Raw genomic sequence first — 72,089 nt, forward strand, 5'->3', positions numbered from 1 at the left:
TGAAGATTGAGTATTGAGGATTGAAGATTGAGGATTGAGGATTGAGGATTGACGATTCAGGATTGAAGATTGAGGATTGAGGATTGAAGATTGAGGATTGGGAATTGAGGATTGACGATTGAGGATTGAGTATTGAGGATTGAGAATTGAGGATTGAGGATTGAAGATTGAGTATTGAGGATTCAAGATTGAGGATTGAGGATTGAGGATTGAAGATTGTGGACTGAGTGTTGAGTGTTGAGTGATGAGAATTGATGTTTGTGGATTGAGATTTGAAGATTGAAGAATGGGGATTGAGTATTGAAAACTGTGAATTGAGGATATTCTATTGAGGATTGAGGATTGACAATTGATTGTTGTGGACTGAGGGCTGAAGATTGAGGATTCAGGATTGAGGATTCGGTATTCAGGTTTCAGGACTGAGTATTGAGGTTTGAGGAATGCGGATTGAGGATTGAGCATTGAAGGTTGAGGATTAGGTGTTGAGGATTGAACATTCAGGATTGAGGATTGAGGATAGAGGATTGAGGATTGAGGATTGAAGATTGAGGACTGGGTTTCGAGGAGTGACGAATTAGGATTGAGGATTGAGGATTGAGGATTGAGGATTGCAGATTGAATATTGAGGATAGAAGGTTGAGGATTGAGGATTGAGGATTGAGGATTGAGGACTGAGGATTGAGGATTGAGGACTGAAGATTGAGGATTGAGTATTGAAGATTGAGGATTGAGGATTGAGGATTGAGGATTGAGGATAGAGGATTGAAGATTGAGGATTGAAGATTGAGGATTGAGGATTCAAGGTTGCGGATTGAGGATTGAGGTTTGAAGATTGAGGACTGAGTGTTTAGGGCTGAGTGATGAGTATTGATGTTTGTGGATTGAGATTTGAAGATTGAAGAATGGGGATTGAGTATTGAAAACTGTGAATTCAGGATATTCTATTGAGGATTGAGGATTGACACCTGATTGTTGAGGACTGAGGGCTGAAGATTGAGGATTCAGGATTGACGATTGAGGATTGATGATTGAGGATTGCGGACTGAGGGTTGAAGATTGAGGATTGAGGATTGAGGATCGAGGATTGAGGATTGAGGATTGAGAATTGAGGATTGAGGATTGAGGATTGAGGATTGAAGATTGAGGATTGGGTATTGAGGATTGAACATTCAGGATTGAGGATTGAGGATAGAGGATTGAGGATTGAGGATTGAAGATTGAATATTGATGATTGAAGATTGAGGATTGAGGATTGAGGGTTGTGGATTGCGGACGAGGACTGAGGGTTGAGTATCGATGCTTGAGGTCTGAGGATTGAGGATTGAGTGTTGAGAATTGAGGATTGAGGAATGAGGATTGAAGATTGAGGATTGGGTATTGGGGATTGAAGAATGAGGATTGAGGATTGAAGATTGAGGATTGAGGATTGAAGATTCACAATTCAGGATTGGAGATTGACGATTGAGGATTGAGGATTGAGGATTGAGGGTTCAGGATTGAGGATTGAGGATTGAAGACTGAGTATTGAGGATTGAAGATTGAGAATTGAGGATTGAGGATTGAGGATTGAGGATTGAGGATTTGGGAATGAGGAATGAGGATTGAGGATTGAGGATTGAGGATTGAGGATTGAGGATTTGGGATTGAGGATTGAGGATTGAGGATTGAAGATTGAGGATTGGGGACTGAGTGTCGAGCGTTGAGTGATGAGAATTGATGCTTGTGGATCGAGATTTGAAGATTGAAGATTGGGGATTGAGTATTGAAAACTGTGAATTGGGTATATTCTATTGAGGATTGAGGACTGACAATTGATTGTTGAGGACTGAGGGCTGAAGATTGAGGATTCAGGATTGAGGATTCAGGATTGAGGTTTGAGGACTGAGGATTGAGGATTGAGGATTGAGGATTCAGTATTGAGGATTGAAGATTGAGGATTGGGTATTGAGGATTGAACACTCAGGATTGAGGATTGAGGATAGAGGATTGAGGATTGAGGATCGAATATTGAATATCGACGATTGAAGATTGAGAATTGAGGATTGAGGGTTGTGGATTGCGGACGAGGACTGAGGGTTGAGTATTGATGTTTGAGGTCTGAGGATTGAGGATTGAGGATTGAGAATTGAGGATTGAGGATTGAGGATTGAAGATTGAGGATTGGGTGTTGAGGATTGAAGAATGAGGATAGAGGATTGAGGATTGAAGATTGAGGGTTGAAGATTGAGTATTGAGGATTGAAGATTGAGGATTGAGGATTGAGGATTGAGGATTAAGGATTGAGGATTGAGGATTGAAGATTGAGTATTGAGGATTGAAGATTGAGTATTGAGGATTGAGGATTGACGATTCAGGATTGAAGATTGAGGATTGAGGATTGAAGACTGAGGATTGGGAATTGAGGATTGACGATTGAGGATTGAGTATTGAGGATTGAGAATTGAGGATTGAGGATTGAAGATTGAGTATTGAGGATTGAAGATTGAGGATTTAGGATTGAGGATTGAAGATTGAGGACTGAGTGTTGAGGGTTGAGTGTAGAGAATTGATGTTTGTGGATTGAGATTTGAAGTTTGAAGAATGGGGATTGAGTATTGAAAACTGTGAATTGAGGATATTCTATTGAGGATTGAGGATTGACAATTGATTGTTGAGGACTGAGGGCTGAAGATTGAGGATTCAGTATTGAAGATTCGGTATTGATGTTTCAGGACTGAGGAATGAGGGTTCAGGGTTGAGGATTGAGGATTGAGGATTTGGGATTGAGGATTGAGGATTGAGGGTTGAGGATTGAGGATTGAGGATTGAGTGTTGAGGATTGAGAATTGAGGATTGAGGATTGAAGGTTGAGTATTGAGGATTCAAGATTGAGGATTGAGGATTGAGGATTGAAGATTGTGGACTGAGTGTTGAGGGTTGAGTGATGAGAATTGATGTTTGTGGATTGAGATTTGAAGATTGAAGAATGGGGATTGAGTACTGAAAACTGTGAATTGAGGATATTCTATTGAGGATTGAGGATTGACAATTGATTGTTGAGGACTGAGGGCTGAAGATTGAGGATTCAGGATTGAGGATTCGGTATTGAGGTTTCAGGACTGAGTATTGAGGTTTGAGGATTGCGGATTGAGGATTGAGGATTGAAGGTTGAGGATTGGGTGTTGAGGATTGAACATTCAGGATTGAGGATTGAGGATAGAGGATTGAGGATTGAGGATTGAAGATTGAGGACTGGGTTTCGAGGAGTGACGAATTAGGATTGAGGATTGAGGATCGAGGATTGAGGATTGCAGATTGAATATTGAGGATAGAAGATTGAGGATTGAGGATTGAGGATTGAGGATTGAGGACTGAGGATTGAGGATTGAGGATTGAAGATTGAGGATTGAGTATTGACGATTGAGGATTGAGGATTGAGGATTGAGGATTTAGGATTGAGGATTGAGGATAGAGGATTGAAGATTGAGGATTGAAGATTGAGTATTGAGGATTCAAGGTTGAGGATTGAGGATTGAGGATTGAAGATTGAGCACTGAGCGTTGAGGGCTGAGTGATGAGTATTGATGTTTGTGGATTGAGATTTGAAGATTGAAGAATGGGGATTGAGTATTGAAAACTGTGAATTGAGGATATTCTATTGAGGATTGAGGATTGACTATTGATTGTTGAAGACTGAGGACTGAAGATTGAGGATTCAGTATTGAGGATTCGGTATTGATGTTTCAGGACTGAGGATTGAGGGTTGAGTATTGAGGATTGAGGATTGAGGATTTGGGATTCAGGATCGAGGATTGAGGATTGAGGATTGAGGATTGAGGATTGAAGATTGAGGATTGAGGTTTGAGGATTGACGATTGAGGATTGAGTGTTGAGGATTGAGAATTGAGGATTGAGGATTGAAGATTGAGTATTGAGGATTCAAGATTGCAGATTGAGGATTGAGGATTGAAGATTGAGGACTGAGTGTTGTGCATTGAGTGATGAGAATTGATGTTTGTGGATTGAGACTTGAAGATTGAAGAATGGGGATTGAGTATTGAAAACTGTGAATTGAGGATATTCTATTGAGGATTGAGGATTGACAATTTATTGTTGAGGACTGAGGACTGAAGTTTGCGGATTCAGGATTGAGGATTCGGGATTGAGGTTTCAGGACTGAGGATTGAGGGTTGAGGATTGCGGATTGAGGATTGAGGATTGAAGGTTGAGGATTGGGTGTTGAGGATTGAACATTCAGGATTGAGGATTGAGGATAGAGGATTGAGGATTGAGGATTGAAGATTGAGGACTGGGTTTCGAGGAGTGACGAATTAGGATTGAGGATTGAGGATCGAGGATTGAGGATTGCAGATTGAATATTGAGGATAGAAGATTGAGGATTGAGGATTGAGGATTGAGGATTGAGGACTGAGGATTGAGGATTGAGGATTGAAGATTGAGGATTGAGTATTGACGATTGAGGATTGAGGATTGAGGATTGAGGATTTAGGATTGAGGATTGAGGATAGAGGATTGAAGATTGAGGATTGAAGATTGAGTATTGGGGATTCAAGGTTGAGGATTGAGGATTGAGGATTGAAGATTGAGCACTGAGCGTTGAGGGCTGAGTGATGAGTATTGATGTTTGTGGATTGAGATTTGAAGATTGAAGAATGGGGATTGAGTATTGAAAACTGTGAATTGAGGATATTCTATTGAGGATTGAGGATTGACTATTGATTGTTGAAGACTGAGGACTGAAGATTGAGGATTCAGTATTGAGGATTCGGTATTGATGTTTCAGGACTGAGGATTGAGGGTTGAGTATTGAGGATTGAGGATTGAGGATTTGGGATTCAGGATCGAGGATTGAGGATTGAGGATTGAGGATTGAGGATTGAAGATTGAGGATTGAGGTTTGAGGATTGACGATTGAGGATTGAGTGTTGAGGATTGAGAATTGAGGATTGAGGATTGAAGATTGAGTATTGAGGATTCAAGATTGCAGATTGAGGATTGAGGATTGAAGATTGAGGACTGAGTGTTGTGCATTGAGTGATGAGAATTGATGTTTGTGGATTGAGACTTGAAGATTGAAGAATGGGGATTGAGTATTGAAAACTGTGAATTGAGGATATTCTATTGAGGATTGAGGATTGACAATTTATTGTTGAGGACTGAGGACTGAAGTTTGCGGATTCAGGATTGAGGATTCGGGATTGAGGTTTCAGGACTGAGGATTGAGGGTTGAGGATTGAGGATTGAGGATTGAGGATTGAGGATTGAGGATTGAAGATTGAAGCCTGAGTATTGAGGATTGAAAATTGAGGATTGATGATTGAGGATTGAAGATTGAGGGTTGAGGATTGAAGATTGAGGATTGGGAATTGAGGATTGCCGATTGAAGAGTGAGGATTGGGGACTGAGGATTGAGGATTGAGGATTGAATATTGTGGATTGAGGATTGAAGATTGAGGATTGGGAATTGAGGATTGAAGATTGAGTATTGAGGATAGGAGATTGAGGATTGAGGACGAGGACAGAGGGTTGGGTATTGATGCTTGAGGTCTGAGGATTGAGGATTGAGGATTGCGAATTGAGGATTGGGGATTAAGGATTGAAGATTGAGGATTTGGTATTGAGGATTGAAGAATGAGGATTGCGGATTGAGGATTCAGGATTGTGGATTGAGGATTGAGGATTGAGGATTGAGGATTGAAGATTGAGGATTGGTTATTGTGGATTGAACATTCAGGATTGAGGATTGAGAATAGAGGATTGATGATTGAGGATTGAAGATTGAATATTGATGATTGAAGGTTGAGGATTGAGGATTGAGGGTTGTGGATTGCGGACGAGGACTGAGGGTGGAGTATTGATGTTTGAGGTCTGAGGATTGAGGATTGAGGATTGAGAATTGAGGATTGAGGATTGAGGATTGATGATTGAGGATTGGGTGTTGAGTATTGAACAATGAGGATTGAGGATTGAGGATTGAAGGTTGAGGGTTGAAGATTGAGTATTGAGGATTGAAGATTGAGGATTGAGGATTGAGGATTGAGGATTGAGGATTGAGGATTGAGGATTGTGGATTGAATATTGAGTATTAAGGATTGAAGATTGAGGATTGGGGATTGAGGATTGAGGATTAAGGATTGAAGATTGAGGATTGAGGATAGAAGATTGAGGATTGGGAATTGAGGAGTGACGATTGAGGATTGAGTATTGAGGATTGAGAATTGGGGATTGAGGATTGAAGATTGAATATTGATGATTGAAGATTGAGGACTGAGGATTGAGAGTTGTGGATTGCGGGCGAGGACTGAGGGTTGAGTATTGATGTTTGAGGTCTAAGGATTGAGGATTGAGGATTGAGAATTGAGGATTGAGGATTGAGGATTGAAGATTGAGGATTGGGTGTTGAGGATTGAAGATTGAGTATTGAGGATTGAAAATTGAGGATTGAGGATTGAGGATTGAGGATTGAGGATTGAGGATTGAGAATTGAGGATTGAGGATTGAGGATTGAAGATTGAGGATTGAGGATTGAAGATTGAATATTGATGATTGAAGATTGAGGACTGAGGATTGAGGGTTGTGGATTGCGGACGAGGACTGAGGGTTGAGTATTGATGTTTGAGGTCTAAGGATTGAGGATTGAAGAATGAGGATTGAGGATTGAGGATTGAAGATTGAGGGTTGAAGATTGAGTATTGAGGATTGAAGATTGAGGATTGAGGATTGAGGATTGAGGATTGAGGATTGAGGATAGAGGATTGAAGATTGAGGATTGAAGATTGAGTATTGAGGATTCAAGGTTGAGGATTGAGGATTGAGGATTGAAGATTGAGGACTGAGTGTTTAGGATTGAAGATTGAGGATTGAGGATTGAGGATTGAGGATTGAGGATTGAGGGTTGAGGATTGTGGATTGAATATTGAGTATTGGGGATTGAATGTTCAGGATTGGGGATTGAGGATTGAGGATTAAGGATTGAAGATTGAGGATTGAGGATTGAAGATTGAGGATTGGGAATTGAGGAGTGACGATTGAGGATTGAGTATTGAGGATTGAGGATTGAGAATTGAGGATTGAGGATTGAAGATTGAATATTGATAATTGAAGATTGAGGACTGAGGATTGAGGGTTGTGGATTGCGGACGAGGACTGAGGGTTGAGTATTGATGTTTGAGGTCTAAGGATTGAGGATTGAAGAATGAGGATTGAGGATTGAGGATTGAAGATTGAGGGTTGAAGATTGAGTATTGAGGATTGAAGATTGAGGATTGAGGATTGAGGATTGAGGATTGAGGATTGAGGATAGAGGAATGAAGATTGAGGATTGAAGATTGAGTATTGAGGATTCAAGGTTGAGGATTGAGGATTGAGGATTGAAGGTTGAGGACTGAGTTTTGAGGGCTGAGTAATGAGTATTGATGTTTGTGGATTGAGATTTGAAGATTGAAGAATGGGGATTGAGTATTGAAAACTGTGAATTGAGGATATTCTATTGAGGATTGAGGATTGACTATTGATTGTTGAGGACTGAGGACTGATGACTGAAGTTTGCGGATTCAGGATTGAGGATTCGGGATTGAGGTTTCAGGACTGAGGATTGAGGGTTGAGGATTGAGGATTGTGGATTGAGGATTGAAGGTTGAATATTGATGATTGAAGATTGAGGATTGAGGATTGAGGGTTGTGGATTGAGGACGAGGACTGAGGGTTGGGTATTGATGCTTGAGGTCTGAGGATTGAGGATTGCGGATTGCGAATTGAGGATTGAGGATTGTGGATTGAAGATTGAGGATTGAAGATTGAGTCTCGGGTATTGAGGATTGAAGATTGAGGATTGGGGACGGAGTGTTGAGGGTTGAGTGATGAGCATTTATGTTTGTGGATAGAGATTTGAAGATTGCAGATTGAGTATTGAGTATTGAAAACTGTGAATTGATGATGTTGTATTGAGGATTGAGGATTGACAACAGATTGTTGAGGACTGAGGGCTGAAGACTGAGTATTCAGGTTTGAGGATTGAGGATTGAAGATTGAGGATTGCGGACTGAGGATTGAAGATTGAGGATTGAGGATTGAGGATCGAGGATTGAGGATTGAGGATGAGGGTTGAGGGTTGAGGATTGACGTTTGAGGACTGAGGACTGAGGATTGAGGATTGAGGATTGAGGATTGAGGATTGCGTATTGAGGATTGAGTGTTGAGGATTGAAGATTGAGGATTTGGTATTGAGGATTGAAGAATGAGGTTTGGGGATTTAGGATTGAGGATTGAGGATTGAGGATTGAGGATTGAAGATTGAAGACTGAGGATTGGGTATTGAGGATTGAACATTCAGGATTGAGTATTGAGGATAGAGGATTGAGGATTGAGGATTGAAGATTGAATATTGATGATTGAAGATTGAGGATTGAGGATTGAGGGTTGTGGATTGCGGACGAGGACTGTGGGTTGAGTATTGATGCTTGAGGTCTGAGGATTGAGGATTGAGTGTTGAGAATTGAGGATTGAGGATTCAGGATTGAGGATTGAGGATTGAAGATTGAGGATGGCGGACTGAGGATGGAAGATTGAGGATTGAGGATTGAGGATCGAGGATTGAGGACTGAGTGTTGAGGGTTGAGTGAAGAGAATTGATGTTTGTGGATTGAGATTTGAAGTTTGAAGAATGGGGATTGAGTATTGAAAACTGTGAATTGAGGATATTCTATTGAGGATTGAGGATTGACAATTGATTGTTGAGGACTGAGGGCTGAAGATTGAGGATTCAGTATTGAAGATTCGGTATTGATGTTTCAGGACTGAGGAATGAGCGTTGAGGGTTGAGGATTGAGGATTGAGGATAGAGGATTGAGGATTGAGGATTGAAGATTGAATATTGATGATTGAAGATTGAGGATTGAGGATTGAGGGCTGTGGATTGCGGACGAGGACTGAGGGTTGAGTATTGATGCTTGAGGTCTGAGGATTGAGGATTGAGTGTTGAGAATTGAGGATTGAGGATTGAGGATTGAAGATTCAGGATTGGATGTTGAGGATTGAAGAATGAGGATAGAGGATTGGGAATTGAAGATTGAGAGTTGAAGATTGAGTATTGAGGATTGTAGATTGAGGATTGATGATTGAGGATTGATGATTGAGGATAGAGAATTGAGGATTGAGGATTGAATATTGAGTATTGAGGATTGAAAATTGAGGATTTAGGATTGAGGATTGAAGATTGAGGACTGAGTGTTGAGGGTTGAGTGATGAGAATTGATGTTTGTGGATTGAGATTTGAAGATTGAAGAATGGGGATTGAGTATTGAAAACTGTGAATTGAGGATATTCTATTGTGGATTGAGGATTGACAATTGATTGTTGAGGACTGAGTGCTGAAGATTGAGGATTCAGTATTGAAGATTCGGTATTGATGTTTCAGGACTGAGGAATGAGCGTTGAGGGTTGAGGATTGAGGATTGAGGATAGAGGATTGAGGATTGAGGATTGAAGATTGAATATTGATGATTGAAGATTGAGGATTGAGGATTGAGGGCTGTGGATTGCGGACGAGGACTGAGGGTTGAGCATTGATGCTTGAGGTCTGAGGATTGAGGATTGAGTGTTGAGAATTGAGGATTGAGGATTGAGGATTGAAGATTGAGGATTGGGTGTTGAGGATTGAAGAATGAGGATAGAGGATTGGGAATTGAAGATTGAGAGTTGAAGATTGAGTATTGAGCATTGTAGATTGAGGATTGATGATTGAGGATTGATGATTGAGGATAGAGAATTGAGGATTGAGGATTGAAGATTGAGTATTGGGGATTGAAAATTGAGGATTTAGGATTGAGGATTGAAGATTGAGGATTGCAGATTGTGGATTGGGTGATGAGGATTGAGGATTTAAGATTGAGGGTTGAAGATTGAGTATTGAGGATTGAAGATTGAGGATTGAGGATTGAGGATTGAAGATTGAATATTGATGATTGAAGATTGAGGATTGAGGATTGAGGGTTGTGGATTGCGGACGAGGGCTGAGGGTTGAGTATTGATGTTTGAGGTCTGAGGATTGAGGATTGAGGATTGAGAATTGAGGATTGAGGACTGAGGATTGAGGATTGAGGATTGAGGATTGAGTATTGAGGATTGAAGATTTAGGATTGGGTATTGAGGATTGAACATTCAGGATTGAGGATTGAGGATAGAAGATTGAGGATTGAGGATTGAGCGTTGTGGATTGCGGACGAGGACTGAGGGTTGAGTATTGATGTTTGAGGTCTGACGATTGAGGATTGAGGATTGAGAATTGAGGATTGAGGATTGAGGATTGAAGATTGAGGATTGGGTGTTGAGGATTGAAGAATGAGGATAGAGGATTGAGGATTGAAGATTGAGGGTTGAAGATTGAGTATTGAGGATTGAAGATTGAGGACTGAGGATTGAGGATTGAGGATAGAGGGTTGGGAATTGAGGATTGACGATTGAGGATTGAGTATTGAGGATTGAGAATTGAGGGTTGAGGATTGAAGGTTTAGTATTGAGGATTGAAGATTGCGGATTTAGGATTGACGATTGAAGATTGAGGACTGAGTGTTGAGGGTTGAGTGATGATAATTGATGTTTGTGGATTGAGATTTGAAGATTGAAGAATGGGGATTGAGCATTGAAAACTGTTAATTGAAGATATTCTATTGAGGATTGAGGATTGACAATTGATTCTTGAGGACTGAGGGCTGAGGATTGAGGATTCAGGATTGAGGATTGAGGATTGAAGATTGAGGATTGCGGACTGAGGATTGAAGATTGAGGATTGAGGATTGAGGATCGAGGATTGAGGATTGAGGATGAGGGTTGAGGGTTGAGGATTGACGTTTGAGGACTGAGGACTGAGGATTGAGGATTGAGGATTGAGAATTGAGGATTGAGGACTGAGGATTGAGGATTGAGGATTGAGGATTGAGTATTGAGGATTGAAGATTGAGGATTGGGTATTGAGTATTGAACATTCAGGATTGAGGATTGAGGATAGAGGATTGAAGATTGAGGATTGAGGATAGAGGATTGAGTATTGAGGATCGAAAATTGAGGATTGATGATTGAGGATTGAGGATTGAGGATTGAGGATGAGGGTTGAGGGTTGAGGATTGAGGTTTGAGGACTAAGGACTGAGGATTGAGGATAGAGAATTGAGGATTGAGGATTGAGGATTGAAGACTGAGGCTCCGGTATTGAGGTTTGAGGATTGAGGATTGAGGATTGAGGATTGAGGATTGAGGATTGAGGATTGAAGGTTGAATATTGATGATTGAAGATTGCGGATTTAGGATTAAGGGTTGTGGATTGAGGACGAGGACAGAGGGTCGGGTATTGATGCTTGAGGTCTGAGGATTGAGGATTGAGGATTGCGAATTGAGGATTGAGGATTGAGGATTGAGGATTGAGGATTTGGTATTGAGGATTGAAGAATGAGGATTGAGGATTGAGGATTGTGGATTGAGGATTGAGGACTGAGGATTGAGGATTGAGGATTGAACATTGAGGATTGGGTATTGCGGATTGAACATTCAGGATAGAGGATTGAGTATAGAGGATTGATGATTGAGGATTGAAGATTGAATATTGATGATTGAAGGTTGAGGATTGAGGATTGAGGGTTGTGGATTGCGGACGACTCCTGAGGGTTGAGTATTGATGTTTGAGGTCTGACGATTGAGGATTGAGTGTTGAGAATTGAGGATTGAGGATTGAAGATTGAGAATTGTGTATTGAGGATTGAAGAATGAGGATTGAGGATTGAGGATTGAGGATTGAGGATTGAAGATTGAGTATTCAGGATTGGAGATTGACGATTGAGGATTGAGGATTGAGGATTGAGGACTGAGGATTGAGGATTGAGGATTGAAGTTTGAGCACTGAGGATTGAAGATTGAGGATTGAGGATTGAGGATTGATGATTGATGATTGAGGATTGAAGATTGATGATTGGGGACTGAGTGTTGAGCGTTGAGTGATGAGAATTGATGTTTGTGGATTGAGACTTGAAGATTGAAGATTGGGGATTGAGTATTGAAAACTGCGAATTGGGTATATTCTATTGAGGATTGAGGACTGACAATTGGTTGTTGAGGACTGAGGGCTGAAGATTGAGGATTCAGGATCGAGGATTCAGGATTGAGGTTTGAGGACTGAGGATTGAGGATTGAGGATTGAGGATTGAGTATTGAGGATTGAAGATTGAGGATTGGGTATTGAGGATTGAACATTCAGGATTGAGGATTGAGGATACAGGATTGAGTATTGAGGATTGAAGGTTGAATATTTATGATTGAAGATTGAGGATTGAGGATTGAGCGTTGTCGATTGCGGACGAGGACTGAGGGTTGAGTATTGATGTTTGAGGTCTGAGGATTGAGGATTGAGGATTGAGAATTGAGGGTTGAGGATTGAGGATTGAAGATTGAGGATTGGGTGTTGAGGATTGAAGAATGAGAATTGAGGATTGAGGATTGAAGATTGAGGGTTGAAGATTAAGTATTGAGGATTGAAGATTGAGGATTGAGGATTGAGGATTGAGGATTGAGGATTGAAGATTGAGGATTGAGGATTGAAGATTGAGTATTGAGGATTGAAGATTGAGGATTGGGGATTGAGGAGTGGGGATTAAGGATTGAAGATTGAGGATTGAGGATTGAAGATTGAGGATTGGGAATTGAGGATTGACGATTGAGGAGTGAGTATTGAGGATTGAGAATTGAGGATTGAGGATTGAAGATTGAGTATTGAGGATTGAAGATTGAGGATTTAGGATTGAGGATTGAAGATTGAGGACTGAGTGTTGAGGGTTGAGTGAAGAGAATTGATGTTTGTGAATTGAGATTTGAAGTTTGAAGAATGGGGATTGAGTATTGAAAACTGTGAATTGAGGATATTCCATTGAGGATTGAGGATTCACAATTGATTGTCGAGGACTGAGGGCTGAAGATTGAGGATTAAGTATTGAAGATTCGGTATTGATGTTTCAGGACTGAGGAATGAGCGTTGAGGGTTGAGGATTGAGGATTGAGGATTTGGGATTGAGGATTGAGGATTGAGGATTGAGGATTGAGGATTGAGGATTGAGTGTTGAGGATTGAGAATTGAGGATTGAGGATTGAAGATTGAGTATTGAGGATTCAAGATTGAGGATTGAGGATTGAGGATTGAAGATTGTGGACTGAGTGTTGAGGGTTGAGTGATGAGAATTGATGTTTGTGGATTGAGATTTGATGATTGAAGAATGGGGATTGAGTATTGAAAGCTGTGAATTGAGGATATTCTATTGAGGATTGGGGATTGACAACTGATTGTTGAGGACTGAGGGCTGAAGTTTGAGGATTCAAGATTGAGGATTTGGAATTGATGTTTCAGGACTGAGGATTGAGGGTTGAGGATTGAGGATTGAGGATTGAGGATTTGGGATTGAGGATTGAGGATTGAGGATTGAGGATTGAGGATTGAGGATTGAGGATTGAAGTTTGAGTATTGAGGATTGAAGGTTGAGGATTGAGGATTGAGTATTGAGGATTGAGGATTGAGGATTGAGGATTGAGGATTGAAGATTGAGGACTGGGCTTCAAGGAGTGACGAATTAGGATTGAGGATTGAGGATTGAGGATTGAGGATTGCGGATTGAGTATTGAGGATAGAAGATTGAGGATTGAGGATTGAGGATTGAGGACTGAGGACTGAGGATTGAGGGTTGAGGATTGAAGATTGAGTATTGAGTATTGAAGATTGAGGATTGAGGATTGAGGATTGAGGATTGAGGATTGAGGATAGAGGATTGAAGATTGAGGATTGGGGATTGAGGATTGACGATTGAGGATTGAGTGTTGAGGATTGAGAGTTGAGGATTCAGGATTGAAGATTGAGTATTGAGGATTCAAGATTGAGGATTGAGGATTGAGGATTGAAGACCGTGGACTGAGTTTTGAGGGTTGAGTGATGAGTATTGATGTTTGTGGATTGAGATTTGAAGATTGAAGAATGGGGATTGAGTAATGAAAACTGTTAATTGAAGATATTCTATTGAGGATTGAGGATTGAGTATTGAGGATTGAGTATTGAAGATTGAGTATTGAGGATTGAATGTTGAGGATTCAGGATTGAGGATTGACGATTGAGGATTGAGTATTGCGGATTGAGAATTGAGGATTGATGATTGAGGATTGAAGATTGAATATTAATGATTGAAGGTTGAGGATTGAGGATTGAGGGTTGTGGATTGCGGACGACTCCTGAGGGTTGAGTATTGATGTTTGAGGTCTGACGATTGAGGATTGAGTGTTGAGAATTGAGGATTGAGGATTGGAGATTGAGAATTGTGTATTGAGGATTGAAGAATGAGGATTGAGGATTGAGGATTGAGGATTGAGGGTTGAGGATTGAAGGTTGAGTATTGAGGATTGAAGATGGCGGATTTAGGATTGACGATTGAAGATTGAGGACTGAGTGTTGAGGGTTGAGTGATGATAATTGATGTTTGTGGATTGAGATTTGAAGATTGAAGAATGGGGATTGAGTATTGAAAACTGCTAATTGAAGATATTCTATTGAGGATTGAGGATTGACAATTGATTCTTGAGGACTGAGGGCTGAGGATTGAGGATTCAGGATTGAGGATTCGGTATTGAGGTATCAGGACTGAGGATTGTGGGTTGAGGATTGAGGATTGAGGATTAAGGATTTGGGATTGAGGATTGAGGATTGAGGATTGAGGATTGAGGATTGAGGATTGAGTATTGAAGATTGAGTATTGAGGATTGAATGTTGAGGATTCAGGATTGAGGATTGACGATTGAGGATTGAGTATTGCGGATTGAGAATTGAGGATTGAGGATTGAGGATTGAGGATTGAGGACTGAGGATTGAAGATTGAGGATTGGGAATTGAGGATTGACGATTGAGGATTGAGTATTGAGGATTGAGGATTGAGGGTTGAGGATTGAAGGTTGAGTATTGAGGATTGAAGATGGCGGATTTAGGATTGACGATTGAAGATTGAGGACTGAGTGTTAAGGGTTGAGTGATGATAATTGATGTTTGTGGATTGAGATTTGAAGATTGAAGAATGGGGATTGGGTATTGAAAACTGCTAATTGAAGATATTCTATTGAGGATTGAGGATTGACAATTGATTCTTGAGGACTGAGGGCTGAGGATTGAGGATTCAGGATTGAGGATTCGGTATTGAGGTATCAGGACTGAGGATTGTGGGTTGAGGATTGAGGATTGAGGATTAAGGATTTGGGATTGAGGATTGAGGATTGAGGATTGAGGATTGAGGATTGAGGATTGAGTATTGAAGATTGAGAATTGAGGATTGAATGTTGAGGATTCAGGATTGAGGATTGACGATTGAGGATTGAGTATTGCGGATTGAGAATTGAGGATTGAGAATTGAGGATTGAGGATTGAGGACTGAGGATTGAAGATCGAGGATTGGGAATTGAGGATTGACGATTGAGGATTGAGTATTGAGGATTGAGGATTGAGGGTTGAGGATTGAAGGTTGAGTATTGAGGATTGAATATTGCGGATTTAGGATTGACGATTGAAGATTGAGGACTGAGTGTTGAGGGTTGAGTGATGATAATTGATGTTTGTGGATTGAGATTTGAAGATTGAAGAATGGGGATTGAGTATTGAAAACTGCTAACTGAAGATATTCTATTGAGGATTGAGGATTGACAATTGATTCTTGAGGACTGAGGGCTGAGGATTGGGGATTCAGGATTGAGGATTCGGTATTGAGGTATCAGGACTGAGGACTGTGTTGAGGATTGAGGATTGAGGATTAAGGATTTGGGATTGAGGATTGAGGTCTGAGGATTGAGGACTGAGGATTGAGAATTGAGGATTGAGGACTGAGGATTGAAGATTGAGGATTGGGTGTTGAGGATTGAAGAATGAGGATTGAGGATTGGGGATTGAAGATTGAGTGTTGAAGATTGAGTATTGAGGATTGAAGGTTGAAGATTGAAGATTGAGTATCGAGGATTGAAGATTGAGGATTGGGGATGGAGGATTGAGGATTGAGAATTGCGGGTTGAGGATTGAGGATTGAAGATTGAGGATTGGGTGTTGAGGATTGAAGAATGAGAATTGAGGATTGAGGATTGAAGATTGAGGGTTGAAGATTGAGTATTGAGGATTGAAGATTGAGGATTGAGGATTGAGGATTGAGGATTGAGGATTGAGGATTGAGGATTGAGGATTGAAGATTGAGTATTGAGGATTGAAGATTGAGGATTGGGGATTGAGGAGTGAGGATTAAGGATTGAAGATTGAGGATTGAGGATTGAAGATTGAGGATTGGGAATTGAGGATTGACGATTGAGGAGTGAGTATAGAGGATTGAGAATTGAGGATTGAGGATTGAAGATTGAGTATTGAGGATTGAAGATTGAGAATTTAGGATTGAGGATTGAAGATTGAGGACTGAGTGTTGAGGGTTGAGTGAAGAGAATTGATGTTTGTGGATTGAGATTTGAAGTTTGAAGAATGGGGATTGAGTATTGAAAACTGTGAATTGAGGATATTCCATTGAGGATTGAGGATTGACAATTGATTGTCGAGGACTGAGGGCTGAAGATTGAGGATTAAGTATTGAAGATTCGGTATTGATGTTTCAGGACTGAGGAATGAGCGTTGAGGGTTGAGGATTGAGGATTGAGGATTTGGGATTGAGGATTGAGGATTGAGGATTGAGGATTGAGGATTGAGGATTGAGTGCTGAGGATTGAGAATTGAGGATTGAGGATTGAAGATTGTGTATTGAGGATTCAAGATTGAGGATTCAGGATTGAGGATTGAAGATTGTGGACTGAGTGTTGAGGGTTGAGTGATGAGAATTGATGTTTGTGGATTGAGATTTGAAGATTGAAGAATGGGGATTGAGTATTGAAAACTGTTAATTGAAGATATTCTATTGAGGATTGAGGATTGACAATTGATTCTTAAGGACTGAGGGCTGAGGATTGAGGAATCAGGATTGAGGATTCGGTATTGAGGTATCAGGAATGAGGATTGTGGGTTGAGGATTGAGGATTGAGGATTAAGGATTTGGGATTGAGGATTGAGGATTGGGTATTGAGGATTGAACATTCAGGATTGAGGATTGAGGATAGAGGATTGAGTATTGAGGATTGAAGGTTGAATATTTATGATTGAAGATTGAGGATGGAGGATTGAGCGTTGTCGTTTGCGGACGAGGACTGAGGGTTGAGTATTGATGTTTGAGGTCTGAGGATTGAGGATTGAGGATTGAGAATTGAGGGTTGAGGATTGAGGATTGAAGATTGAGGATTAGGTGTTGAGGATTGAAGAATGAGAATTGAGGATTGAGGATTGAAGATTGAGGGTTGAAGATTGAGTATTGAGGATTGAAGATTGAGGATTGAGGATTGAGGATTGAGGATTGAGGATTGAGGATTGAGGATTGAGGATTGAAGATTGAGTATTGAGGATTGAAGATTGAGGATTGGGGATTGAGGAGTGAGGATTAAGGATTGAAGATTGAGGATTGAGGATTGAAGATTGAGGATTGGGAATTGAGGATTGACGATTGAGGAGTGAGTATTGAGGATTGAGAATTGAGGATTGAGGATTGAAGATTGAGTATTGAGGATTGAAGATTGAGGATTTAGGATTGAGGATTGAAGATTGAGGACTGAGTGTTGAGGGTTGAGTGAAGAGAATTGATGTTTGTGGATTGAGGTTTGAAGTTAGAAGAATGAGGATTGAGTATTGAAAACTGTGAATTGAGGATATTCCATTGAGGATTGAGGATTGACAATTGATTGTCGAGGACTGAGGGCTGAAGATTGAGGATTAAGTATTGAAGATTCGGTATTGATGTTTCAGGACTGAGGAATGAGCGTTGAGGGTTGAGGATTGAGGATTGAGGATTTGGGATTGAGGATTGAGGATTGAGGATTGAGGATTGAGGATTGAGGATTGAGTGTTGAGGATTGAGAATTGAGGATTGAGGATTGAAGATTGAGTATTGAGGATTCAAGATTGAGGATTGAGGATTGAGGAATGAAGATTGTGGACTGAGTGTTGAGGGTTGAGTGATGAGAATTGATGTTTGTTGATTGAGATTTGAAGATTGAAGAATGGGGATTGAGTATTGAAAACTGTTAATTGAAGATATTCTATTGAGGATTGAGGATTGACAATTGATTCTTGAGGACTGAGGGCTGAGGATTGAGGAATCAGGATTGAGGATTCGGTATTGAGGTATCAGGACTGAGGACTGTGTGTTGAGGACTGAGGATTGAGGATTAAGGATTTGGGATTGAGGATTGAGGTCTGAGGATTGAGGACTGAGGATTGAGAATTGAGGATTGAGGGCTGAGGATTGAAGATTGAGGATTGGGTGTTGAGGATTGAAGAATGAGGATTGAGGATTGGGGATTGAAGATTGAGTGTTGAAGATTGAGTATTGAGGATTGAAGGTTGAAGATTGAAGATTGAGTATCGAGGATTGAAGATTGAGGATTGGGGATGGAGGATTGAGGATTGAGAATTGAGGGTTGAGGATTGAGGATTGAAGATTGAGGATTGGGTGTTGAGGATTGAAGAATGAGAATTGAGGATTGAGGATTGAAGATTGAGGGTTGAAGATTGAGTATTGAGGATTGAAGATTGAGGATTGAGGATTGAGGATTGAGGATTGAGGATTGAGGATTGAGGATTTTAGGATTGAAGATTGAGTATTGAGGATTGAAGATTGAGGATTGGGGATTGAGGAGTGAGGATTAAGGATTGAAGATTGAGGATTGAGGATTGAAGATTGAGGATTGGGAATTGAGGATTGACGATTGAGGAGTGAGTATAGAGGATTGAGAATTGAGGATTGAGGATTGAAGATTGAGTATTGAGGATTGAAGATTGAGAATTTAGGATTGAGGATTGAAGATTGAGGACTGAGTGTTGAGGGTTGAGTGAAGAGAATTGATGTTTGTGGATTGAGATTTGAAGTTTGAAGAATGGGGATTGAGTATTGAAAACTGTGAATTGAGGATATTCCATTGAGGATTGAGGATTGACAATTGATTGTCGAGGACTGAGGGCTGAAGATTGAGGATTAAGTATTGAAGATTCGGTATTGATGTTTCAGGACTGAGGAATGAGCGTTGAGGGTTGAGGATTGAGGATTGAGGATTTGGGATTGAGGATTGAGGATTGAGGATTGAGGATTGAGGATTGAGGATTGAGTGCTGAGGATTGAGAATTGAGGATTGAGGATTGAAGATTGTGTATTGAGGATTCAAGATTGAGGATTGAGGATTGAGGATTGAAGATTGTGGACTGAGTGTTGAGGGTTGAGTGATGAGAATTGATGTTTGTGGATTGAGATTTGAAGATTGAAGAATGGGGATTGAGTATTGAAAACTGTTAATTGAAGATATTCTATTGAGGATTGAGGATTGACAATTGATTCTTAAGGACTGAGGGCTGAGGATTGAGGAATCAGGATTGAGGATTCGGTATTGAGGTATCAGGAATGAGGATTGTGGGTTGAGGATTGAGGATTGAGGATTAAGGATTTGGGATTGAGGATTGAGGATTGGGTATTGAGGATTGAACATTCAGGATTGAGGATTGAGGATAGAGGATTGAGTATTGAGGATTGAAGGTTGAATATTTATGATTGAAGATTGAGGATGGAGGATTGAGCGTTGTCGATTGCGGACGAGGACTGAGGGTTGAGTATTGATGTTTGAGGTCTGAGGATTGAGGATTGAGGATTGAGAATTGAGGGTTGAGGATTGAGGATTGAAGATTGAGGATTAGGTGTTGAGGATTGACGAATGAGAATTGAGGATTGAGGATTGAAGATTGAGGGTTGAAGATTGAGTATTGAGGATTGAAGATTGAGGATTGAGGATTGAGGATTGAGGATTGAGGATTGAGGATTGAGGATTGAGGATTGAAGATTGAGTATTGAGGATTGAAGATTGAGGATTGGGGATTGAGGAGTGAGGATTAAGGATTGAAGATTGAGGATTGAGGATTGAGGATTGAGGATTGAGGATTGAGGATTGAGGATTGAGGATTGAGGATTGAAGATTGAGTATTGAGGATTGAAGATTGAGGATTGGGGATTGAGGAGTGAGGATTAAGTATTGAAGATTGAGGATTGAGGATTGAGGATTGAGGATTGACGATTCAGGATTGAAGATTGAGGATTGAGGATTGAGGGTTGAGAATTGAAGGTTGAGTATTGAGGATTGAAGATGGCGGATTTAGGATTGACGATTGAAGATTGAGGACTGAGTGTTGAGGGTTGAGTGATGATAATTGATGCTTGTGGATTGAGATTTGAAGATTGAAGAATGGGGATTGAGTATTGAAAACTGCTAATTGAAGATATTCTATTGAGGATTGAGGATTGACAATTGATTCTTGAGGACTGAGGGCTGAGGATTGAGGATTCAGGATTGAGGATTCGGTATTGAGGTATCAGGACTGAGGATTGTGGGTTGAGGATTGAGGATTGAGGATTAAGGATTTGGGATTGAGTATTGAGGATTGAGGATTGAGGATTGAGGATTGAGGATTGAGTATTGAAGATTGAGTATTGAGGATTGAATGTTGAGGATTCAGGATTGAGGATTGACGATTGAGGATTGAGTATTGCGGATTGAGAATTGAGGATTGAGGATTGAGGATTGAGGATTGAGGACTGAGGATTGAAGATTGAGGATTGGGAATTGAGGATTGACGATTGAGGATTGAGTATTGAGGATTGAGGATTGAGGGTTGAGGATTGAAGGTTGAGTATTGAGGATTGAAGATTGCGGATTTAGGATTGACGATTGAAGATTGAGGTCTGAGTGTTGAGGGTTGAGTGATGATAATTGATGTTTGTGGATTGAGATTTGAAGATTGAAGAATGGGGATTGAGTATTGAAAACTGCTAACTGAAGATATTCTATTGAGGATTGAGGATTGACAATTGATTCTTGAGGACTGAGGGCTGAGGATTGAGGATTCAGGATTGAGGATTCGGTATTGAGGTATCAGGACTGAGGACTGTGTGTTGAGGATTGAGGATTGAGGATTAAGGATTTGGGATTGAGGATTGAGGTCTGAGGATTGAGGACTGAGGATTGAGAATTGAGGATTGAGGACTGAGGATTGAAGATTGATGATTGAGGTTTGAGGATTGAGGATTGAGGACTGAGGACTGAGGATTGAGGGTTGAGGATTGAAGATTGAGTATTGAGTATTGAAGATTGAGGATTGAGGATTGAGGATTGAGGATTGATGATAGAGGATTGAAGATTGAGGATTGGGGATTGAGGATTGACGATTGAGGATTGAGTGTTGAGGATTGAGAGCTGAGGATTCAGGATTGAAGATTGAGTATTGAGGATTCAAGATTGAGGATTGAGGATTGAGGATTGAAGACCGTGGACTGAGTGTTGAGGGTTGAGTAATGAGAATTGATGTTTGTGGATTGAGATTTGAAGATTGAAGAATGGGGATTGAGTATTGAAAACTGTGAATTGAGGATATTCTATTGAGGATTGAGGATTGACAATTGATTGTTGAGGTCTGAGGACTTAAGTTTGCGGATTCAGGATTGAGGATTCGGGATTGAGGTTTCAGGACTGAGGATTGAGGGTTGAGGATTGAGGATTGAGGATTGAGGATTGAGGATTGAGGATTGAGGATTGAGGATTGAGGATTGAGTATTGAGGATCGAAAATTGAGGATTGATGATTGAGGATTGAGGATTGAGGATTGAGGATGAGGGTTGAGGGTTGAGGATTGAGGTTTGAGGACTAAGGACTGAGGATTGAGGATAGAGAATTGAGGATTGAGGATTGAGGATTGAAGGTTGAATATTGATGATTGAACATTGCGGATTTAGGATTGAGCGTTGTCGATTGCGGACGAGGACTGAGGGTTGAGTATTGATGTTTGAGGTCTGCGGATTGAGGATTGAGGATTGAGAATTGAGGGTTGAGGATTGAGGATTGAAGATTGAGGATTGGGTGTTGAGGATTGAAGAATGAGAATTGAGGATTGAGGATTGAAGATTGAGGGTTGAAGATTGAGTATTGAGGATTGAGGATTGAGGATTGAGGATTGAGGATTGAGGATTGAGGATTGAGGATTGAGTATTGAGGATCGAAAATTGAGGATTGATGATTGAGGATTGAGGATTGAGGATTGAGGATGAGGGTTGAGGGTTGAGGATTGAGGTTTGAGGACTAAGGACTGAGGATTGAGGATAGAGAATTGAGGATTGAGGATTGAGGATTGAAGACTGAGGCTCCGGTATTGAGGTTTGAGGATTGAGGATTGAGGATTGAGGATCGAAGGTTGAATATTGATGATTGAACATTGCGGATTTAGGATTAAGGGTTGTGGATTGAGGACGAGGACAGAGGGTTGGGTATTGATGCTTGAGGTCTGAGGATTGAGGATTGAGGATTGCGAATTGAGGATTGAGGATTGAGGATTGAGGATTGAGGATTTGGTATTGAGGATTGAAGAATGAGGATTGAGGATTGAGGATTGAGGATTGAGGATTGAGGACTGAGGATTGAGGATTGAGGATTGAACATTGAGGATTGGGTATTGTGGATTGAACATTCAGGATTGAGGATTGAGTATAGAGGATTGATGATTGTGGATTGAAGATTGAATATTGATGATTGAAGGTTGAGGATTGAGGATTGAGGGTTGTGGATTGCGGACGACCCCTGAGGGTTGAGTATTGATGTTTGAGGTCTGACGATTGAGGATTGAGTGTTGAGAATTGAGGATTGAGGATTGAAGATTGAGAATTGTGTATTGAGGATTGAAGAATGAGGATTGAGGATTGAGGATTGAGGATTGAGGATTGAAGATTGAGTATTCAGGGTTGGAGATTGACGATTGAGGATAGAGGATTGAGGATTGAGGACTGAGGATTGAGGATTGAAGATTGAAGTTTGAGCACTGAGGATTGAAGATTGAGGATTGAGGATTGAGGATCGATGATTGAGGATTGAAGATTGATGATTGGGGACTGAGTGTTGAGCGTTGAGTGATGAGAATTGATGTTTGTGGATTGAGACTTGAAGATTGAAGATTGGGGATTGAGTATTGAAAACTGCGAATTGGGTATATTCTATTGAGGATTGAGGACTGACAATTGGTTGTTGAGGACTGAAGGCTGAAGATTGAGGATTCAGGATCGAGGATTCAGGATTGAGGTTTGAGGACTGAGGATTGAGGATTGAGGATTGAGGATTGAGTATTGAGGATTGAAGATTGAGGATTGGGTATTGAGAATTGAACATTCAGGATTGAGGATTGAGGGTAGAGGATTGAGTATTGAGGATTGAAGGTTGAATATTGATGATTGAAGATTGAGGATTGAGGATTGAGCGTTGTCGATTGCGGACGAGGACTGAGGGTTGAGTATTGATGTTTGAGGTCTGAGGATTGAGGATTGAGAATTGAGGGTTGAGGATTGAGGATTGAAGATTGAGGATTGGGTGTTGAGGATTGAAGAATGAGAATTGAGGATTGAGGATTGAAGATTGAGGGTTGAAGATTGAGTATTGAGGATTGAAGACTGAGGATTGAGGATTGAGGATTGAGGATTGAGGATTGAGGATTGAGGATTGAGGATTGAGGATTGAGGATTGAGTATTGAAGATTGAGTATTGAGGATTGAATGTTGAGGATTCAGGATTGAGGATTGACGATTGAGGATTGAGTATTGCGGATTGAGAATTGAGGATTGAGGATTGAGGATTGAGGATTGAGGACTGAGGATTGAAGATTGAGGATTGGGAATTGAGGATTGACGATTGAGGATTGAGTATTGAGGATTGAGGATTGAGGGTTGAGGATTGAAGGTTGAGTATTGAGGATTGAAGATTGCGGATTTAGGATTGACGATTGAAGATTGAGGTCTGAGTGTTGAGGGTTGAGTGATGATAATTGATGTTTGTGGATTGAGATTTGAAGATTGAAGAATGGGGATTGAGTATTGAAAACTGCTAACTGAAGATATTCTATTGAGGATTGAGGATTGACAATTGATTCTTGAGGACTGAGGGCTGAGGATTGAGGATTCAGGATTGAGGATTCGGTATTGAGGTATCAGGACTGAGGACTGTGTGTTGAGGATTGAGGATTGAGGATTAAGGATTTGGGATTGAGGATTGAGGTCTGAGGATTGAGGACTGAGGATTGAGAATTGAGGATTGAGGACTGAGGATTGAAGATTGATGATTGAGGTTTGAGGATTGAGGATTGAGGACTGAGGACTGAGGATTGAGGGTTGAGGATTGAAGATTGAGTATTGAGTATTGAAGATTGAGGATTGAGGATTGAGGATTGAGGATTGAGGATAGAGGATTGAAGATTGAGGATTGGGGATTGAGGATTGACGATTGAGGATTGAGTGTTGAGGATTGAGAGCTGAGGATTCAGGATTGAAGATTGAGTATTGAGGATTCAAGATTGAGGATTGAGGATTGAGGATTGAAGACCGTGGACTGAGTGTTGAGGGTTGAGTAATGAGAATTGATGTTTGTGGATTGAGATTTGAAGATTGAAGAATGGGGATTGAGTATTGAAAACTGTGAATTGAGGATATTCTATTGAGGATTGAGGATTGACAATTGATTGTTGAGGTCTGAGGACTTAAGTTTGCGGATTCAGGATTGAGGATTCGGGATTGAGGTTTCAGGACTGAGGATTGAGGGTTGAGGATTGAGGATTGAGGATTGAGGATTGAGGATTGAGGATTGAGGATTGAGGATTGAGGATTGAGTATTGAGGATCGAAAATTGAGGATTGATGATTGAGGATTGAGGATTGAGGATTGAGGATGAGGGTTGAGGGTTGAGGATTGAGGTTTGAGGACTAAGGACTGAGGATTGAGGATAGAGAATTGAGGATTGAGGATTGAGGATTGAAGGTTGAATATTGATGATTGAACATTGCGGATTTAGGATTGAGCGTTGTCGATTGCGGACGAGGACTGAGGGTTGAGTATTGATGTTTGAGGTCTGCGGATTGAGGATTGAGGATTGAGAATTGAGGGTTGAGGATTGAGGATTGAAGATTGAGGATTGGGTGTTGAGGATTGAAGAATGAGAATTGAGGATTGAGGATTGAAGATTGAGGGTTGAAGATTGAGTATTGAGGATTGAAGATTGAGGATTGAGGATTGAGGATTGAGGATTGAGAATTGAGGATTGAGGATTGAGTATTGAAGATTGAGTATTGAGGATTGAAGATTGAGGATTGGGGATTGAGGAGTGAGGATTAAGGATTGAAGATTGAGGATTGAGGATTGAGGATTGAGGATTGACGATTCAGGATTGAAGATTGAGGATTGAGGATTGAAGATTGAGGATTGGGAATTGAGGATTGACGATTGAGGATTGAGTATTGAGGATTGAGGATTGAGGGTTGAGGATTGAAGGTTGAGTATTGAGGATTGAAGATGGCGGATTTAGGATTGACGATTGAAGATTGAGGACTGAGTGTTGAGGGTTGAGTGATGATAATTGATGTTTGTGGATTGAGATTTGGAGATTGAAGAATGGGGATTGAGTATTGAAAACTGCTAATTGAAGATATTCTATTGAGGATTGAGGATTGACAATTGATTCTTGAGGACTGAGGGCTGAGGATTGAAGATTCAGGATTGAGGATTCGGTATTGAGGTATCAGGACTGAGGATTGTGGGTTGAGGATTGAGGATTGAGGATTAAGGATTTGGGATTGAGGATTGAGGATTGAGGATTGAGGATTGAGGATTGAGGATTGAGTATTGAAGATTGAATATTGAGGATTGAATGTTGAGGATTCAGGATTGAGGATTGACGATTGAGGATTGAGTATTGCGGATTGAGAATTGAGGATTGAGGATTGAGGATTGAGGATTGAGGACTGAGGATTGAAGATTGAGGATTGGGTATTGTGGATTGAACATTCAGGATTGAGGATTGAGTATAGAGGATTGAAGATTGAGGATTGGGAATTGAGGATTGACGATTGAGGATTGAGTATTGAGGATTGAGGATTGAGGGTTGAGGATTGAAGGTTGAGTATTGAGGATTGAAGATTGCGGATTTAGGATTGACGATTGAAGATTGAGGACTGAGTGTTGAGGGTTGAGTGATGATAATTGATGTTTGTTGATTGAGATTTGAAGATTGAAGAATGGGGATTGAGTATTGAAAACTGCTAACTGAAGATATTCTATTGAGGATTGAGGATTGACAATTGATTCTTGAGGACTGAGGGCTGAAGATTGAGGATTCAGGATTGAGGATTCGGTATTGATGTTTCAGGACTGAGGATTGTGGGTTGAGGATTGAGGATTGAGGATTAAGGATTTGGGATTGAGGATTGAGGATTGAGGATTGAGGACTGAGGATTGAGGATTGAGGATTGAGTATTGAAGATTTAGTGTTGAGGATTGAACGTTGAGGATTCAGGATTGAGGATTGACGATTGAGGATTGAGTATTGCGGATTGAGAATTGAAGATTGAGGATTGAGGATTGAAGATTGAATATTGATGATTGAAGATTGAGGATAGAGGATTGAGGGTTGTGGATTGCGGACGAGGACTGAGGGTTGAGTATTGATGCTTGAGGTAGGAGGATTGAGGACTGAGGATTGAGAATTGAGTATTGAGGACTGATGATTGAAGATTGAGGATTGGGTGTTGAGGATTGAAGAATGAGGATTGAGGATTGGGGATTGAAGATTGAGTGTTGAAGATTGAGTATTGAGGATTGAAGATTGATGATTGAGGTTTGAGGATTGAGGATTGAGGATTGAGTATTGAGGATTGAAGATTGAAGATTGAGTATTGAGGATTGAAGATTGAGGATTGGGGATGGAGGACTGAGGATTAAGGATTGAAGATTGAGGATTGAGGATTGAAGATTGACGATTGGGAATTGAGGATTGACGATTGAGGATTGGGTATTGAGGATTGAGAATTGAGGATTGAGGATTGAAGATTGAGTATTGAGGATTGAAGATTGAGGATTTAGGAATGGGGATTGAGGATTGAGGACTGAGTGTTGAGGGTTGAGTGATGAGAATTGATGTTTGTGGATTGAGATTTGATGATTGAAGAGTGGGGATTGAGTATTGAAAGCTGTGAATTGAGGATATTCTATTGAGGATTGAGGATTGACAACTGATTGTTGAGGACTGAGGGATCAAGGTTGAGGGTTCAAGATTGAGGATTTGGAATTGATGTTTCAGGACTGAGGATTGAGGGTTGAGGATTGAGGATTGAGGATTGAGGATTTGGGATTGAGGATTGAGGATTGAGGATTGAGGATTGAGGATTGAGGATTGAGTATTGAGGATTGAAGATTGAGGATTGGGGATTGAGGAGTGAGGATTAAGTATTGAAGATTGAGGATTGAGGATTGAGGATTGAGGATTGACGATTCAGGATTGAAGATTGAGGATTGAGGATTGAAGATTGAGGATTGGGAATTGAGGATTGACGATTGAGGATTGAGTATTGAGGATTGAGGATTGAGGGTTGAGAATTGAAGGTTGAGTATTGAGGATTGAAGATGGCGGATTTAGGATTGACGATTGAAGATTGAGGACTGAGTGTTGAGGGTTGAGTGATGATAATTGATGCTTGTGGATTGAGATTTGAAGATTGAAGAATGGGGATTGAGTATTGAAAACTGCTAATTGAAGATATTCTATTGAGGATTGAGGATTGACAATTGATTCTTGAGGACTGAGGGCTGAGGATTGAGGATTCAGGATTGAGGATTCGGTATTGAGGTATCAGGACTGAGGATTGTGGGTTGAGGATTGAGGATTGAGGATTAAGGATTTGGGATTGAGGATTGAGGATTGAGGATTGAGGATTGAGGATTGAGGATTGAGGATTGAGTATTGAAGATTGAGTATTGAGGATTGAATGTTGAGGATTCAGGATTGAGGATTGACGATTGAGGATTGAGTATTGCGGATTGAGAATTGAGGATTGAGGATTGAGGATTGAGGATTGAGGACTGAGGATTGAAGATTGAGGATTGGGAATTGAGGATTGACGATTGAGGATTGAGTATTGAGGATTGAGGATTGAGGGTTGAGGATTGAAGGTTGAGTATTGAGGATTGAAGATTGCGGATTTAGGATTGACGATTGAAGATTGAGGTCTGAGTGTTGAGGGTTGAGTGATGATAATTGATGTTTGTGGATTGAGATTTGAAGATTGAAGAATGGGGATTGAGTATTGAAAACTGCTAACTGAAGATATTCTATTGAGGATTGAGGATTGACAATTGATTCTTGAGGACTGAGGGCTGAGGATTGAGGATTCAGGATTGAGGATTCGGTATTGAGGTATCAGGACTGAGGACTGTGTGTTGAGGATTGAGGATTGAGGATTAAGGATTTGGGATTGAGGATTGAGGTCTGAGGATTGAGGACTGAGGATTGAGAATTGAGGATTGAGGACTGAGGATTGAAGATTGATGATTGAGGTTTGAGGATTGAGGATTGAGGACTGAGGACTGAGGATTGAGGGTTGAGGATTGAAGATTGAGTATTGAGTATTGAAGATTGAGGATTGAGGATTGAGGATTGAGGATTGAGGATAGAGGATTGAAGACTGAGGATTGGGGATTGAGGATTGACGATTGAGGATTGAGTGTTGAGGATTGAGAGCTGAGGATTCAGGATTGAAGATTGAGTATTGAGGATTCAAGATTGAGGATTGAGGATTGAGGATTGAAGACCGTGGACTGAGTGTTGAGGGTTGAGTAATGAGAATTGATGTTTGTGGATTGAGATTTGAAGATTGAAGAATGGGGATTGAGTATTGAAAACTGTGAATTGAGGATATTCTATTGAGGATTGAGGATTGACAATTGATTGTTGAGGTCTGAGGACTTAAGTTTGCGGATTCAGGATTGAGGATTCGGGATTGAGGTTTCAGGACTGAGGATTGAGGGTTGAGGATTGAGGATTGAGGATTGAGGATTGAGGATTGAGGATTGAGGATTGAGGATTGAGGATTGAGTATTGAGGATCGAAAATTGAGGATTGATGATTGAGGATTGAGGATTGAGGATTGAGGATGAGGGTTGAGGGTTGAGGATTGAGGTTTGAGGACTAAGGACTGAGGATTGAGGATAGAGAATTGAGGATTGAGGATTGAGGATTGAAGGTTGAATATTGATGATTGAACATTGCGGATTTAGGATTGAGCGTTGTCGATTGCGGACGAGGACTGAGGGTTGAGTATTGATGTTTGAGGTCTGCGGATTGAGGATTGAGGATTGAGAATTGAGGGTTGAGGATTGAGGATTGAAGATTGAGGATTGGGTGTTGAGGATTGAAGAATGAGAATTGAGGATTGAGGATTGAAGATTGAGGGTTGAAGATTGAGTATTGAGGATTGAAGATTGAGGATTGAGGATTGAGGATTGAGGATTGAGAATTGAGGATTGAGGATTGAGTATTGAAGATTGAGTATTGAGGATTGAAGATTGAGGATTGGGGATTGAGGAGTGAGGATTAAGGATTGAAGATTGAGGATTGAGGATTGAGGATTGAGGATTGACGATTCAGGATTGAAGATTGAGGATTGAGGATTGAAGATTGAGGATTGGGAATTGAGGATTGACGATTGAGGATTGAGTATTGAGGATTGAGGATTGAGGGTTGAGGATTGAAGGTTGAGTATTGAGGATTGAAGATGGCGGATTTAGGATTGACGATTGAAGATTGAGGACTGAGTGTTGAGGGTTGAGTGATGATAATTGATGTTTGTGGATTGAGATTTGAAGATTGAAGAATGGGGATTGAGTATTGAAAACTGCTAATTGAAGATATTCTATTGAGGATTGAGGATTGACAATTGATTCTTGAGGACTGAGGGCTGAGGATTGAAGATTCAGGATTGAGGATTCGGTATTGAGGTATCAGGACTGAGGATTGTGGGTTGAGGATTGAGGATTGAGGATTAAGGATTTGGGATTGAGGATTGAGGATTGAGGATTGAGGATTGAGGATTGAGGATTGAGTATTGAAGATTGAATATTGAGGATTGAATGTTGAGGATTCAGGATTGAGGATTGACGATTGAGGATTGAGTATTGCGGATTGAGAATTGAGGATTGAGGATTGAGGATTGAGGATTGAGGACTGAGGATTGAAGATTGAGGATTGGGTATTGTGGATTGAACATTCAGGATTGAGGATTGAGTATAGAGGATTGAAGATTGAGGATTGGGAATTGAGGATTGACGATTGAGGATTGAGTATTGAGGATTGAGGATTGAGGGTTGAGGATTGAAGGTTGAGTATTGAGGATTGAAGATTGCGGATTTAGGATTGACGATTGAAGATTGAGGACTGAGTGTTGAGGGTTGAGTGATGATAATTGATGTTTGTTGATTGAGATTTGAAGATTGAAGAATGGGGATTGAGTATTGAAAACTGCTAACTGAAGATATTCTATTGAGGATTGAGGATTGACAATTGATTCTTGAGGACTGAGGGCTGAAGATTGAGGATTCAGGATTGAGGATTCGGTATTGATGTTTCAGGACTGAGGATTGTGGGTTGAGGATTGAGGATTGAGGATTAAGGATTTGGGATTGAGGATTGAGGATTGAGGATTGAGGATTGAGGATTGAGGATTGAGGATTGAGTATTGAAGATTTAGTGTTGAGGATTGAACGTTGAGGATTCAGGATTGAGGATTGACGATTGAGGATTGAGTATTGCGGATTGAGAATTGAAGATTGAGGATTGAGGATTGAAGATTGAATATTGATGATTGAAGATTGAGGATAGAGGATTGAGGGTTGTGGATTGCGGACGAGGACTGAGGGTTGAGTATTGATGCTTGAGGTAGGAGGATTGAGGACTGAGGATTGAGAATTGAGTATTGAGGACTGATGATTGAAGATTGAGGATTGGGTGTTGAGGATTGAAGAATGAGGATTGAGGATTGGGGATTGAAGATTGAGTGTTGAAGATTGAGTATTGAGGATTGAAGATTGATGATTGAGGTTTGAGGATTGAGGATTGAGGATTGAGTATTGAGGATTGAAGATTGAAGATTGAGTATTGAGGATTGAAGATTGAGGATTGGGGATGGAGGACTGAGGATTAAGGATTGAAGATTGAGGATTGAGGATTGAAGATTGACGATTGGGAATTGAGGATTGACGATTGAGGATTGGGTATTGAGGATTGAGAATTGAGGATTGAGGATTGAAGATTGAGTATTGAGGATTGAAGATTGAGGATTTAGGAATGGGGATTGAGGATTGAGGACTGAGTGTTGAGGGTTGAGTGATGAGAATTGATGTTTGTGGATTGAGATTTGATGATTGAAGAATGGGGATTGAGTATTGAAAGCTGTGAATTGAGGATATTCTATTGAGGATTGAGGATTGACAACTGATTGTTGAGGACTGAGGGATCAAGGTTGAGGGTTCAAGATTGAGGATTTGGAATTGATGTTTCAGGACTGAGGATTGAGGGTTGAGGATTGAGGATTGAGGATTGAGGATTTGGGATTGAGGATTGAGGATTGAGGATTGAGGATTGAGGATTGAGGATTGAGGATGAGGGTTGAGAGTTGAGGATTGAGGTTTGAGGACTAAGGACTGAAGATTGAGGATAGAGAATTGAGGATTGAGAATTGAGGATTGAGGATTGAGGATTGAAGATTGAGGATTGGGTGTTGAGGATTGAAGAATGAGGATAGAGGATTGAGGATTGAAGATTGAGGGTTGAAGATTGAGTATTGTGGATTGAAGGTTGAGGATTGAGGATTCAGGATTGAGGATTGAGGATTGAAGATTGAGGATTGGGAATTGAGTGTTGACGGTTGAGGATTGAGGATTAAATATTGAGGATTGGGTATTCAGTATTGAACATTCAGGATTGAGGATTGAGGATAGAGGATTGATGATTGAGGATTGAAGATTGAATATTGATGATTGAAGATTGAGGATTGAGGATTAAGTGTTGTGGATTGCGGACGAGGACTGAGGGTTAAGTATTGATGTTTGAGGTCCTAGGATTGAGGATTGAGGATTGAGAATTGAGGATTGAGGATTGAGGATTGAAGATTGAGGATTGGGTGTTGAGGATTGAAGAATGAGGATAGAGGATTGAGAATTGAAGATTGAGAGTTGAAGATTGAGTATTGAGGATTGTAGATTGAGGATTGAGGATTGAGGATTGAGGATTGAGGATAGAGAATTGAGGATTGAGGATTGAAGATTGAGTATTGAGGATTGAAAATTGAGGATTTAGGATTGAGGATTGAAGATTGAGGACTGAGTGTTGAGGGTTGAGTGATGAGAATTGATGTTTGTGGACTGAGATTTGTAGATTGAAGAATGGGGATTGAGTATTGAAAACTGTGAATTGAGGATATTCTATTGAGGATTGAGGATTGACAATTGATTGTTGAGGACTGAGGGCTGAAGATTGAGGATTCAGGATTGAGGATTCGGTATTAAGGTTTCAGGACTGAGGATTGAGGTTTGAGGATTGAGGATTGAGGATTGAGGATTGAAGGTTGAGGATAGGGTATTGAGGATTGAACATTCAGGATTGAGGACTGAGGATAGAGGATTGAGGATTGAGGATTGAAGGTTGAATATTGATGATTGAAGATTGAGGATTGAGGATTGAGGGTTGTGGATTGCGGACGAGGGCTGAGGGTTGAGTATTGATGTTTGAGGTCTTTAGGATTGAGGACCGAGGATTGAGAATTAGGGATTGAGGACTGAGGATTGAGGATTGAGGATTGAGGATTGAGTATTGAGGATTGAAGATTGAGAATTGGGTATTGAGGATTGAACATTCAGGATTGAGGATTGAGGATAGAAGATTGAGGATTGAGGATTGAAGATTGAATATTGATGATTGAAGATTGAGTATTGAGGATTGAGGGTTGTGGATTGCGGACGAGGACTGAGGGTTGAGTACTGATGCTTGAGGTCTGACGATTGAGGATTGAGGATTGAGTATTGAAGATTGAGGATTGAGGATTGAAGATTGAGGATTGGGTGTTGAGGATTGAAGAATGAGGATAGAGGATTGAGGATTGAAGATTGAGGGTTGAAGATTGAGTATTGAGGATTGAAGATTGAGGATTGAGGATTGAGGATTGAGGATTGAGGATTGAGGATTGAAGATTGAAGATTGAGTATTGAAGATTGAAGATTGAGGATTGAGGATTGAGGACTGACGATTCAGGATTGAAGATTGAGGATTGAGGATTGAAGATTGAGGATTGGGAATTGAGGATTGACGATTGAGGATTGAGTATTGAGGATTGAGGATTGAGGGTTGAGGATTGAAGGTTGAGTATTGAGGATTGAAGATTGCGGATTTAGGATTGACGATTGAAGATTGAGGACTGAGTGTTGAGGCTTGAGTGATGATAATTGATGTTTGTGGATTGAGATTTGAAGATTGAAGAATGGGGATTGAGTATTGAAAACTGTTAATTGAAGATATTCTATTGAGAATTGAGGATTGACAATTGATTCTTGAGGACTGAGGGCTGAGGATTGAGGATTCAGGATTGAGGATTCGGTATTGAGGTATCAGGACTGAGGATTGTGGGTTGAGGATTTAGGATTCAGGATTAAGGATTTGGGATTGAGGATTGAGGATTGAGGATTGAGGATTGAGGATTGAGGATTGAGTATTGAAGACTGAGTGTTGAGGATTGAATATTGAGGATTCAGGATTGAGGATTGACGATTGAGGATTGAGTATTGCGGATTGAGAATTGAGGATTGACGATTGAGGATTGAAGATTGAATATTGATGATTGAAGATTGAGGATTGAGGATTGAGTGTTGTGGATTGCGGACGAGGACTGAGGGTTGAGTATTGATGCTTGTGGTCTGAGGATTGAGGACTGAGGATTGAGAATTGAGGATTGAGGACTGAGGATTGAAGATTGAGGATTGGGTGTTGAGGATTCAAGAATGAGGACTGAGGATTGGGGATTGAAGATTGAGTGTTGAAGATTGAGTATTGAGGATTGAAGATTGATGAGGTTTGAGGATTGGGGATTGAGGATTGAGGATAGAAGATTGAAGATTGAGTATTGAGGATTGAAGATTGAGGATTGGGGATGGAGGATTGAGGATTAAGGACTGAAGATTGAGGATTGAGGGTTGAAGATTGACGATTGGGAATTGACGATTGACGATTGAGGATTGAGTATTGAGGATTGAGAATTGAGGATTGAGGATTGAAGATTGAGTATTGAGGATTGAAGATTGAGGAATGAGTGTTGAGGGTTGAGTGATGAGAATTGATGTTTGTGGATTGAGATTTGATGATTGAAGAATGGGGATTGAGTATTGAAAGCTGTGAATTGAAGATACTCTATTGAGGATTGAGGATTGACAACTGATTGTTGAGGACTGAGGGCTGAAGGTTGAGGATTCAAGATTGAGGATTTGGAATTGATGTTTCAGGACTGAGGATTGAGGGTTGTGGATTGCGGACGAGGACTGAGGGTTGAGTACTGATGTTTGAGGTCTGACGATTGAGGATTGAGGATTGAGAATTGAGGATTGAGGATTGAGGATTGAAGATTGAGGATTGGGTGTTGAGGATTGAAGAGTGAGGATAGAGGATTGAGGATTGAAGATTGAGTGTTGAAGATTGAGTATTGAGGATTGAAGATTGAGGATTGAGGATTGAGGATTGAGGATTGAGGATTGAGGATTGAGGATTGAAGATTGAGTATCGAGGATTGAAGATTGAGGATTGAGGTTTGAGGATTGACGATTCTGGATTGAAGATTGAGGATTGAGGATTGAAGATTGAGGATTGGGATTGAGGATTGACGATTGAGGATTGAGTATTGAGGATTGAGGATTGAGGGTTGAGGACTGAAGGTTGAGTATTGAGGATTGAAGATTGCGGATTTAGGATTGACGATTGAAGATTGAGGACTGAGTGTTGAGGGTTGAGTGATGATAATAGATGTTTGTGGATTGAGATTTGAAGATTGAAGAATGGGGATTGAGTATTGAAAACTGTTAATTGAAGATATTCTATTGAGGATTGAGGATTGACAATTGATTCTTGAGGACTGAGGGCTGAGGATTGAGGATTCAGGATTGAGGATTCGGTATTGAGGTATCAGGACTGAGGATTGTGGGTTGAGCATTTAGGATTGAGGATTAAGGATTTGGGATTGAGGATTGAGGATTGAGGATTGAGGATTGAGGACTGAGGATTGAGGATTGAGTATTGAAGATTGAGTGTTGAGGATTGAGGGTTGAGGATTGAAGGTTGAGTATAGAGGATTGAAGATTGCGGATTTAGGATTGACGATTGAAGATTGAGGACTGAGTGTTGAGGGTTGAGTGATGATAATTGATGTTTGTGGATTGAGATTTGAAGATTGAAGAGTGGGGATTGAGTATTGAAAACTGTTAATTGAAGATATTCTATTGAGGATTGAGGATTGACAATTGATTCTTGAGGACTGAGGGCTGAGGATTGAGGATTCAGGATTGAGGATTGACGATTGAGGATTGAGTATTGCGGATTGAGAATTGAGGATTGACGATTGAGGATTGAAGATTGAATATTGATGATTGAAGATTGAGGATTGAGGAATGAGTGTTGAGGGTTGAGTGATGAGAATTGATGTTTGTGGATTGAGATTTGATGATTGAAGAATGGGGATTGAGTATTGAAAGCTGTGAATTGAGGATACTCTATTGAGGATTGAGGATTGACAACTGATTGTTGAGTATTGAGGATTGAATGTTGAGGATTCAGGATTGAGGATTGGCGATTGAGGATTGAGTATTGCGGATTGAGAATTGAGGATTCAGGATTGAGGATTGATGATTGAATATTGATGATTGAAGATTGAGGATTGAGGATTGAGGGTTGTGGATTGCGGACGAGGACTGAGGGTTGAGTATTGATGCTTGAGGTCTGAGGATTTAGGCCTGAGGATTGAGAATTGAGGATTGAGGACTGAGGATTGAAGATTGAGGATTGGGTGTTGAGGATTGAAGAATGAGGATTGAGGATTGGGGATTGAAGATTGAGTGTTGAAGATTGAGTATTGAGGATTGAAGATTGATGATTGAGGTTTGAGGATTGAGGATTGAGGAGTGAGGAGTGAGGACTGAAGATTGAAGATTGAGTATTGAGGATTGAAGATTGAGGATTGGGGATGGAGGATTGAGGATTAAGGATTGAAGATTGAGGATTGAGGATTGAAGATTGACGATTGGGAATTGAGGATTGACGATTGAGGATTGAGTATTGAGGATTGAGAATTGAGGATTGAGGATTGAAGATTGAGTATTGAGGATTGAAGATTGAGGATTTAGGATTGGGGATTGAAGATTGAGGACTGAGTGTTGAGGGTTGAGTGATGAGAATTGATGTTTGTGGATTGAGATTTGATGATTGAAGAATGGGGATTGAGTATTGAAAGCTGTGAATTGAGGATATTCTATTGAGGATTGGGGATTGACAACTGATTGTTGAGGACTGAGGGCTGAAGTTTGAGGATTCAAGATTGAGGATTTGGAATTGATGTTTCAGGAATGAGGATTGAGTGTTGAGGATTGAGGATTGAGGATTGAGGATTTGGGATTGAGGATTGAGGATTGAGGATTGAGGATTGAGGATTGAGGATTGGGGATTGAAGTTTGAGTATTGAGGATTGAATGTTGAGGATTGAGGATTGAGTATTGAGGATTGAGGATTGAGGATTGAGGATTGAGGATTGAAGATTGAGTACTGGGCTTCAAGGAGTGACGAATTAGGATTGAGGATTGAGGATTGAGGATTGAGGATTGCGGATTGAGTATTGAGGATAGAAGATTGAGGATTGAGGATTGAGGATTGAGGACTGAGGACTGAGGATTGAGGGTTGAGGATTGAAGATTGAGTATTGAGTATTGAAGATTGAGGATTGAGGATTGAGGATTGAGGATTGAGGATAGAGGATTGAAGATTGAGGATTGGGGATTGAGGATTGACGATTGAGGATTGAGTGTTGAGGATTGAGAGTTGAATATTCAGGATTGAAGATTGAGTATTGAGGATTCAAGATTGAGGATTGAGGATTGAGGATTGAGTATTGAAGATTGAGTATTGAGGATTGAATGTTGAGGATTCAGGATTGAGGATTGACGATTGAGGATTGAGTATTGCGGATTGAGAATTGAGGATTGAGGATTGAGGATTGAGGATTGAGGACTGAGGATTGAAGATTGAGGATTGGGAATTGAGGATTGACGATTGAGGATTGAGTATTGAGGATTGAGGATTGAGGGTTGAGGATTGAAGGTTGAGTATTGAGGATTGAAGATTGCGGATTTAGGATTGACGATTGAAGATTGAGGTCTGAGTGTTGAGGGTTGAGTGATGATAATTGATGTTTGTGGATTGAGATTTGAAGATTGAAGAATGGGGATTGAGTATTGAAAACTGCTAACTGAAGATATTCTATTGAGGATTGAGGATTGACAATTGATTCTTGAGGCCTGAGGGCTGAGGATTGAGGATTCAGGATTGAGGATTCGGTATTGAGGTATCAGCACTGAGGACTGTGTGTTGAGGATTGAGGATTGAGGATTAAGGATTTGGGATTGAGGATTGAGGTCTGAGGATTGAAGATTGATGATTGAGGTTTGAGGATTGAGGATTGAGGACTGAGGACTGAGGATTGAGGGTTGAGGATTGAAGATTGAGTATTGAGTATTGAAGATTGAGGATTGAGAATTGAGGATTGAGGATTGAGGATAGAGGATTGAAGATTGAGGATTGGGGATTGAGGATTGACGATTGAGGATTGAGTGTTGAGGATTGAGAGCTGAGGATTCAGGATTGAAGATTGAGTATTGAGGATTCAAGATTGAGGATTGAGGATTGAGGATTGAAGACCGTGGACTGAGTGTTGAGGGTTGAGTAATGAGAATTGATGTTTGTGGATTGAGATTTGAAGGTTGAAGAATGGGGATTGAGTATTGAAAACTGTGAATTGAGGATATTCTATTGAGGATTGAGGATTGACAATTGATTGTTGAGGTCTGAGGACTTAAGTTTGCGGATTCAGGATTGAGGATTCGGGATTGAGGTTTCAGGACTGAGGATTGAGTGTTGAGGATTGAGGATTGAGGATTGAGGATTGAGGATTGAGGATTGAGGATTGAGGATTGAGGATTGAGTATTGAGGATCGAAAATTGAGGATTGATGATTGAGGATTGAGGATTGAGGATTGAGGATGAGGGTTGAGGGTTGAGGATTGAGGTTTGAGGACTAAGGACTGAGGATTGAGGATAGAGAATTGAGGATTGAGGATTGAGGATTGAAGGTTGAATATTGATGATTGAACATTGCGGATTTAGGATTAAGGGTTGTGGATTGAGGACGAGGACAGAGGGTTGGGTATTGATGCTTGAGGTCTGAGGATTGAGGATTGAGGATTGCGAATTGAGGATTGAGGATTGAGGATTGAGGATTGAGGATTTGGTATTGAGGATTGAAGAATGAGGATTGAGGATTGAGGATTGAGGATTGAGTATTGAGGACTGAGGATTGAGGATTGAGGATTGAACATTGAGGATTGGGTATTGTGGATTGAACATTCAGGATTGAGGATTGAGTATAGAGGATTGATGATTGAGGATTGAAGATTGAATATTGATGATTGAAGGTTGAGGATTGAGGATTGAGGGTTGTGGATTGCGGACGACTCCTGAGGGTTGAGTATTGATGTTTGAGGTCTGACGATTGAGGATTGAGTGTTGAGAATTGAGGATTGAGGATTGAAGATTGAGAATTGTGTATTGAGGATTGAAGAATGAGGATTGAGGATTGAGGATTGAGGATTGAGGATTGAAGATTGAGTATTCAGGATTGGAGATTGACGATTGAGGATAGAGGATTGAGGATTGAGGACTGAGGATTGAGGATTGAGGATTGAAGTTTGAGCACTGAGGATTGAAGATTGAGGATTGAGGATTGAGGATTGATGATTGAGGATTGAAGATTGATGATTGGGGACTGAGTGTTGAGCGTTGAGTGATGAGAATTGATGTTTGTGGATTGAGACTTGAAGATTGAGGTTTGGGGATTGAGTATTGAAAACTGCGAATTGGGTATATTCAATTGAGGATTGAGGACTGACAATTGGTTGTTGAGGACTGAGGGCTGAAGATTGAGGATTCAGGATCGAGGATTCAGGATTGAGGTTTGAGGACTGAGGATTGAGGATTGAGGATTGAGGATTGAGTATTGAGGATTGAAGATTGAGGATTGGGTATTGAGAATTGAACATTGAGGATTGAGGATTGAGGATAGAGGATTGAGTATTGAGGATTGAAGGTTGAATATTGATGATTGAAGATTGAGGATTGAGGATTGAGCGTTGTCGATTGCGGACGAGGACTGAGGGTTGAGTATTGATGTTTGAGGTCTGCGGATTGAGGATTGAGGATTGAGAATTGAGGGTTGAGGATTGAGGATTGAAGATTGAGGATTGGGTGTTGAGGATTGAAGAATGAGAATTGAGGATTGAGGATTGAAGATTGAGGGTTGAAGATTGAGTATTGAGGATTGAAGATTGAGGATTGAGGATTGAGGATTGAGGATTGAGGATTGAGGATTGAGGATTGAGTATTGAAGATTGAGTATTGAGGATTGAAGATTGAGGATTGGGGATTGAGGCGTGAGGATTAAGGATTGAAGATTGAGGATTGAGGATTGAGGATTGAGGATTGACGATTCAGGATTGAAGATTGAGGATTGAGGATTGAAGATTGAGGATTGGGAATTGAGGATTGACGATTGAGGATTGAGTATTGAGGATTGAGGATTGAGGGTTGAGGATTGAAGGTTGAGTATTGAGGATTGAAGATGGCGGATTTAGGATTGACGATTGAAGATTGAGGACTGAGTGTTGAGGGTTGAGTGATGATAATTGATGTTTGTGGATTGAGATTTGAAGATTGAAGAATGGGGATTGAGTATTGAAAACTGCTAATTGAAGATATTCTATTGAGGATTGAGGATTGACAATTGATTCTTGAGGACTGAGGGCTGAGGATTGAGGATTCAGGATTGAGGATTCGGTATTGAGGTATCAGGACTGAGGATTGTGGGTTGAGGATTGAGGATTGAGGATTAAGGATTTGGGATTGAGGATTGAGGATTGAGGATTGAGGATTGAGGATTGAGGATTGAGTATTGAAGATTGAATATTGAGGATTGAATGTTGAGGATTCAGGATTGAGGATTGACGATTGAGGATTGAGTATTGCGGATTGAGAATTGAGGATTGAGGATTGAGGATTGAGGATTGAGGACTGAGGATTGAAGATTGAGGATTGGGTATTGTGGATTGAACATTCAGGATTGAGGATTGAGTATAGAGGATTGAAGATTGAGGATTGGGAATTGAGGATTGACGATTGAGGATTGAGTATTGAGGATTGAGGATTGAGGTTTGAGGATTGAAGGTTGAGTATTGAGGATTGAAGATTGCGGATTTAGGATTGACGATTGAAGATTGAGGACTGAGTGTTGAGGGTTGAGTGATGATAATTGATGTTTGTTGATTGAGATTTGAAGATTGAAGAATGGGGATTGAGGATTGAAAACTGCTAACTGAAGATATTCTATTGAGGATTGAGGATTGACAATTGATTCTTGAGGACTGAGGGCTGAAGATTGAGGATTCAGGATTGAGGATTCGGTATTGATGTTTCAGGACTGAGGATTGTGGGTTGAGGATTGAGGATTAAGGATTTGGGATTGAGGATTGAGGATTGAGGATTGAGGATTGAGGATTGAGGATTGAGGATTGAGTATTGAAGATTGAGTGTTGAGGATTGAACGTTGAGGATTCAGGATTGAGGATTGACGATTGAGGATTGAGTATTGCGGAGTGAGAATTGAAGATTGAGGATTGAGGATTGAAGATTGAATATTGATGATTGAAGATTGAGGATAGAGGATTGAGGGTTGTGGATTGCGGACGAGGACTGAGGGTTGAGTATTGATGCTTGAGGTAGGAGGATTGAGGACTGAGGATTGAGAATTGAGTATTGAGGACTGAGGATTGAAGATTGAGGATTGGGTGTTGAGGATTGAAGAATGAGGATTGAGGATTGGGGATTGAAGATTGAGTGTTGAAGATTGAGTATTGAGGATTGAAGATTGATGATTGAGGTTTGAGGATTGAGGATTGAGGATTGAGTATTGAGGATTGAAGATTGAAGATTGAGTATTGAGGATTGAAGATTGAGGATTGGGGATGGAGGACTGAGGATTAAGGATTGAAGATTGAGGATTGAGGATTGAAGATTGACGATTGGGAATTGAGGATTGACGATTGAGGATTGAGTATTGAGGATTGAGAATTGAGGATTGAGGATTGAAGATTGAGTATTGAGGATTGAAGATTGAGGATTTAGGAATGGGGATTGAGGATTGAGGACTGAGTGTTGAGGGTTGAGTGATGAGAATTGATGTTTGTGGATTGAGATTTGATGATTGAAGAATGGGGATTGAGTATTGAAAGCTGTGAATTGAGGATATTCTATTGAGGATTGAGGATTGACAACTGATTGTTGAGGACTGAGGAATCAAAGTTGAGGGTTCAAGATTGAGGATTCGGTATTGAGGTTTCAGGACTGAGGATTGAGGTTTGAGGATTGAGGATTGAGGATTGAGGATTGAAGGTTGAGGATAGGGTATTGAGGATTGAACATTCAGGATTGAGGACTGAGGATAGAGGATTGAGGATTGAGGATTGAAGGTTGAATATTGATGATTGAAGATTGAGGATTGAGGATTGAGGGTTGTGGATTGCGGACGGGGGCTGAGGGTTGAGTATTGATGTTTGAGGTCTTTAGGATTGAGGACTGAGGATTGAGAATTAGGGATTGAGGACTGAGGATTGAGGATTGAGGATTGAGGATTGAGTATTGAGGATTGAAGATTGAGAATTGGGTATTGAGGATTGAACATTCAGGATTGAGGATTGAGGATAGAAGATTAAGGATTGAGGATTGAAGATTGAATATTGATGATTGAAGATTGAGTATTGAGGATTGAGGGTTGTGGATTGCGGACGAGGACTGAGGGTTGAGTACTGATGCTTGAGGTCTGACGATTGAGGATTGAGGATTGAGAATTGAGGATTGAGGATTGAGGATTGAAGATTGAGGATTGGGTGTTGAGGATTGAAGAATGGGGATAGAGGATTGAGGATTGAAGATTGAGGGTTGAAGATTGAGTATTGAGGATTGAAGATTGAGGATTGAGGATTGAGGATTGAGGATTGAGGATTGAGGATTGAAGATTGAAGATTGAGTATTGAAGATTGAAGATTGAGGATTGAGGATTGAGGACTGACGATTCAGCATTGAAGATTGAGGATTGAGGATTGAAGATTGAGGATTGGGAATTGAGGATTGACGATTGAGGATTGAGTATTGAGGATTGAGGATTGAGGGTTGAGGATTGAAGGTTGAGTATTGAGGATTGAAGATTGCGGATTTAGGATTGACGATTGAAGATTGAGGACTGAGTGTTGAGGGTTGAGTGATGATAATTGATGTTTGTGGATTGAGATTTGAAGATTGAAGAATGGGGATTGAGTATTGAAAACTGTTAATTGAAGATATTCTATTGAGAATTGAGGATTAACAATTGATTCTTGAGGACTGAGGGCTGAGGATTGAGGATTCAGGATTGAGGATTCGGTATTGAGGTATCAGGACTGAGGATTGTGGGTTGAGGATTTAGGATTCAGGATTAAGGATTTGGGATTGAGGATTGAAGATTGATGATTGAGGTTTGAGGATTGTGGATTGAGGATTGAGGATAGAAGATTGAAGATTGAGTATTGAGGATTGAAGATTGAGGATTGGGGATGGAGGATTGAGGATTAAGGACTGAAGATTGAGGATTGAGGATTGAAGATTGACGATTGGGAATTGAGGATTGACGATTGAGGATTGAGTATTGAGGATTGAGAATTGAGGATTGAGGATTGAAGATTGAGTATTGAGGATTGAAGATTGAGGAATGAGTGTTGTGGGTTGAGTGATGAGAATTGATGTTTGTGGATTGAGATTTGATGATTGAAGAATGGGGATTGAGTATTGAAAGCTGTGAATTGAGGATACTCTATTGAGGATTGAGGATTAACAACTGATTGTTGAGGACTGAGGGCTGAAGGTTGAGGATTCAAGATTGAGGATTTGGAATTGATGTTTCAGGACTGAGGATTGAGGGTTGTGGATTGCGGACGAGGACTGAGGGTTGAGTACTGATGTTTGAGGTCTGACGATTGAGGATTGAGGATTGAGAATTGAGGATTGAGGATTGAGGATTGAAGATTGAGGATTGGGTGTTGAGGATTGAAGAGTGAGGATAGAGGATTGAGGATTGAAGATTGAGGGTTGAAGATTGAGTATTGAGGATTGAAGATTGAGGATTGAGGATTGAGGATTGAGGATTGAGGATTGAGGATTGAGGATTGAAGATTGAGTATCGAGGATTGAAGATTGAGGATTGAGGTTTGAGGATTGACGATTCTGGATTGAAGATTGAGGATTGAGGATTGAAGATTGAGGATTGGGATTGAGGATTGACGATTGAGGATTGAGTATTGAGGACTGAGGATTGAGGGTTGAGGACTGAAGGTTGAGTATTGAGGATTGAAGATTGCGGATTTAGGATTGACGATTGAAGATTGAGGACTGAGTGTTGAGGGTTGAGTGATGATAATTGATGTTTGTGGATTGAGATTTGAAGATTGAAGAATGGGGATTGAGTATTGAAAACTGTTAATTGAAGATATTCTATTGAGGATTGAGGATTGACAATTGATTCTTGAGGACTGAGGGCTGAGGATTGAGGATTCAGGATTGAGGATTGACGATTGAGGATTGAGTATTGCGGATTGAGAATTGAGGATTGACGATTGAGGATTGAAGATTGAATATTGATGATTGAAGATTGAGGATTGAGGAATGAGTGTTGAGGGTTGAGTGATGATAATTGATGTTTGTTGATTGAGATTTGAAGATTGAAGAATGGGGATTGAGGATTGAAAACTGCTAACTGAAGATATTCTATTGAGGATTGAGGATTGACAATTGATTCTTGAGGACTGAGGGCTGAAGATTGAGGATTCAGGATTGAGGATTCGGTATTGATGTTTCAGGACTGAGGATTGTGGGTTGAGGATTGAGGATTGAGGATTAAGGATTTGGGATTGAGGATTGAGGATTGAGGATTGAGGATTGAGGATTGAGGATTGAGGATTGAGTATTGAAGATTGAGTGTTGAGGATTGAACGTTGAGGATTCAGGATTGAGGATTGACGATTGAGGATTGAGTATTGCGGATTGAGAATTGAAGATTGAGGATTGAGGATTGAAGATTGAATATTGATGATTGAAGATTGAGGATAGAGGATTGAGGGTTGTGGATTGCGGACGAGGACTGAGGGTTGAGTATTGATGCTTGAGGTAGGAGGATTGAGGACTGAGGATTGAGAATTGAGTATTGAGGACTGAGGATTGAAGATTGAGGATTGGGTGTTGAGGATTGAAGAATGAGGATTGAGGATTGGGGATTGAAGATTGAGTGTTGAAGATTGAGTATTGAGGATTGAAGATTGATGATTGAGGTTTGAGGATTGAGGATTGAGGATTGAGTATTGAGGATTGAAGATTGAAGATTGAGTATTGAGGATTGAAGATTGAGGATTGGGGATGGAGGACTGAGGATTAAGGATTGAAGATTGAGGATTGAGGATTGAAGATTGACGATTGGGAATTGAGGATTGACGATTGAGGATTGAGTATTGAGGATTGAGAATTGAGGATTGAGGATTGAAGATTGAGTATTGAGGATTGAAGATTGAGGATTTAGGAATGGGGATTGAGGATTGAGGACTGAGTGTTGAGGGTTGAGTGATGAGAATTGATGTTTGTGGATTGAGATTTGATGATTGAAGAATGGGGATTGAGTATTGAAAGCTGTGAATTGAGGATATTCTATTGAGGATTGAGGATTGACAACTGATTGTTGAGGACTGAGGGATCAAAGTTGAGGGTTCAAGATTGAGGATTTGGAATTGATGTTTCAGGACTGAGGATTGAGGGTTGAGGATTGAGGATTGAGGATTGAGGATTTGGGATTGAGGATTGAGGATTGAGGATTGAGGATTGAGGATTGAGGATGAGGGTTGAGAGTTGAGGATTGAGGTTTGAGGACTAAGGACTGAAGATTGAGGATAGAGAATTGAGGATTGAGAATTGAGGATTGAGGATTGAGGATTGAAGATTGAGGATTGGGTGTTGAGGATTGAAGAATGAGGATAGAGGATTGAGGATTGAAGATTGAGGGTTGAAGATTGAGTATTGTGGATTGAAGGTTGAGGATTGAGGATTCAGGATTGAGGATTGAGGATTGAAGATTGAGGATTGGGAATTGAGTGTTGACGGTTGAGGATTGAGGATTAAATATTGAGGATTGGGTATTCAGTATTGAACATTCAGGATTGAGGATTGAGGATAGAGGATTGAGGATTGAGGATTGAGTGTTGTGGATTGCGGACGAGGACTGAGGGTTAAGTATTGATGTTTGAGGTCCTAGGATTGAGGATTGAGGATTGAGAATTGAGGATTGAGGATTGAGGATTGAAGATTGAGGATTGGGTGTTGAGGATTGAAGAATGAGGATAGAGGATTGAGAATTGAAGATTGAGAGTTGAAGATTGAGTATTGAGGATTGTAGGTTGAGGATTGAGGATTGAGGATTGAGGATTGAGGATAGAGAATTGAGGATTGAGGATTGAAGATTGAGTATTGAGGATTGAAAATTGAGGATTTAGGATTGAGGATTGAAGATTGAGGACTGAGTGTTGAGGGTTGAGTGATGAGAATTGATGTTTGTGGGCTGAGATTTGAAGATTGAAGAATGGGGATTGAGTATTGAAAACTGTGAATTGAGGATATTCTATTGAGGATTGAGGATTGACAATTGATTGTTGAGGACTGAGGGCTGAAGATTGAGGATTCAGGATTGAGGATTCGGTATTGAGGTTTCAGGACTGAGGATTGAGGTTTGAGGATTGAGGATTGAGGGTTGAGGATTGAAGGTTGAGGATAGGGTATTGAGGATTGAACATTCAGGATTGAGGACTGAGGATAGAGGATTGAGGATTGAGGATTGAAGGTTGAATATTGATGATTGAAGATTGAGGATTGAGGATTGAGGGTTGTGGATTGCGGACGGGGGCTGAGGGTTGAGTATTGATGTTTGAGGTCTTTAGGATTGAGGACTGAGGATTGAGAATTAGGGATTGAGGACTGAGGATTGAGGATTGAGGATTGAGGATTGAGTATTGAGGATTGAAGATTGAGAATTGGGTATTGAGGATTGAACATTCAGGATTGAGGATTGAGGATAGAAGATTGAGGATTGAGGATTGAAGATTGAATATTGATGATTGAAGATTGAGTATTGTGGATTGAGGGTTGTGGATTGCGGACGAGGACTGAGGGTTGAGTACTGATGCTTGAGGTCTGACGATTGAGGATTGAGGATTGAGAATTGAGGATTGAGGATTGAGTATTGAGGATTGAAGATTGAGGATTGAGGATTGAGGATTGAGGATTGAGGATTGAGGATTGAAGATTGAAGATTGAGTATTGAAGATTGAAGATTGAGGATTGAGGATTGAGGATTGACGATTCAGCATTGAAGATTGAGGATTGAGGATTGAAGATTGAGGATTGGGAATTGAGGATTGACGATTGAGGATTGAGTATTGAGGATTGAGGATTGAGGGTTGAGGATTGAAGGTTGAGTATTGAGGATTGAAGATTGCGGATTTAGGATTGACGATTGAAGATTGAGGACTGAGTGTTGAGGGTTGAGTGATGATAATTGATGTTTGTGGATTGAGATTTGAAGATTGAAGAATGGGGATTGAGTATTGAAAACTGTTAATTGAAGATATTCTATTGAGAATTGAGGATTGACAATTGATTCTTGAGGACTGAGGGCTGAGGATTGAGGATTCAGGATTGAGGATTCGGTATTGAGGTATCAGGACTGAGGATTGTGGGTTGAGGATTGAGGATTGAGGATTAAGGATTTGGGATTGAGGATTGAGGATTGAGGATTGAGGATTGAGGATTGAGGATTGAGGATTGAGTATTGAAGATTGAGTGTTGAGGATTGAACGTTGAGGATTCAGGATTGAGGATTGACGATTGAGGATTGAGTATTGCGGATTGAGAATTGAAGATTGAGGATTGAGGATTGAAGATTGAATATTGATGATTGAAGATTGAGGATAGAGGATTGAGGGTTGTGGATTGCGGACGAGGACTGAGGGTTGAGTATTGATGCTTGAGGTAGGAGGATTGAGGACTGAGGATTGAGAATTGAGTATTGAGGACTGAGGATTGAAGATTGAGGATTGGGTGTTGAGGATTGAAGAATGAGGATTGAGGATTGGGGATTGAAGATTGAGTGTTGAAGATTGAGTATTGAGGATTGAAGATTGATGATTGAGGTTTGAGGATTGAGGATTGAGGATTGAGTATTGAGGATTGAAGATTGAAGATTGAGTATTGAGGATTGAAGATTGAGGATTGGGGATGGAGGACTGAGGATTAAGGATTGAAGATTGAGGATTGAGGATTGAAGATTGACGATTGGGAATTGAGGATTGACGATTGAGGATTGAGTATTGAGGATTGAGAATTGAGGATTGAGGATTGAAGATTGAGTATTGAGGATTGAAGATTGAGGATTTAGGAATGGGGATTGAGGATTGAGGACTGAGTGTTGAGGGTTGAGTGATGAGAATTGATGTTTGTGGATTGAGATTTGATGATTGAAGAATGGGGATTGAGTATTGAAAGCTGTGAATTGAGGATATTCTATTGAGGATTGAGGATTGACAACTGATTGTTGAGGACTGAGGGATCAAAGTTGAGGGTTCAAGATTGAGGATTTGGAATTGATGTTTCAGGACTGAGGATTGAGGGTTGAGGATTGAGGATTGAGGATTGAGGATTTGGGATTGAGGATTGAGGATTGAGGATTGAGGATTGAGGATTGAGGATGAGGGTTGAGAGTTGAGGATTGAGGTTTGAGGACTAAGGACTGAAGATTGAGGATAGAGAATTGAGGATTGAGAATTGAGGATTGAGGATTGAGGATTGAAGATTGAGGATTGGGTGTTGAGGATTGAAGAATGAGGATAGAGGATTGAGGATTGAAGATTGAGGGTTGAAGATTGAGTATTGTGGATTGAAGGTTGAGGATTGAGGATTCAGGATTGAGGATTGAGGATTGAAGATTGAGGATTGGGAATTGAGTGTTGACGGTTGAGGATTGAGGATTAAATATTGAGGATTGGGTATTCAGTATTGAACATTCAGGATTGAGGATTGAGGATAGAGGATTGAGGATTGAGGATTGAGTGTTGTGGATTGCGGACGAGGACTGAGGGTTAAGTATTGATGTTTGAGGTCCTAGGATTGAGGATTGAGGATTGAGAATTGAGGATTGAGGATTGAGTATTGAGGATTGAGTATTGAAGATTGAGTATTGAGGATTGAATGTTGAGGATTCAGGATTGAGGATTGACGATTGAGGATTGAGTATTGCGGATTGAGAATTGAGGATTGAGGATTGAGGATTGAAGATTGAATATTGATGATTGAAGATTGAGGATTGAGGATTGAGGGCTGTGGATTGCGGACGAGGACTGTGGGTTGTGTATTGATGCTTGAGGTCTGAGGATTGAGGACTGAGGATTGAGAATTGCGGATTGAGGACTCAGGATTGAAGATTGAGGATTGGGTGTTGAGGATTGAAGAATGAGGATTGAGGATTGGGGATTGAAGATTGAGTGTTGAAGATTGAGTATTGAGGATTGAAGATTGATGATTGAGGTTTGAGGATTGAGGATTGAGGATTGAGGACTGAGGATTGAAGATTGAAGATTGAGTATTGAAGATTGAAGATTGAGGATTGAGGATTGAGGATTGACGATTCAGGATTGAAGATTGAGGATTGAGGATTGAAGATTGAGGATTGGGGATTGAGGATTGACGATTGAGGATTGAGTATTGAGGATTGAGGATTGAGGGTTGAGGATTGAAGGTTGAGTATTGAGGATTGAAGATTGAGGATTGAGGATTGAGGGTTGTGGATTGCGGACGAGGACTGAGGGTTGAGTATTGATGCATGTGGTCTGAGGATTGAGGACTGAGGATTGAGAATTGAGGATTGAGGACTGAGGATTGAAGATTGAGGATTGGGTGTTGAGGATTCAAGAATGAGGATTGAGGATTGGGGATTGAAGATTGAGTGTTGAAGATTGAGTATTGAGGATTGAAGATTGATGATTGAGGTTTGAGGATTGGGGACTGAGGATTGAGGATAGAAGATTGAAGATTGAGTATTGAGGATTGAAGATTGAGGATTGGGGATGGAGGATTGAGGATTAAGGACTGAAGATTGAGGATTGAGGATTGAAGATTGACGATTGGGAATTGAGGATTGACGATTGAGGATTGAGTATTGAGGATTGAGAATTGAGGATTGAGGATTGAAGATTGAGTATTGAGGATTGAAGATTGAGGAATGAGTGTTGTGGGTTGAGTGATGAGAATTGATGTTTGTGGATTGAGATTTGATGATTGAAGAATGGGGATTGAGTATTGAAAGCTGTGAATTGAGGATACTCTATTGAGGATTGAGGATTGACAACTGATTGTTGAGGACTGAGGGCTGAAGGTTGAGGATTCAAGATTGAGGATTTGGAATTGATGTTTCAGGACTGAGGATTGAGGGTTGTGGATTGCGGACGAGGACTGAGGGTTGAGTACTGATGTTTGAGGTCTGACGATTGAGGATTGAGGATTGAGAATTGAGGATTGAGGATTGAGGATTGAAGATTGAGGATTGGGTGTTGAGGATTGAAGAGTGAGGATAGAGGATTGAGGATTGAAGATTGAGGGTTGAAGATTGAGTATTGAGGATTGAAGATTGAGGATTGAGGATTGAGGATTGAGGATTGAGGATTGAGGATTGAGGATTGAAGATTGAGTATCGAGGATTGAAGATTGAGGATTGAGGTTTGAGGATTGACGATTCTGGATTGAAGATTGAGGATTGAGGATTGAAGATTGAGGATTGGGATTGAGGATTGACGATTGAGGATTGAGTATTGAGGATTGAGGATTGAGGGTTGAGGACTGAAGGTTGAGTATTGAGGATTGAAGATTGCGGATTTAGGATTGACGATTGAAGATTGAGGACTGAGTGTTGAGGGTTGAGTGATGATAATTGATGTTTGTGGATTGAGATTTGAAGATTGAAGAATGGGGATTGAGTATTGAAAACTGTTAATTGAAGATATTCTATTGAGGATTGAGGATTGACAATTGATTCTTGAGGACTGAGGGCTGAGGATTGAGGATTCAGGATTGAGGATTCGGTATTGAGGTATCAGGACTGAGGATTGTGGGTTGAGCATTTAGGATTGAGGATTAAGGATTTGGGATTGAGGATTGAGGATTGAGGATTGAGGATTGAGGATTAAGGATTGAGGATTGAGGATTGAAGATTGAGTACTGGGCTTCAAGGAGTGACGAATTAGGATTGAGGATTGAGGATTGAGGATTGAGGATTGCGGATTGAGTATTGAGGATAGAAGATTGAGGATTGAGGATTGAGGATTGAGGACTGAGGACTGAGGATTGAGGGTTGAGGATTGAAGATTGAGTATTGAGTATTGAAGATTGAGGATTGAGGATTGAGGATTGAGGATTGAGGATAGAGGATTGAAGATTGAGGATTGGGGATTGAGGATTGACGATTGAGGATTGAGTGTTGAGGATTGAGAGTTGAGGATTCAGGATTGAAGATTGAGTATTGAGGATTCAAGATTGAGGATTGAGGATTGAGGATTGAAGACCGTGGACTGAGTTTTGAGGGTTGAGTGATGAGAATTGATGTTTGTGGATTGAGATTTGAAGATTGAAGTATGGGGATTGAGTATTGAAAACTGTTAATTGAAGATATTCTATTGAGGATTGAGGACTGAGTATTGAGGATTGAGTATTGAAGATTGAGTATTGAGGATTGAATGTTGAGGATTCAGGATTGAGGATTGACGATTGAGGATTGAGTATTGCGGATTGAGAATTGAGGATTGAGGATTGAGGATTGAAGATTGAATATTGATGATTGAAGATTCAGGATTGAGGATTGAGGGCTGTGGATTGCGGACGAGGACTGTGGGTTGTGTATTGATGCTTGAGGTCTGAGGATTGAGGACTGAGGATTGAGAATTGCGGATTGAGGACTGAGGATTGAAGATTGAGGATTGGGTGTTGAGGATTGAAGAATGAGGATTGAGGATTGGGGATTGAAGATTGAGTGTTGAAGATTGAGTATTGAGGATTGAAGATTGATGATTGAGGTTTGAGGATTGAGGATTGAGGACTGAGGACTGAGGATTGAGGGTTGAGGATTGAAGATTGAGTATTGAGTATTGAAGATTGAGGATTGAGGATTGAGGATTGAGGATTGAGGATAGAGGATTGAAGATTGAGGATTGGGGATTGAGGATTGACGATTGAGGTTTGAGTGTTGAGGATTGAGAGTTGAGGATTCAGGATTGAAGATTGAGTATTGAGGATTCAAGATTGAGGATTGAGGATTGAGGATTGAAGACCGTGGACTGAGTGTTGAGGGTTGAGTGATGAGAATTGATGTTTGTGGATTGAGATTTGAAGATTGAAGAATGGGGATTGAGTATTGAAAACTGTGAATTGAGGATATTCTATTGAGGATTGAGGATTGACAATTGATTGTTGAGGTCTGAGGACTTAAGTTTGCGGATTCAGGATTGAGGATTCGGGATTGAGGTTTCAGGACTGAGGATTGAGGGTTGACGATTGAGGATTGAGGATTGAGGATTGAGGATTGAGGATTGAGGATTGAGGATTGAGGATTGAGTATTGAGGATTGAAAATTGAGGATTGATGATTGAGGATTGAGGATTGAGGATTGAGGATGAGGGTTGAGGGTTGAGGATTGAGGTTTGAGGACTAAGGACTGAGGATTGAGGATAGACAATTGAGGATTGAGGATTGAGGATTGAAGGTTGAATATTGATGATTGAACATTGCGGATTTAGGATTAAGGGTTGTGGATTGAGGACGAGGACAGAGGGTTGGGTATTGATGCTTGAGGTCTGAGGATTGAGGATTGAGGATTGCGAATTGAGGATTGAGGATTGAGGATTGAGGATTGAGGATTTGGTATTGAGGATTGAAGAATGAGGATTGAGGATTGAGGATTGAGGATTGAGGATTGAGGACTGAGGATTGAGGATTGAGGATTGAACATTGAGGATTGGGTATTGTGGATTGAACATTCAGGATTGAGGATTGAGTATAGAGGATTGATGATTGAGGATTGAAGATTGAATATTGATGATTGAAGGTTGAGGATTGAGGATTGAGGGTTGTGGATTGCGGACGACTCCTGAGGGTTGAGTATTGATGTTTGAGGTCTGACGATTGAGGATTGAGTGTTGAGAATTGAGGATTGAGGATTGAAGATTGAGAATTGTGTATTGAGGATTGAAGAATGAGGATTGAGGATTGAGGATTGAGGATTGAGGATTGAAGATTGAGTATTCAGGATTGGAGATTGACGATTGAGGATAGAGGATTGAGGATTGAGGACTGAGGATTGAGGATTGAGGATTGAAGTTTGAGCACTGAGGATTGAAGATTGAGGATTGAGGATTGAGGATTGATGATTGAGGATTGAAGATTGATGATTGGGGACTGAGTGTTGAGCGTTGAGTGATGAGAATTGATGTTTGTGGATTGAGACTTGAAGATTGAGGTTTGGGGATTGAGTATTGAAAACTGCGAATTGGGTATATTCTATTGAGGATTGAGGACTGACAATTGGTTGTTGAGGACTGAGGGCTGAAGATTGAGGATTCAGGATCGAGGATTCAGGATTGAGGTTTGAGGACTGAGGATTGAGGATTGAGGATTAAGGATTGAGTATTGAGGATTGAAGATTGAGGATTGGGTATTGAGAATTGAACATTCAGGATTGAGGATTGAGGATAGAGGATTGAGTATTGAGGATTGAAGGTTGAATATTGATGATTGAAGATTGAGGATTGAGGATTGAGCGTTGTCGATTGCGGACGAGGACTGAGGGTTGAGTATTGATGTTTGAGGTCTGAGGATTGAGGATTGAGGATTGAGAATTGAGGGTTGAGGATTGAGGATTGAAGATTGAGGATTGGGTGTTGAGGATTGAAGAATGAGAATTGAGGATTGAGGATTGAAGATTGAGGGTTGAAGATTGAGTATTGAGGATTGAAGATTGAGGATTGAGGATTGAGGATTGAGGATTGAGGATTGAGGATTGAGGATTGAGTATTGAAGATTGAGTATTGAGGATTGAAGATTGAGGATTGGGGATTGAGGAGTGAGGATTAAGGATTGAAGATTGAGGATTGAGGATTGAGGATTGAGGATTGACGATTCAGGATTGAAGATTGAGGATTGAGGATTGAAGATTGAGGATTGGGAATTGAGGATTGACAGTTGAGGATTGAGTATTGAGGATTGAGGATTGAGGGTTGAGGATTGAAGGTTGAGTATTGAGGATTGAAGATGGCGGATTTAGGATTGACGATTGAAGATTGAGGACTGAGTGTTGAGGGTTGAGTGATGATAATTGATGTTTGTGGATTGAGATTTGAAGATTGAAGAATGGGGATTGAGTATTGAAAACTGCTAATTGAAGATATTCTATTGAGGATTGAGGATTGACAATTGATTCTTGAGGACTGAGGGCTGAGGATTGAGGATTCAGGATTGAGGATTCGGTATTGAGGTATCAGGACTGAGGATTGTGGGTTGAGGATTGAGGATTGAGGATTAAGGATTTGGGATTGAGGATTGAGGATTGAGGATTGAGGATTGAGGATTAAGGATTGAGTATTGAAGATTGAGTATTGAGGATTGAATGTTGAGGATTCAGGATTGAGGATTGACGATTGAGGATTGAGTATTGCGGATTGAGAATTGAGGATTGAGGATTGAGGATTGAGGATTGAGGACTGAGGATTGAAGATTGAGGATTGGGTATTGTGGATTGAACATTCAGGATTGAGGATTGAGTATAGAGGATTGAAGATTGAGGATTGGGAATTGAGGATTGACGATTGAGGATTGAGTATTGAGGATTGAGGATTGAGGGTTGAGGATTGAAGGTTGAGTATTGAGGATTGAAGATTGCGGATTTAGGATTGACGATTGAAGATTGAGGACTGAGTGTTGAGGGTTGAGTGATGATAATTGATGTTTGTTGATTGAGATGTGAAGATTGAAGAATGGGGATTGAGTATTGAAAACTGCTAACTGAAGATATTCTATTGAGGATTGAGGATTGACAATTGATTCTTGAGGACTGAGGGCTGAAGATTGAGGATTCAGGATTGAGGATCCGGTATTGATGTTTCAGGACTGAGGATTGTGGGTTGAGGATTGAGGATTGAGGATTAAGGATTTGGGATTGAGGATTGAGTATTGAGGATTGAGGATTGAGGATTGAGGATTGAGGATTGAGTATTGAAGATTGAGTGTTGAGGATTGAACGTTGAGGATTCAGGATTGAGGATTGACGATTGAGGATTGAGTATTGCGGATTGAGAATTGAGGATTGAGGATTGAGGATTGAAGATTGAATATTGATGATTGAAGATTGAGGATAGAGGATTGAGGGTTGTGGATTGCGGACGAGGACTGAGGGTTGAGTATTGATGCTTGAGGTCTGAGGATTGAGGACTGAGGATTGAGAATTGAGTATTGAGGACTGAGGATTGAAGATTGAGGATTGGGTGTTGAGGATTGAAGAATGAGGATTGAGGATTGGGGATTGAAGATTGAGTGTTGGAGATTGAGTATTGAGGATTGAAGATTGATGACTGAGGTTTGAGGATTGAGGATTCAGGATTGAGGATTGAGGATTGAAGATTGAAGATTGAGTATTGAGGATTGAAGATTGAGGATTGAGGATTGAAGATTGAGTATTGAGGATTGAAGATTGAGGATTGGGGATGGAGGATTAAGGATTAAGGATTGAAGATTGAGGATTGAGGATTGAAGGCTGAGTATTGAGGATTGAATATTGAGGATTGATGATTGAGGATTGAGGATTGAGGATTGAAGATTGAGGGTTGGGGACGGAGTGTTGAGGGTTGAGTGATGAGAATTGATGTTCGTGGATAGAGATTTGAAGATTGCAGATTGAGTATTGAGTATTGAAAACTGTGAATTGATGATGTTGTATTGAGGATTGAGGATTGACAACTGATTGTTGAGGACTGAGGGCTGAAGATTGACGATTGAGGATTGAGGATTGAGGATTGAGGATTGAGGATTGAGGATTGAGGATTGAGGATTGAAGATAGAGTATTGAGGATTGAAGATTGAGGGTTGAGGATTGAGGATTGAGGATTGAGCATTGAAGATTGAGGATTGGGGACTGAGTGTTGAGCGTTGAGTGATGAGAATTGACGTTTGTGGATTGAGATTTGAAAATTGAAGATTGGGGATTGAGTATTGAAAACTGCGAATTGGGTATATTCTATTGAGGATTGTGGACTGACTATTTATCGTCGAGGACTGAGGGCTGAAGATTGAGGTTTCAGGATTGAGGATTCAGGATTGAGGTTTGAGGACTGAGAATTCGAGGATTGAGGATTGAGGATTGAGTACTGAGGATTGAAGATTGAGGATTGTGTATTGAGGATTGAAGATTCAGGATTGAGGATTGAGGATAGAGGATTGAGTATTGAGGATTGAAGATTGAATATTGATGATTGAAGATTGAGGATTGAGGATTGAGGGTTGTGGATTGCGGACGAGGACAGAGGGTTGAGTATTGATGTTTGAGGTCTGAGGATTGAGGAATGAGGATTGAGAATTGAGGATTGAGGATTGAGGATTGCAGATTGAGGATTGGGTGTTGAGGATTGAAGAATGAGGATTGAGGATTGAAGATTGAGGGTTGAAGACTGAGTATTGAGGATTGAAGATTGAGGATTGAGGATTGAGGATTGAGGATTGAGGATTGAGGATTGAGGATTGAAGATTGAGTATTGAGGATTCGGTATTGATGTTTCAGCACTGAGGATTCAGGGTTGAGGATTGAGGATTGAGGATTGAGGATTTGGGATTCAGGATTGAGGATTGAGGATTGAGGATTGAGGATTGAGGATTGAGGATTGTGTATTGAAGATTGAGTATTGAGGATTGAAGATTGAGGATTGAGGATTGAGGGTTGAGGATAGAGAATTGATGATTGAGGATTGAGGATTGAAGATTGAGGACTGGGTTTCGAGGAGTGACGAATTAGGTTTGAGGATTGAGGATTGAGGATTGAGGATTGCAGATTGAGTATTGAGGATAGAAGATTGTGGATTGAGGATTGAGGATTGAGGATTGAGGATTGAGGACTGAGGATTGAGGATTGAGGATTGAAGATTGAGCATTGAGTATTGAAGATTGAGGATTGAGTATTGAGGATTGAGGATTGCGGCAAGAGGATTGAAGATTGAGGATTGGGGATTGAGGATTGACGATTGAGGATTGAGTGTTGAGGATTGAGAATTGAGGATTCAGGATTGAAGATTGAGTATTAAGGATTCAAGATCGAGGATTGAGGATTGAGGATTGAAGATTGGGGACCGAGGGTTGAGGGTTGAGTGATGAGAATTGATGCTTGTGGATAGAGATTTGGAGATTGCAGATTGAGTATTGAGTATTGAAAACTGTGCATTGGTGACGTTGTATTGAGGATTGAGCATTGACAACTGATTGTTGAAGACTGAGTGCTGAAGATTGAGGATTCAGGATTGAGGATTGAGGATTGAAGATTGAGGTTTGGGGACTGAGGGTTGAAGATTGAGGATTGAGGATTGAGAATTGAGGATTGAGGAATTAGGGTTGAAGATTCAGAATTGAGGATTGAATATTGAGAATTGAGGATTGAGGACTGAACATTGAGGACTGAGTGTTGAGGGTTGAGTTATGAGAATTGATGTTTGTGGATAGAGATTTGAAGAATGCAGATTGAGTATTGAGTATTGAAAGCTGTGAATTGAGGATATTCTATTGAGGACTGAGGATTGGCAACTGATTGTTGAGGACTGAGGGCTGAAGGTTGAGTATTCAGGACTGAGTATTCAGAATTGAGGTTTGAGGACTGAGGATTGAGGATTAAAGATTGAGTATTGAGGATTGAAGATTGAGGATTGAGGATTGAGGATCGAGGACTGAGGGTTGAGTATTGATGTCTGATGTCTGAGGATTGAGGATTGAGGATTCAGAATTGAGGATTGAGGATTGAGGATTGAAGTTTGAGGATTGGGTGTTGAGGATTGAAGAATGAGGATTGAGGATTGCGTATTGAGGATTGAGTGTTGAGGATTGAAGATTGAGGATTTGGTATTGAGGATTGAGGATTCAGGATTGAGGATTGAGGATTGAAGATTGAGGATTGGGGATTGAGGATTGAGGATTGAGGATAGAGGATTGAAGATTGAGGATTAGGGATTGAGGATTGAGCAATGAGGTTTGAGTGTTGAGGACTGAGAATTGAGGATTCAGGTTTGAAGATTGAGTATTGAGGATTCAAGATTGAGGATTAAGGATTGAGGGTTGAAGATTGTGGACTGAGTGTTGAGGGTTGAGTGATGAGAATTGATGTTTGTGGATTGAGATTTGAAGATTGAAGAATGGGGATTGAGTATTCAAAACTGTGAATTGAGGATATTCTATTGAGGATTGAGGATTGAGAATTGATTGTTGAGGTCTGAGGACTGAAGTTTGCGGATTCAGGATTAAGGACTCGGGGTTGAGGTTTCAGGACTGAGGATTGAGGGCTGAAGATTGAGGAATCAGGATTGAGGATTCGGTATTGAGGTTTCAGGACTGACGATTGAGGTTTCAGGATTGAGGATTGAGGATTGAGGATTGAAGGTTGAGGATTGGGAATTGAGGATTGAACATTCAGGATTGAGGATTGAGGATAGAGGATTGAGGATTGAGGATTGAGGATTGAGGGTTGTGGATTGCGGACGAGGGCTCGGGGTTGAGTATTGATATTTGAGGTCTGAGGTTTGAGGATTGAGGATTGAGAATTGAGGATTGAGGACTGAGGATTGAGGATTGAGGATTGAGGATTGAGGATTGAGTATTGAGGATTGAAGATTGAGGATTGGGTATTGAGGATTGAACATTCAGGATTGAGGATTGAGGATAGAGGATTGAGGATTGAGGATTGAACATTGAATATTGATGATTGAAGATTGAGGATTGAGGATTGAGGGTTGTGGATTGCGGACGAGGACTGAGGGTTGAGATTTTGATGTTTGAGGTCTGAGGATTGAGGATTGAGGATTGAAGATTGAGGATTGGGTGTTGAGGATTGAAGAATGAGGATAGAGGATTGAGGAATGAAGATTGAGGGTTGAAGATTGAGTATTGAGGATAGAAGATTGAGGATTGAGAATTGAGGATTGAGGATTGAGGATTGAGGTTTGAGGATTGAGGATTGAGGATTGAGGATTGAGGATTGAGGATTGAGTATTGAAGATTGAGTATTGAGGATTGAAAATTGAGGATTGAGGATTGAGGATTGAAGATTGAGAATTGAGGATTGAGGATTGAGGATTGAAGATTGGGGACTGGGTTTCGAGGAGTGACGAATTAGGATTGAGGATTGAGGATTGAGGATTGAGGATTGCAGATTGAGTATTGAGGATAGAAATTGATGATTGAGGATTGAGGATTGAGGATTGAGGTCTGAGGACTGAGGATTGAGGATTGAAGATTGAGTATTGAGTATTGAAGATTGAGGATTGAGGATTGAGGATTGAGGATTGAGGATAGAGGATTGAAGATTGAGGATTGGGGATTGAGGATTGACGATTGAGGATTGAGTGTTGAGGATTGAGAATTGAGGATTGAGGGTTGACGATTGAGTATTGAGGAATCAAGATTGAGGATTGAGGATTGAGGGTTGAAGATTGTGGACTGAGTGTTGAGGGTTGAGTGATGAGAATTGATGTTTGTGGATTGAGATTTGAAGATTGAAGAATGGGGATTGAGTATTGAAAACTGTAAATTGGGGATATTCTATTGAGGATAGAGGATTGACAATTGATTGTTGAGGACTGAGGGCTGAAGATTGAGGAATCAGGATTGAGGATTCGGTATTGAGGTTTCAGGACTGAGGATCGAGGATTGAGGATTGAGGATTGAGGATTGAGGATGGAGGATTGAGGATTGAGGGTTGAAGATTGATTATTGATGATTGAAGATTGAGGATTGACTATTGAGGGTTGTGGATTGCGGACGAGGGCTGAGGGTTGAGTATTGATGTTTGAGGTCTGAGGTTTGAGGATTGAGGATTGAGAATTGAGGATTGAGGACTCAGGATTGAGGATTGAGGATTCAGGGTTGAGTATTGAGGATTGAAGATTGAGTATTGAGGATTGAAGATTGAGGATTGGGGATTGAGGATTGAGGATTCAGTTTTGAAGATTGAGGATTGAGGATTGAGGATTGAGGATTGAGGATTGAGGGCTGAGGACTGAGGATTGAGGATTGAAGATTGAGTATTGAGTATTGAAGATTGAGGATTGAGGATTGAGGATTGAGAATTGAGGATTGAGGATTGAAGATTGAGGACTAAGTGTTGAGGGTTGAGTGAAGAGAATTGATGTTTGTGGATTGAGATTTGAAGTTTGAAGAATGGGGATTGAGTATTGAAAACTGTGAATTGAGGATATTCTATTGAGGATTGAGGATTGAGTATTGATGTTTGAGGTCTGAGGATTGAGGATGGAGGATTGAGAATTGAGGACTGAGGACTGAGGATTGGGGATTGAGGATTGAGGATTGAGTATTGAGGATTGAGATTGAGGATTGGGTATTGAGGATTGAACATTCAGGATTGAGGATTGAGGATAGAGGATTGAGGATTGAGGATTGAAGATTGAATATTGATGATTGAAGATTGAGGATTGAGGATTGAGGGTTGTGGATTGCGGACGAGGACTGAGGGTTGAGTATTGATGTTTGAGGTCTGAGGATTGAGGATTCAGGATTGAGAATTGAGGATTGAGGATTGAGGATTGAAGATTGAGGATTGGGTATTGAGGATTGAAGAATGAGGATAGAGGATTGAGGATTGAATATTGAGGATTGGGTGTTGAGGATTGAAGAATGAGTATTAAGGATTGAGGATTGAAGATTGAGGGTTGAAGATTGAGTATTGAGGATTGAGGATTGGGGATTGAGGGTTGAGGATTAAGGATTGAAGATTGAGGATTGGGGATTGAGGATTGAGGAGTAACGATTGAAGATTGAGGATTGAGGATTGAAGATTGAGGATTGGGAATTGAGGATTGACGATTGAGAATTGACTATTGAGGATTGAGAATTGAGGATTGAGGATTGAAGATTGAGGATTTAGGATTGAGGATTGAAGATTGTGGACTGAGTGTTGAGGGTTGAGTGAAGAGAATTGATGTTTGTGGATTGAGATTTGAAGTTTGAAGAATAGGGATTGAGTATTGAAAACTGTGAATTGAGGATATTCTATTGAGGATAGAGGATTGACAATTGATTGTTGAGGACTGAGGGCTGAAGATTGAGGAATCAGGATTGAGGATTCGGTATTGAGGTTTCAGGACTGAGGATTGAGGTTTGAGGATTGAGGATTGAGGATTGAGGATTGAGGGTTGTGGATTGCGGACGAGGGCTGAGGGTTGAGTATTGATGTTTGAGGTCTGAGGATTGAGGTTTGAGGATTGAGAATTGAGGATTGAGGATTGAGGATTGAAGATTGAGGATTGGGTGTTGAGGATTGAAGAATGAGGATAGAGGATTGAGGAATGAAGATTGAGGGTTGAAGATTGAGTATTGAGGATTGAAGATTGAGGATTGAGAATTGAGGATTGAGGATTGAGGATTGAGGATTGAGGATTGAAGATTGAGTATTGAGGATTGATGATTGAGGATTGAGGAATGAGGATTAACGATTCAGGACTGAACATTGAGGATTGAGGAATGGGAATTGAGGATTGACGATTGAGGATTGAGCATTGAGGATTGAGGATTGAGGGTTGATGATTGAAGGTTGAGTATTGAGGATTGAAGATTGCGGATTTAGGATTGACGATTGAAGGTTGAGGACTGAGTGTTGAGGGTTGAGTGATGATAATTGATGTTTGTGGATTGATATTTGAAGATTGAAGAATGGGGATTGAGTATTGAAAACTGTGAATTGAAGATATTCTATTGAGGGTTGAGGATTGACAATTGATTGTTGAGGACTGAGGGCTGAGGATTGAGGATTCAGGATTGAGGATTCGGTATTGAGGTATCAGGACTGAGGATTGTGGGTTGAGGATTGAGGATTGAAGATTGAGGGTTGAAGATTGAGTATTGAGGATTGAAGATCGAGGATTGAGGATTGAGGATTGAGGATTGAGGATTGAGGATTGAGGATTGAAGATTGAGTATTGAGGATTGAAGATTGAGGATTGGGGATTGAGGATTGGGGATTGAGGATTGAGGATTAAGGATTGAATATTGAGGATTGAGGATTGAAGATTGAGGATTGGGAATTGAGGATTGACGATTGAGGATTGAGTGTTGAGGATTGAGAATTGAGGATTGAGGATTGAAGATTGAGTATTGAGGATTGAAGATTGAGGATTTAGGATTGAGGATTGAAGATTGAGGACTGACTGTTGAGGGTTGAGTGAAGAGAATTGATGTTTGTGGAATGAGATTTGATGTTTGAAGAATGGGGATTGAGTATTGAAAACTGTGAATTGAGGATATTCTATTGAGGATTGAGGATTGACAATTGATTGTTGAGGACTGAGGGCTGAAGATTGAGGATTCAGTATTGACGACTCGGTATTGATGTTGCAGGACTGAGGAATGAGGGTTGAGGGTTGAGGATTGAGGATTGAGGATTTGGGATTGAGGATTGAGGATTGAGGATTGAGGATTGAGGATTGAGGATTGAGTATTGAAGATTGAGTATTGAGGATTGAAAATTGAGGATTGAGGATTGAGGATTGAAGATTGAGAATTGAGGATTGAGGATTGAGGATTGAAGATTGAGGACTGGGTTTCGAGGAGTGACGAATTAGGATTGAGGATTGAGGATTGAGGATTGAGGATTGCAGATTGAGTATTGAGGATAGAAGATTGAGGATTGAGGATTGAGGATTGAGGATTGAGGATTGAGGTCTGAGGACTGAGGATTGAGGATTGAAGATTGAGTATTGAGTATTGAAGATTGAGGATTGAGGATTGAGGATTGAGGATTGAGGATAGAGGATTGAAGATTGAGGATTGGGGATTGAGGATTGACGATTGAGGATTGAGTGTTGAGGATTGAGAATTGAGGATTGAGGATTGACGATTGAGTATTGAGGATTCAAGATTGAGGATTGAGGATTGAGGATTGAAGATTGTGGACTGAGTGTTGAGTGTTGAGTGATGAGAATTGATGTTTGTGGATTGAGATTTGAAGATTGAAGAATGGGGATTGAGTATTGAAAACTGTGAGTTGAGGATATTCTATTGAGGATTGAGGATTGACAATTGATTGTTGAGGACTGAGGGCTGAAGATTGAGGATTCAGTATTGACGATTCGGTATTGATGTTTCAGGACTGAGGATTGAGTATTGATGTTTGAGGTCTGAGGATGTAGGATGGAGGATTGAGAATTGAGACCTGAGGACTGAGGATTGGGGATTGAGGATTGAGGATTGAGTATTGAGGATTGAGATTGAGGATTGGGTATTGAGGATTGAACATTCAGGATTGAGGATTGAGGATAGAGGATTGAGGATTGAGGATTGAAGATTGAATATTGATGATTGAAGATTGAGGATTGAGGATTGAGGGTTGTGGATTGCGGACGAGGACTGAGGGTTGAGTATTGATGTTTGAGGTCTGAGGATTGAGGATTCAGGATTGAGAATTGAGGATTGAGGATTGAGGATTGAAGATTGAGGATTGGGTATTGAGGATTGAAGAATGAGGATAGAGGATTGAGGATTGAAGATTGAGGATTGGGTGTTGAGGATTGAAGAATGAGTATTAAGGATTGAGGATTGAAGATTGAGGGTTGAAGATTGAGTATTGAGGATTGAGGATTGGGGATTGAGGGTTGAGGATTAAGGATTGAAGATTGAGGATTGGGGATTGAGGATTGAGGAGTAACGATTGAAGATTGAGGATTGAGGATTGAAGATTGAGGATTGGGAATTGAGGATTGACGATTGAGAATTGACTATTGAGGATTGAGAATTGAGGATTGAGGATTGAAGATTGAGTATTGAGGATTGAAGATTGAGGATTTAGGATTGAGGATTGAAGATTGAGGACTGAGTGTAGAGGGTTGAGTGAAGAGAATTGATGTTTGTGGATTGAGATTTGAAGTTTGAAGAATAGGGATTGAGTATTGAAAACTGTGAATTGAGGATATTCTATTGAGGATAGAGGATTGACAATTGATTGTTGAGGACTGAGGGCTGAAGATTGAGGAATCAGGATTGAGGATTCGGTATTGAGGTTTCAGGACTGAGGATTGAGGTTTGAGGATTGAGGATTGAGGATTGAGGATTGAGGGTTGTGGATTGCGGACGAGGGCTGAGGGTTGAGTATTGATGTTTGAGGTCTGAGGATTGAGGTTTGAGGATTGAGAATTGAGGATTGAGGATTGAGGATTGAAGATTGAGGATTGGGTGTTGAGGATTGAAGAATGAGGGTAGAGGATTGAGGAATGAAGATTGAGGGTTGAAGATTGAGTATTGAGGATTGAAGATTGAGGATTGAGAATTGAGGATTGAGGATTGAGGATTGAGGATTGAGGATTGAAGATTGAGTATTGAGGATTGATGATTGAGGATTGAGGAATGAGGATTAACGATTCAGGACTGAATATTGAGGATTGAGGAATGGGAATTGAGGATTGACGATTGAGGATTGAGCATTGAGGATTGAGGATAGAGGATTGAAGATTGAGGATTGGGGATTGAGGATTGACGATTGAGGATTGAGTGTTGAGGATTGAGTACTGAGGATTCAGGATTGAAGATTGAGTATTGAGGATTCAAGATTGAGGATGGAGGATTGAGGATTGATGATCGTGGACTGAGTGTTGAGGGTTGAGTGATGAGAATTGATGTTTGTGGATTGAGATTTGAAGATTGAAGAATGCAGATTGAGTATTGAAAACTGTGAATTGAGGATATTCTAGTGAGGATTGAGGATTGAAAATTGATTGTTGAGGTCTGAGGACTGAAGTTTGAGGATTCAGGATTAAGGACTCGGGATTGAGGTTTCAGGACTGAGGATTGAGGGTTGAGGATTGAGGATTGAGGATTGAGGATTGAGGATTGAGGATTGACGATTGAGGATTGAGGATTGAGGACTGAGGATTGAGGATTGAGGATTGAAGATTGAGTATTGAGTATTGGAGATTGAGGATTGAGGATTGGGGATTGAGGATTGAGGATTGAGGATAGAGGATTGAAGATTGAGGATTGGGGAATGAGGATTGACGATTGAGGATTGAGTGTTGAGGATTGAGAATTGAGGATTGAGGATTGAAGATTGAGTATTGAGGATTCAAGATTGAGGATTGAGGATTGAGGGTTGATGATTGAGGACTGAGTGTTGAGGGCTGAGTGATGAGAATTGATGTTTGTGGATTGAGATTTGAAGAAAGAAGAATGGGGATTCAGTATTGAAAACTGTGAATTGAGGATATTCTATTGAGGATTGAGGATTGACAATTGATTGTTGAGGACTGAGGACTGAAGTTTGCGGATTCAGGATTGAGGATTCGGGATTGAGGTTTCAGGACTGAGGATTGAGGGTTGAGGATTGAAGATTGAGGATTGAGGATTGAGGATTGACAACTGATTGTTGAGGACTGAGGGCTGAAGATTGAGGATTCAGGATTGAGGATTGAGGATTGAAGATTGAGGATTGCGGACTGAGGATTGAAGATTGAGGATTGAGGATTGAGGATTGAGGATTGAGGATTTAGGATCGAAGATTCAGTATTGAGGATTGGAGATAGAGAATTGAGGATTGAGGATTGAACATTGAGGACTGAGTGTTGAGGGTTGAGCGGTGAGAATTGATGTTTGTGGATAGAGATGTGAAGATTGCAGATTGAGTATTGAGTATTGAATACTGTGAATTGACTATATTCTATTGAGGACTGAGGATTGACATCTGATTGTTAAGGACTGAGGGCTGAAGGTTGAGGATTCAGGACTGAGGATTCAGAATTGAGGTTTGAGGACTGAGGATTGAGGATTGAAGATTGAGTATTGAGGGTTGAAGATTCAGGATTGAGGATTGAGGATTGAGGATTGAGAATTGAGGATTGAGGATTGAGGATTTAAGATTGAGGATTGGGTATTGACGAGTGACGAATTAGGATTGAGGATTGAGGATTGAGGTTTGAGGACTGAGGATTGCGGATTGAGGATTGAAGATTGATTATTGAGGATTGAAGATTGAGGATTGAGGATTGAGGATTGAGGATAGAGGATTGAAGGTTGAGGATTGGGGATTGAGGATTGACGATTGAGTATTGAGTATTGACGATTGAGGATTGAGGATTGAGTATTGAGGATTGAAGATTGAGGATTGAAGATTGAGGATTGGGGACGGAGTGTTGCGGGTTGTGTGATGAGAATTGATGTTTGTGGATAGAGATTTGAAGATTGCAGATTAAGTATTGAGTATTGAAAACTGTGAATTGATGTTGTTGTATTGAGGATTGAGGATTGACAACTGATTGTTGAGGACTGCGGGCTGAAGATTGAGGATTCAGAATTGAGGATTGAGGATTGATGATTGGGGATTGGGGACTGAGGATTGAAGATTGAGGATTGGGTATTGAGGATTGAAGAATGGGTATTGAGGATTGAGGACTGAGGATTGAGGATTGAAGGTTCAGTATTGAGGATTGCAGATTGAGAATTGAGGATTGAGGATTGAACATTGAGGACTGAGTGTTGAGGGTTGAGTGATGGGAATGAATGTTTGTGGATAGAGATTTGAAGATTGCAGATTAAGTATTGAGTATTGAAAACTGTGAATTCAGGATATTCTATTGAGGATTGAGGATTGTTAACTGATTGTTGATGACTGAGGGCAGAAGCTTGAGGATTCAAGATTGAGGATTCAGAATTGAGGTTTGAGGACTGAGGATTGAGGATTGCAGATTGAGTATTGAGGATTGATGATTGAGGATTGAGGATTGAGGATTGAGGTTTGAGGACTGAGGATTGCGGATTGAGGATTGAAGATTGATTATTGAGGATTGAAGATTGAGGATTGAGGATTGAGGATTGAGGATAGAGGATTGAAGGTTGAGGATTGGGTATTGAGGATTGAAGAATGAGTATTGAGGATTGAGGATTGAGGATTGAATATTGAGGATTGGGTACTGCGTGTTGAGGGTTGAGTGATAAGTGTTGATGTTTGTGTATAGAGGTTTCCAGATTGCAGATTGAGTACTGTGTATTGGAAACCGTGATGGTTGATATCCTATTGAGGATTGAGGATTGACAACTGACTGTTGAGTACTGAGGGCTGAAGATTGAGGATTCAGGATTGAGGATTCAGGATTGAGGATTGAGGATTGAGGATTGAGGATTGAGGATTGAGTATTGAGGATTGAAGATTGAATATTGATGAATGAAGATTGAGAATTGAGGATTGAGCGTTGAACATTGAGGACTGAGTGCTGAGGGCTGAGTGATGAGAATTGATGTTTGTGGATAGAGATGTGAAGATGGCAGATTGAGTATTGAGTATTGCAAACTGTGAATTGGTGATATTCTATTGAGGATTGAGGATTGGCAACTGATTGTTGAGGACTGAGGGCTGAAGATTGAGGTTTCAGGATTGAGGATTCAGGATTGATGTTTGATTACTGAGGATTGAGGATTGAGGTTTGAGGATTGAGGATTGAGGATTGATGATTGGCGATTGAGGATTGGGTATTGAAGATTGAGGATTGAGGATTGAGGATTGAGGATTGAGTATTGAGGATTGAGGATTGAAGGTTGAATATTGATGTATGGAGATTGAGGATTGAGGATTGAGGGTTGTGGACTGCGGACGAGGACTGAGGGTTGAGTATTGATGTTTGTGGTCTGAGGATTGAGGATTGAGGATTGAGAATTGAGGATTGAGCATTGAACATTGAGGACTGAGTGTTGAGGGTTGAGTGATGAGAATTGATGTTTGTGGATAGAGATTTGAAGATGGCAGATTGAGTATTGAGTATTGAAAGCTGTGAATTGGTGATATTCTATTGATGATTGAGGATTGACAACTGATTGTTGAGGACTGAGGGCTGAAGATTGAGGATTAAGGATTGATGTTTGAGGACTGAGGATTCAGGGCTGAGGACTCAGAATTGAAGTTTAAGGACTGAGGATTGAGGATTAAAGATTGAGTATTGAGGATTGAAGATTGAGGATTGAGGATTGAAGGTTGAGCATTCAGGATTGAGGGTTCAGAATAGAGGTTTGAGGACTGAGGATTGAGGATTGAAGATTGAGTATCGAGGATTGAAGATTGAGGATTGAGGATTGGGGATTGAGAATTGAGGAATGAGGATGAGGGCTGAGGGTTGAGGATTGAGGTTTGAGGACTGAGGACTGAGGATTGAGTATTGACAATTGAGGATTGAGGATTGAAGATTGAGGATTGGGAATTGAGGATTGACGATTGAGGATTGAGCATTGAGGATTGAGAATTGAGGATTGAGGACTGAAGATTGAGTATTTAGAATTGAAGATTGAGGATTTTGGATTGAGGATTGAAGATTGAGGAATGAGTGTTGAGGGTTGAGTGATGAGGATTGATGTATGTGGATTGAGACTTGAAGATTGAAGAATTGGGATTGAGTATTGAAAACTGTGAATTGAGGATGTTCTGTCGAGGATTGAGGATTGACAATTGATTGTTGAGGACTGAGGTCTGAAGGTTGAGGATTCAGGATTGAGGATTCGGGATTGAGGTTTCAGGACTGAGGATTGACGGTTCAGGATTGAGGATTGAGGATTGAGGATTGAGAATTTGGGATTGAGGATTGAGGATTGAGGATTGAGGATTGAGGATTGAGGATTGAAGACTGAGTATTGTGGGTCGAAGATTGAGGATTGAGGATTGAGGATTGAAGATTGAGCATTGAGGATTGAAGGTTGACGATTGAGGTTTGAGGATTGAGGATTGAGGATTGAATATTGAGGATTGGGGACTGAGTGTTGAGGGTTGAGTGATGAGAATTGATGTTTGTGTATAGAGATCTTAAGATTGCAGATTGAGTATTGTGTATTGAAAACTGTGAATTGTTGATATTCTATTGAGTATTGTGTATTGAAAACTGTGAATTGTTGATATTCTATTGAGGACTGAGGATTGACAACTGACTGTTGAGGACTGAGGGCTGAAGATTGAGGATTCAGGATTGAGGATTCGGGATTGATGATTGAGGATTGAGGATTGAGGATTGAGGATTGAAGAATGAGGATTGAGTACTGAGGATTGAGGATTGAGGATTGAAGATTGAGTAATGAGGATTGAAGATTGACGATTGAGGGTTGAGAATTGAGGATTGAGAATTGAGGACTGAGGACTGAACATTGAGAACTGAGTGTTGAAGGTTGGGTATTGATGCTTGAGGTCTGAGGATTGAGGATTGAGGATTGCGAATTGAGGATTGAGGATTGAGGATTGAAGATTGAGTATTCAGGATTGGAGATTGACGATTGAGGATTGAGGATTGAGGATTGAGGATTGAAGATTGAGGATTGAGGATTGAGGATTGAAGATTGAGGATTGGGAATTGAGGATTGACGATTGAGGATTGAGTATTGAAGATTGAGAATTGAGGATTGAGGATTGAAGATTGAGTATTGAGGATTGAAGATTGAGGATTGAGGATTGAGGATTGAGGATTGAGGACTGAGGATTGAGGATTGAGGATTGAAGATTGAGTATTGAGTATTGAAGATTGAGGATTGAGGATTGGGGATTGAGGATTGAGGATTGAGGATAGAGGATTGAAGATTGAGGATTGGGGATTGAGGATTGACGATTGAGGATTGAGTGTTGAGGATTGAGAATTGAGGATTGAGGATTGAAGATTGAGTATTTTGGATTCAAGATTGAGGATTGAGGATTGAGGGTTGATGATTGAGGACTGAGTGTTGAGGGCTGAGTGATGAGAATTGATGTTTGTGGATTGAGATTTGAAGATTGAAGAATGGGGATTCAGTATTGAAAACTGTGAATTGAGGATATTCTATTGAGGATTGAGGATTGACAATTGATTGTTGAGGACTGAGGAGTGAAGTTTGCGGATTCAGGATTGAGGATTCGGGATTGAGGTTTCAGGACTGAGGATTGAGGGTTGAGGATTGAAGATTGAGGATTGAGGATTGAGGGTTGTGGACTGAGGACGAGGACTGAGGGTTGGGTATTGATGCTTGAGGTCTGAGGATTGAGGATTGAGGATTGCGAATTGAGGATTGAGGATTGAGGATTGAAGATTGAGGATTGAAGACTGAGGCTTGGGTATTGAGGATTGATGATTGAGGATGGAAGATTGAGGATTGAAGATTGAGGATTGGGGACGGAGTGTTGAGGGTTGAGTGATGAGCATTGATGTTTGTGGATAGAGATTTGAAGATTGCAGACTGAGTACTGAGTATTGAAAACTGTGAATTGATGATGTTGTATTGATGATTGAGGATTGACAACTGATTGTTGAGGACTGAGGGCTGAAGGTTGAGGATTCAGGACTGAGGATTCAGAATTGAGGTTTGAGGACTGAGGATTGAGGATTGAAGATTGAGTATTGAGGGTTGAAGATTCAGGATTGAGGATTGAGGATTGAGGATTGAGAATTGAGGATTGAGGATTGAGGATTTAAGATTGAGGATTGGGTATTGACGAGTGACGAATTAGGATTGAGGATTGAGGATTGAGGTTTGAGGACTGAGGATTGCGGATTGAGGATTGAAGATTGATTATTGAGGATTGAAGATTGAGGATTGAGGATTGAGTATTGAGGATAGAGGATTGAAGGTTGAGGATTGGGGATTGAGGATTGACGATTGAGTATTGAGTATTGACGATTGAGGATTGAGGATTGAGTATTGACGAGTGACGAATTAGGATTGAGGATTGAGGATTCAGGTTTGAGGACTGAGGATTGCGGATTGAGGATTGAAGATTGATTATTGAGGATTGAAGATTGAGGATTGAGGATTGAGGATTGAGGATAGAGGATTGAAGGTTGAGGATTGGGGATTGAGGATTGACGACTGAGTATTGAGTATTGACGATTGAGGATTGAGGATTGAGTATTGAGGATTGAAGATTGAGGATTGAAGATTGAGGATTGGGGACGGAGTGTTGAGGGTTGAGTGATGAGAATTGATGTTTGTGGATAGAGATTTGAAGATTGCAGACTGAGTACTGAGTATTGAAAACTGTGAATTGATGATGTTGTATTGATGATTGAGGATTGACAACTGATTGTTGAGGACTGAGGGCTGAAGGTTGAGGATTCAGGACTGAGGATTCAGAATTGAGGTTTGAGGACTGAGGATCGAGGATTGAAGATTGAGAATTGAGGGTTGAAGATTCAGGATTGAGGATTGAGGATTGAGGATTGAGAATTGAGGATTGAGGATTGAGGATTTAAGATTGAGGATTGGGTATTGACGAGTGACGAATTAGGATTGAGGATTGAGGATTGAGGTTTGAGGACTGAGGATTGCGGATTGAGGATTGAAGATTGATTATTGAGGATTGAAGATTGAGGATTGAGGATTGAGTATTGAGGATAGAGGATTGAAGGTTGAGGATTGGGGATTGAGGATTGACGATTGAGTATTGAGTATTGACGATTGAGGATTGAGGATTGAGTATTGAGGATTGAAGATTGAGGATTGAAGATTGAGGATTGGGGACGGAGTGTTGCGGGTTGTGTGATGAGAATTGATGTTTGTGGATAGAGATTTGAAGATTGCAGATTAAGTATTGAGTATTGAAAACTGTGAATTGATGTTGTTGTATTGAGGATTGAGGATTGACAACTGATTGTTGAGGACTGCGGGCTGAAGACTGAGGATTCAGAATTGAGGATTGAGGATTGATGATTGGGGATTGGGGACTGAGGATTGAAGATTAAGGATTGAGGATTGAGGATTGATGACTGAGGATTGAAGATTGAATATAGAGGATTGAAGATTGACGATTGAGGATTAAGAATTGAGGATTGAGTATTGAGGGTAGAGGATTGAAGATTGAGCATTGAGGATTGATGGCTGAGGATTGAGGATTGAGGATTGAGGATTCAGGATTGAAGATTGAGGATTGAAGGTTGAATATTGATGAATGAATATTGAGGATTGAGGATTAAGGGTTGTGGATTGAGGACGAGGACTGAGGGTTGGGTATTGATGCTTGAGGTCTGAGGATTGAGGATAGAGGATTGCGAATTGAGGATTGAGGATTGAGGATTGAAGACTGAGGATTGGGTATTGAGGATTGAAGAATGAGGATTGAGGATTGAGGACTGAGGATTGAGGATTGAAGGTTCAGTATTGAGGATTGCAGATTGAGAATTGAGGATTAAGGATTGAACATTGAGGACTGAGTGTTGAGGGTTGAGTGATGGGAATGAATGTTTGTGGATAGAGATTTGAAGATTGCAGATTAAGTATTGAGTATTGAAAACTGTGAATTCAGGATATTCTATTGAGGATTGAGGATTGTTAACTGATTGTTGATGACTGAGGGCAGAAGCTTGAGGATTCAAGATTGAG

Source organism: Calliopsis andreniformis, unplaced genomic scaffold (genome assembly GCF_051401765.1).
Source record: "Calliopsis andreniformis isolate RMS-2024a unplaced genomic scaffold, iyCalAndr_principal scaffold0178, whole genome shotgun sequence".
Classification (NCBI taxonomy): Eukaryota; Metazoa; Arthropoda; class Insecta; order Hymenoptera; family Andrenidae; genus Calliopsis; species Calliopsis andreniformis.